This window comes from Mustela nivalis (genome assembly GCF_964662115.1).
Source record: "Mustela nivalis genome assembly, chromosome: 16".
Taxonomy (NCBI): domain Eukaryota; kingdom Metazoa; phylum Chordata; class Mammalia; order Carnivora; family Mustelidae; genus Mustela; species Mustela nivalis.
The window spans coordinates 11,716,698-11,787,261 of NC_139035.1; the positions used below are offsets into that span (position 1 = coordinate 11,716,698).

The window sequence follows — 70,564 nt, forward strand, 5'->3', positions numbered from 1 at the left end:
GGCTGAGCTTGGTCGTCCCAGGTTGAAGGGTGAGATGTGCACGGTTCGAAGGCACTAGAGGACAATCTGAAATGCTTTTTATTTCTAAGTATTTGGAATTCTAGCGCGGGTTGGTTGGATTTCTCAGTGCTCGGCGTTCTACCCAGCACCTTCCTGCGCCTCCGCCCTTCCCCCCGGCCTGCGCCCCTCGCCCTGCGCCCGCGGGCCCCGCCCCAGGCCCCTCCCGTCCCGGGTCCCGGGCCCGCCCTCCCTCCTTCCCCCGGCCGGGCTCGGCGCGCAGGGCTCCGGGGCTGAGAGCCTCGCCCCCGCCTCGCCGCCGGCCGCTGCCCAGGATAGCCGCGCGCCTGCGGACCCGCGCCCGCGGACTCCTCGCGCGGAGCCACACGTGAGTCCCGGCAGGTCGCCGCCCCGGCGGTGGCAGCGGCGACCAGCCCCGCGGCTGTAGGGCCGGAGTGAGGGGCCGAGGAGCGCCTGTCGGCTCGTCCGGTTTGCTTTGAAACCGAAAGCGCCGCGGCGGCGCGAGCCCCGCACCCTTCTCCCCGCGCCCGACGCCGGGCTGCTGGGGCCCCGGGCCCGGACACCCGCCCCTCCCGCCCCGCTCGCGTTCAGCGAGTGCCGCGACCCGCGCTCAGACTCGCGCGGGGAGGGCGCGGGCGGTGGGCGCGAGGCGGACGGGCTGGGGTAGCCCGCGGGGCAGGTGGCCGCCGCCGCGGGCGAGGGGGTGCGGAGGCGGGTGTGGGAGACAGCTGGGCTCGGCGGCTCGGAGCGGGTTTTCTAAGCAGGGGAAGGCTGTGTGGTGTGGACGCAACTGGGGGCCCCGAGCTGGGGAGCTGCTCCAGAGCGCGCCTAGGTATCGGGGGGACCGGGTTCAGGTCGGGGGGCGCAGGGCGGGTTTCAGGTGAGCCGGGTGCGTACGCTCTGCAAATCCCGCGCGCCCCCTGCGTGCCCTTGGGCACCCCCTCCACCTCTGCAGGACTTCTCCGAGCGGAGCCCTCCGGAATGGAACCGGAATAGGAGAATGAATGGAAACCTCCGCAAACTGTTCGGTTGGGCGTGCTCAGTTAGACACACAGCACAGCACGAGACGAACCCGACGCTGCACACGCAGACCCTCAGCTGAGCGCGGAGGGGTCTTGGAGGAAACCAAGGTTCGGGGAGGTGAAGTGCGTGGCCAGGGACACCCAGAGAATTGGTGATATCTGGGTTTTCCAGACCAGATTGCCTCCCCCTTGGTCCTGCCCTGCAGGGTTTTGGCAATTGTGAGACTTTTCAGTGAATCCTGGGGCCACAGTCTTGTGGTTCACCCTGCTGCTCCGCTCTGCCGCTGCCTCCTTTCTCGGCGGGTTCTGCCCCCTCCTGCAGAGTTTCCATATTTGGCTATTTCAGATTTACTTTCTCCTAACTCAAGTTATCTGGCTGGGGTTGCAGGGCGGCTCCGGGCGAGCGCTGATGTAGGTGGAGGGAGGCGTGGCTCCCCGCCCCGGCCGGGCCTGCAGCCCCACCCTTTTCAGCCCCGGGCTCTGACCCGTCTTCTGTGAGCACAGGGATCTCGTAACCAATTTAATTCAGAAAATATTTACTGGGCACAGGTGCTGTGTGGCTGGGGCCCGTGGAATACGGTTTCTTCCTCCAGGGGCGTTTGCATTTGAAAAGGGCCCTGGAAGACCAAATGCAAACACAGTAGAGCATGCTTGTCAGTGCCTGTGAGGGAGTTTTAGGCCGGGAAAGGCCAGGTCGGACCTCCCAGATCCGGAGTGCTGCGGGGGCCGCTGTGCCCTTCTCACTTGGCGGATGGGAGCGTGTTAGCTCTGTGGCTGGTTTGGGTGAAAACCACAGCTGAACTCTCTCATCCCGCAGTTTTCCAGTTTGCACAGGACAGACAGACACTGCCGCGGGAAAGATGGATGTGAGATGCAAGCAGAAAGTCGCCAGCCCCTGTAGACTCTTTCTTGGTTTTATTGTTGTTTTGTTTTGAACTCTGCGGAGTGGATTGGCCCTCATCCTGGAACCTCCCTCCCCTAGTCCTAGACAGAAGCAGAAGAAAGTCTCCTATCTGAGCCAGCCTCTGGATGTCCTGCTGGGGGGGTGGTGATGGAGGAGTTGATTTTCTCAAGTCCTCTGGGCTGCGGGCTGAGGCAAGGGGAGTAGGATGGACAGCGTGTCCATCTGTCAGCAAGCCATCCCCTGAGTTCCCACTGGCCATGGGTGGCAGGGCAGTGGGAAGAAGAGGGAAAGGAGAGGAGGCTCCATCCACTGAAAGTACCAAGTGCAGTAAGTGGGCTATTTCAGTGGGGGTGGGGGCGTGATGTGCAGAGCGAGGGAGCTGGGTGCCTCTGAGTCAGTCCTCTTAGGCTAGCCGTGGGAAAGGCTCGTCGGCGTTTAGACAAGCAGCCCTTCTGTGATTATCTCAGCTTCACTGCGGAGGACCCTGAAGAAAAGTAAGTCCCTGTTTATGAAACTCTTTGCTTTTTAAAGCGTTTTCTCATCACTGTTCTCATTTGTCCTCCATGGTATCCTAGCGAGTCAGGCCAAAGCAGGATTATTGTCTACATCTCCCAGATGGTGAGGATAAAGCATGGTGTGTAGTAGACCTTGAGGCTCCCGGGCTGGGCCTGGTGTCTGGCTCCAGGCCCCTCCCCCTCCCGGTTTCTCAGAGAGCGAAACCTGCCTGCCTCCTCCTTGGCCAGACTTTGATCATGCACGTCTGGTCTGTTCCCACCGACGTGGAGCAGGTTCTGGAGACCCTTCCCTGGCCAGCGTGTGAACAGACGGCCGCTCTGCCCAGCTGAGTGAACTGGAGGCAAGACCTGTGTCTCTTCTTGTTTGTATTCTGGAGTCTGGTGTACAAGAGACCTAAACAGATGTCTGCGTCCAGTGCATCTGAGATGTGTCTCCCTTGGGCTCGGGGCTGGTAGGGGCTGATAGCTGGGGAGCAGGTGCTGGGTGGGGCCCTAGAGAAGATGAGCTGCCTGCGGCAATCGCTTAGATCCCAGAAATCCGAAGAGCCCTGGGCAATTTGAAAATAGCCTCTCTTACCTGGTTAACCTCTCCCTGCTTCCCTGAGAGAAGGGAGAGGCCGGGGCTGTTCCTTCCACTTAGCTGGCTTCAAGCTGGGGCTCAGAAGGGACGGGAACGATCTCACAGAATGTAGGCACCAGCCAGGACCCAGCCCAAGTCCTTGAACTCTAAGTCCTGTGCTCTTCTGTTGTTTTAGCTAGAGGAAGTCAGGGTTCCGGATGGGAGGAGCGGGAGGGAACCTGAAAGGCATTCATCAAAGGCGACCTGATGCCTTCGTCCCTGTACTGCGGTCTTTAAGAGCTAATAGACCAAGGGAAGGGGAAACAGTGGCACACGCTGTCTCTTAAGAGCTTTTTCTGCCCAGATGGTAGCTTTTACTGAGGGCTCCTGGGGCAGGAGTCATCATCGCAGCCAAGCTGTGTGGGTGTCTGCGTGCGTGTGTTGGGGCAGAGAACATGTCCCAGGGGCAGAAGTGATCCCCAGGGCGGGAGGCTTCCTGCCCTGGCTGAGGCCAGGGTCCGGCCCCATGGAGTTTGTTGCTTTGCCCCGAGGAAAGCTTTATTTGGAGGGTCAGACAGCCGTGGATCCATGTGGCCCCCCGCAGGCCCTGTCTTGTGAGGAAGTGGACTCGAGGACCAGAGAGGAAATAAAAGTGAAAATACTCACTAGTCCCGACAGAAAAATTCAAAATCCATTTGCAGGGACAGTGATGAGTCTGCCCGTTGTTATCAGGAGCGGGTGGGGGGTGCGTGCCAGGATAGGGCAGTAGCAAGAGGGAGGCTATCGGTGTGTCCCTGCAGGGTCTGTGGGGGGCGCCCCTCCCAGGGGGTGTGAGCAGGGAAGGGGGACCCGGCTCACTTTCAGCAGTTCCCCACACCTCATGGCTGGACCCACGCTCCACAGCTTCTCTGCTCGCCAGTTCAGAACATCCCTGGGATTTCCCCCATGGCCTGTTTTCTCTCAGGGAAAAGGTACTCTCCTGACTCACGGGAGAACACCTTCTCCACCTACACCGCCAATTCACCCCTCTCCTCCCTCTGCCAGGTTCCCTCCCTTGTTCCCTGACCACTCACTCCTTCCTCTGCCCCACTAGCTTAGCCTCTGTTAAACAGGAAAACCCCGTGTTTATGCACCCCCTGTTCTCTCCCTTTCACGGAGAAGCTTCTGGAATGGGCAGCCCGTCTTTGCACTTAGGCTGTATTCCTCCCTCAGCGCCGAGCACCTGCCCTGCCGCTCAGATTGCCCGAAGGGTTCTGGGGCTGGTAATCCTCAGTTGCCAGCCTGCTCTGCAGCTGTTGCCCATCTCCTCGGAGGGGCCCCCCGTCCCCACCAATGCCTCCGCCTTCACCCTGAGCTTCTCATCTTCCTTCAGCCCTGCAGATGCCGGTATGAGGCTCTGGCTGTGCCCTCCGGTTGAGCCTCTATCCCCTGCGCTCTTCTCCCTAGAGCCCTCCGGGCCTCCCAAGGCTTAAACCAACACCCTTAAGGAAAGCTTTCTGTCTCTCCCCCAGCTCTTTTACTGGCGGCTTGATTTGTGACACACAAAATCTTCACCATGATGTTTCGGGAGGCCCTCTCCCACCTGCTGTGTAGTGGAAATAGTGTGGACTTTCAAAAGCTGGGAGCTCTGAGTTCAAATCTGCATTTATGGCTTGCTGGTTGTAGTTGTGTGATCTGGGCACGTTGGCCAACTTCCAGGAGCCTCTGTGTTTCCTCAGAGACTGTAGGGTCACTCACTTGAGGCTGGTGAAAGGATTCAATGAGCCAGTATGTACACAGAGCCTGGTGTCTGGTTGGGTGCTCAGTAAAGCTGGTTTTCTTCTTCCGTGTGTGGGAGCGCAGTAGGGAGTTGTGGGGTCTCTGGGGAGGTGCACAATGTGTGTCTAGCCTAAAGGCATTCAAATTTAAGTTAAAAACAGACAAACAAAAGAACTGCCAAGTGCCAGGGCAGACCATCATTTAAAGTAGCCTGGTGCTGTCACTTTGCAAGCTCTACACCTGGCAGACCTCAGTCTCCAGGGGCAGGTGAGCTGGGACAGGGCAGGGCACCGTGGGGAGAAGCCGGGACAAGCCCTTGGCAGGCAGAGGGCAGAGAGGAGGGCAGATAGCAGCAGATAATGGAGACCCGGCCCCAGGGAGTAGGTTTCAGGGGCAGGATTCCAGTCTTTAGACTAATCTGTGGGCAGAGCAGCTGCCACCTCGGAGGGAAAATAGTGCTGGGTAGGGAGGTGAACCAGGGACCCCGCAGACGACATAGAATGGATTTGGAAAGCAAAAATAGAGCCACTGGCTTGATTACCAGGAGTAGAGCTGTTCCTTCAGTGGGGTCTAGCTATTCAATCAGAGCGGAGTGTGGAGTGAAGTTGATGGGTTCTGGCTGTCAGTCCAAGCTCGTCCCAACCCCCCAACTGGGAGGGGGTTGGAACAGTCAATCTGTGTGCTGAGCCTTCCTTTAGAGGAACCCTTGGAGCCAAGGTAAAGCCAAATACTCATGAAAGTGCCACTTCTGCCTTCCTGACTTGAAGATTCTGAGGAAGAGGCCGGACAGACACCTGTGATGCGCCCTGGGAGAACTCACCATGCTTCCCTGGGTTCCAGGCAAATAAGTTAACAGAGAGGGAAGACTTCAGTGTTACGGAAAGTCGCAGAATCGAAGTGATTCAACAACGGGGTGGGGTTATGCCAGGAAGCCCTCCGAAGGCATGAGGAGAAGTGGGCAGGAAGGGTGGGAGGGGGTGTTGGACTGTGGGCAAACGCATTTCAAATGGGAATAAAGGAAGGAGGGAACAGTTGCCCTTGGTGGATGGGAAATAGATTATTCTGGAGCACACCGACTTCCTCATATTGAGGTTTTATTTGAAAAGCCGGTAATTTGGGATGTTGCTCAACGGCTCAGTGGCACTTCTGGAGATCTTTTAGAGAATGTCTGACCCCGTGGATATTAGCTGTGGACAGCCAGATGCTAAATTCTTTTGAGCCTTCCTTGACAGTAATTCCAGACGTGTGACTTCAAGCATTCACTTCCCTGATACTGGATCCTTCCAACAAGCATGACTTCTCTAGGGCCTGTGTCTTCTGCCGCGCAGCCTAAATGCTTGGTCCTCTCAACGGCAGTTCTGCTTGGCTTTGTTAAAGGGCTATAGAGTCTTTTCGATCTGATGTATCTGTTCCTCTCTTCACATCCTTTCTTCTGCCTAGAGTGCCTCCTGTTTTAATCTACTAATTCCTGCCCTTCACCCTTTTCAAAGAAAACGCAAATACATCTCTTGTTGGGAATGCTTCCCCAAGACCACACCCAGGTTCTGCCATATTCTCTGAGGACTCACAGGAGTCAGCATAGGGTCATACAGCTACGATTCGTTACAGTGGAAGGATGTAAAGCAAAACTGGCAAAGGAAAAAGGCGCATGGGGAGAAGTCCGGAGGAAGCCAGGCGCAAGCTCCAAGAGTCCCTCCCACCAGCGACATCATACAGGATCCTGTAGACTTGTGACCATGCGTCAGATGTTGTCTACCAGAGAGGCTCATCAGACGCCCAGTGCCCAGGGTTTTTACTGAGGTCTGGTCATGTAGGCATCCCCTGCCTAACTTATACCAAAATTCCAGACTTCCAGAAGAAAAACAGGTGGTCCGCAACAACCACATTGTTTGTGAAAACAGTTTGGGCACCGTGCACCACCCGAATCAGTTAGGAGAACCTGCCACAAATCTGCCCTCCAAGATGTTAACCAAGGGCCATCCTTAGAAGCAGAACTTTCTCCGGACGGCAGTCTCAAGCCTGCTATGTTACCTCTTTTCTGCATGGCTTCCCTGCACGATTCCATGCATCCGTGCCTAGCTGCGGAGAAAATCTCTCTAGATACAAGCTAAGAGACTTAGGACCGGCCCAGCATGGCCACCTACCACTAGTGAGCCTTTGAACCCATTTTTTCCCCTCATTCGGAAGAGGGGAATTATAATTCTTCTTTGTAGGCCTCAAGGGTGACTGTGAGGACCAAAGAGATGACATAGTGGATACTCCTCTTGTCCCTCTTAGTTGAGCTCCCACTGTATGTCAGCCGCCGGGTGAGCCTATGGGAGCACAGAGTGAAGCGTGGTGTCTGTGGCTTTGAGAGGAGACCAGCCCGAGATTAAGCCAGCACTTACCACTCATGTTACCTTGCACCCGTTTCTATAATCCTAATTGGTAGAATAATAAGTGAATAAATAATAAATAATAGGTGAATAAATAGTGAATAATAAGTCTAGTGCCCATACCTCACTGGGTTGCTGTGCAAAGTGGGAACAACTCACGTAAGCTTCTCGCACTTTGTAGGCACCCAAAGTGGCAGGTCTCCATTCACCCAGATATCTGAGTGCTTGCTCTGGGCCGGCACCTTAACAACCCCCGACCCCTGCCCTGCCTTCCGTTTGCTGGTGCGGATTAGTATTGAAGGAGGAGGAGGGACCTAACCTGGCTGAGGAGGCAAGTGAAGTCCTCCCTGAGTCTGAGATGCTTAAGCTGGGCCTCAGGGGTGGTTCGCTGTGTGAGCGGGAGATGAGGGGAGACCAAAGCTTGCGCAGAGGGAGGGCAGCCTGCGGGGTGAAGGCTGTGTGGGGGGGGCAGGTTTGCCTCTTGTGTGAAGAATGGCAAGGAGGAGGCCAGGGAGGGTGAAGAGTGAGGGGTGGGCAGGAAGGGGCTCTCAGGGGACACTGGGGGTGTGGGCAGGACCGCTGCCGCATGTGTCAGGGCTTGGGGACATGCAGAGGATTGGGAGGCGCTGAAAAGATTGTGCAAGTCATGCACTTGGTGTTCTTAGAAGCTCAGTTAGGCTCGGTGTGAAGAATGCTCTGGAGGAGCGCGTGGGTGAGGCAGACCAGTTGTAGGAGGCTGTGTGGTGGGCCCAGTCAGTGGGGGCGCCGGCTTGAATCAGGGTGTTGGTCGCGCAGGGTGGGGTGGAGAGAAGGAGGTGGCATGTACCCACGTACCTGTCAGGTACCCTCAGGGGGCGTCCGTGATTGACAGGATGGGGGCCGGGGTGGGGAAGGGGGAAGGCATTGACCGGGTGATGCCAGTCGTCTGGCGACAGCAGGAAAATGGAGAGGGGGTCTTCACAACGAGGCAGCTCTGGAGAGAGAGCAAGTCAGGGGAGGGAAGGCGTTGGTTTCGGAGCGCCTGCAAGATGGGTGGAAGGAGGCACAGGGTAGGCAGCCTGGACGTGAGTCTAGACAGCAGAGGAGGTCCAGGGTGACAAGAGAGAGACGGTTGGGAGCTGTTAGTTCATACGTTATCTCTGGTGCTGGACGGTGTGGTTTCAGGGAAGCTAAAGGGAGAGTATGTGTTGGGAGAGGGTTTGGGGCGTAACAATGTCAGATGTTGCTGAGAAGCCAGGTCAGATGAAGACTGAAAATGGACCATTGGCTGTCACTGCTCTGGGTGGCTTGGTGAGGATGTGAGCCGGGCTGGGGTGGGCTGAGGATTGGAGAGAAGCGAGGCCAGTGGAGACGTCCCTCCACTGGGTGTGGGTGATGGTGAACGAAGAAGTTTGGCCTTGAGAGGAAGGAGAGAGCTCGAACTTTCGAGAAATATGAGAGAGAGGGTTTTTAGTGTTGCTTTGATCTCTGGAGAGACCTGTGTGAGAGCTGATGGAAGGAGCCAGCTGACAGGGAGAGGTTGGCGATGGAGAAGGCAGGGTGGGAGACAGTGGATGTCAAGTCTAGTCCCCCCGAGAAGGCAGGAGTTCAGGACAGGTGGAGAGGTTGGCCTAATTCAGAGGTTGCCTCTAATACACCCTGGGAGGGGGAGGGCAGAGCAGGGCACCCCTCATTTCCCCATGCAGGGAGACGTGCAGGTCTGGTGGCAGGAAGTGGAGGTCGTTCTGGTCGGAAGACTTCTGTTTTTTTTCTGTGCAGTAGGAAGTGAAGTTTCTGGGTTGCTGGGGGAGGGGTGGGCGGTGGGGGGCGTGGTCAAGGTTTGTGGAGAAGAGAAAGGTTTGAAATAGATACTGAAAAGAGGAGAATGAGCTGAAAAGGAAGAACTGGCCTCAAACTCTGTTACCTGTCAGCATGGTGAAGCTTCCCGAAAAAGACCCTGGCAGATATGATGTCGGCTCTCTAGCACCTCGTGAGGTTCTTGAATGAGGGCCCCATACGTGTTTATTGATGGAAAGGTCGGCCTGTCTACCTCTTTTTTTTTTTTTTTAAAGATTTTATTTATTTACTTGAGAGAGAGACAGTGAGAGAGAGCATGAACAAGGAGAAGGTCAGAGAGAGAAGCAGACTCCCCATGGAGCTGGGAGCCCGATGCGGGACTCGATCCCGGGACTCCAGGATCATGACCTGAGCCGAAGGCAGTCGTCCAACCAACTGAGCCACCCAGGCGTCCCCGGCCTGTCTACCTTTAAAAATCCTTTCTGGCATCTTCCCCACCTTGCCCCCGTGCCACCTCCCCAGGGGCTAGCTCCTATTACTAGGGGTGAGGAGTGAGGCTCAAACTCGGCTTTTCCAGCCCCATCTGGCGGAACCCTCCCCTCCTGACCCTGACTCCCCCTCCCCAAGTCAGCCAGCACCAGCCAGCGTGGCCATGTCTATCTGGAACTGGTGGGACGTCAGGACTTAGAGTTGAGATGAGATGGTTCAGGCACCAGAAAGCAGGGTGGGTGGGCCATGAAGCTTTCCGTAAGGCAGCCATTCAGTCTTTCCGTTCGTGTCTGTGGTGTACCTGTCACTGCACCGTTCCAAGTGTCGGGGCCTCAGCAAACCAAAGAAGCCCCTCTGTCCCCGGCGGGGTGTGTGTTCCGGCCGGGGAGGCTCGGCGGTAAAGAAGTGAACCCATACCACGCCTGATGGTGGTGAACGCTTTGGAGAAAAATCCCTCAGGGGAAGGGGGTGTGTAGTCAGGGAGGTGGTGTTTCCAGGTGGGGCGCTCTGCGAAGGCCTCCCTTGTGAGGCAGCATTTGAGCAGATAGCTGAAGTGTGGGGACAAGCCATTCCAGCCTCAAGGGGACAGACAGCAAGTCAGGGCTCTCGCAGCAGTCAAGAAGAAGCACGGCCAGCGTGGCTAGAAAGTGTGGACAGGAGGAGAGCGCTGGAAAATGAGGACAGGCCCGATCGTGCAGGCCTCGAAGACCACTAGCTTTACCCCTGAGAGCAGAGGGGTGGCACATCTGACTTCTGTATTTCAACAGATGGCTTGGCTGCTGGTGTGTGACTGGGCTCCACAGGGAAGGGCAGAGGCAGGAGGCCAGCTGAGAGACCCGTGCTGCTTCCGGTGGGGAGATGAGGTCGGCTTGGAGCAGAGGAGTTGTGCCAAAAGTAGGGAACAGCCGTTTGAGATGTTTAGGAGAAGAGCCGGGAGGAAGAAGAGCTCTGTTGTGGGGGGCAGGGTAGGAAGAGTCAAGGGTGATCCCAAAGTTTGGGTCCAAGCAGTAGGGTGATGGGTGGCGCCCTTTCCCTGGGGTGGAGGAAGGCTGGGGAGGAGCAGGTGGGGGGGGTGCTTGGTTGTGTTACTACTGAGGGGTCTGGTGAGTAAACAAGGAGGTGTGGGCCAGGCGGCTGGGATAAGGAGAGGTCCAGATTGCAGACAGAAAGCGGGGCGCTGTCAGCCTCAGATGCCATCCAAGGCGGGAGCTAAGATGAGCTCAGCTGGAGAAGGAATGTGGAGAGAAGAGCACCAGCCTGGGTCCTCGGAGCCGTGGGGAAATGAAGAGCAGCCAGTGGGGGGGAGGGGAATGGTCTAGAGGCTGGCCCAGCGGTCCAGCTCCGTGCGTCTCACATGACGACCTGCTGTAGACTGTACCCAGAAACTTGTTTCGTAAGCTGACTTCTAGCTGCTACTGAGAGATCCCATTCTGAAGTACATTATAGGCCAGGCCAAAGTATTGCAACAAGTAGGCTCCCCAAACAGGTCTGTTTCTCTGGGGGAAGGCGCCCAGGCCGGCATCTCTAGCCTGTTCCACTCTTCACTCACACTCTTCAGGCAAATGCTTGTTGGACTTGGTATGGTCCCCACTGGGACTGACGTGTCTGGGAGACCGGAACTATCTGGTCACTTGGGGTCCCTCCCCCACTGTAGAGTGAGGCAGGGGCCTCTGCACACAGCAGGCGCTGTATAAATGCTGACCGGGCGTGAAGGATGGACACGTGTGGATATTAAGTAGCTCCTTTATGTCTGGGGCACTGTGTGCTAGTAATTTACGTGATTCAACACATTTAATCCCAACTCCAAGCTTTAGGTACTATGATTGTCCCATTTGCCAGATGAGGAAGAGAGGACCCAGGTAAGTGGGTGGCAGAAGGAACTGAACCCTACGGTCTGATTCCAGAGCTGGTCTCTAGGCTGTGCTGCCTCTCACCCAGATCTCTCTCCGTGTCGGGTGGAATGGGGTGAATTTCCCTCTGACCATGACACAGAGCCGAGAGCACTGGACTCGGAGTCCGGGAGCCTGGACTGACATCCTGCTCCGCCACATGCTAGCTATGCGGTGTGCGCAAGTGGCTTCACGGCGTGGGCCCCAGGTACAGACTCCATCAGCACGGTGACGCTGGTAACGTTGCCACAGGGTTAGTGCAAGGACTGGGTGTGATGCTGTGTGTGAACCTACAAACTGCTAAGTACTAGTGTGTGTGATTGGTAGTGTTAGTGTTATTATCTTGAAAATTCAAACCGTGGAACCTCCAAGATTATCCAAAAAAGTTGCCAGAGAGGTATAGATCGTAGGAAAACCCAAATAGACCTGGTTCCCACCAAAATAATTCCTTGGTACGCTTTTTAATTTACTGATGTTTTATTCTTTTTAAAAAAGATTTTATTTCTTTATTTGACACACAGAAAGAGAGATTGCAAACAGGAGTGCGGGGGCGCAGAGGAAGGGGAGACGCAGGCTCCTGGCCAAGCAGGGAGCCCGATGCGGGGCTCCATCCCAGGACCCTGGGATCATGCCCTGAGCTGAAGGCAGACGCTTAACTGACTGAACCACAGGCACCCAAATTACTGATGTTTCTGCTTGAGATTTGGTTTGATGAGTGTCACTGTGTTTCCAAAGCTGTGACACATTAGCTTGCTGATCTCTTAAGCCCTTGTACAACTGACTGGGAAGAAGCCATTCTTTCCAATTCTTTCTCTTTCTCTCTTGCCCCTCCCCATCCCCCATGGGCTTGCTTCCATCTCTCCCTCTTTTGCTGTCTTGATCCCAAGAACCCAATGTCCAGGGTTGTGTGAGGGGCTAGAAGGTTCCATGAGCAGGACTCAAGGACGCCTGCCCTTGTGTGGGCTGGGCATCTGGGCTACACCTGGAGTAGTAGACCTCAGGAAGCTTCTAGGTTATATGGCCACAGTACAGAGCCGGCATGAGAGGGCCACCTGTGGTCCCATCTGCTTTCTCCCTGGGCCTGGGTGGGAGCTGGTCTCCCACTGGTTGGAAGAGGGTAGCTCCGTCTGCCCCTTGCAGAACATCGACTCCTGCCCCAGCCCCAGCCTCTCGGGGCTCTGAGGCAGCCGGTAGTGTTCACACGTCTGTGGTCTGCTTTGGAGACGTGACCTGGCCCAGAGGAACCTATGCATGAGCTGGTATGAGAGATGAGGCATGGCTAGAGTGATGTTGGCCTTTGGTAGCTAAAAGTCGCCAAAAGGTCAAGCCAAGCCTTCTGAATCCACCTTGGCACGTCTGTTGGGTACCCTGTCTAGGGAGCTCTTGGGTCTCTCCCCTTTCCCCAGAGCATGCGTAGCCCGTGAATGATGGGGCCGGGCAGAGGCTTCTGAATTCCAAGCCGGATCTCAGCGTCTCAGCCATTGTCTGTTGACTCTGTCTCCAAACTGCCACGTGGCTCTGCTTGCCGGGCCCCTGGAATCTCCGTCTCCCCATGCATGTGAGGGGATAGGATGGTCAGGAAGGGAGAGGCCGAGAAAATCCTAAGGCTCAGCTGATGCCCCAGGCCATGGTGAAGTAGGGATCCCCACCCACATTTGGGAAGAAGTCCGGTTGGGACGAGGTGGCCTTTCCCATGAGGAGAGGTGGGAATTTGGCGAGGATGGGGGACAGAGGCTGACCCAACCTCAGGGGAGTCCCACAGGGAGCCCTGCAGTAGTGTGGCCAGGGGTGGGAGAAGGCCACACAGCACAGTGTCCCCAGGACCAACAGATCAGGGGGTTTCAAGGAGGAAGTACTTAATGCCACATAAAGGGCAGCAGGGTGCAATTTAGGACAGTCTCATTGGTGAGTCTGATTGTGTGATTACAGTTTAGGTCATCGAACTAATATAATATGCATTTCCCAAGCCCTTGGGCAGCCCCCCCCACAACGCCCACCCATCACCCAGATGATTCAGGGCCCCCTGGCTTGTTCAAGGGCAGGGTTCAGAGACCTGGGAGAACAGGCCAGGCTGCAGGGGAAGCCTAGGAGGGACCCAGGACTGCAGGCCCTGCTCTGGAGCCGGCAATGGAAGGGTGTGTGTGTGGGGGGGGGTGGCGGGAGCAGGTGCTGCTGGGCTGAAGCCTCCTGCCCCCGCTAGGGTGGGGTGCGGGTGGGGGCGTGAGGAATCTGGGCTCTCCATGCTGCCTTCCCCGTCAGTGTCTGCGTACAGTAGGTCCTCAGCAAAGGAATGATTGACAAAAAGTGATTGAATGAATAAACCTTTAGTGGGAGATAGTCCTGTGGAACTGTGAATTCAGAATAACGCATTGGGTGAAGTGAGGAGTAGAACGTGTGGAGGAGGGGCTAGAGACATGAGAAAGGCAGCTCCGGGTGGAGGAAGAGCAGTCGCTGAGTCAAGGGTCCCGATGGGGTGGGGGGTGCTGCACCCGTGCAGGGGAGGTGCGGCTTCTGCACGTGAGTGACAGTGCGTCCCCGTGAGTGAGGAGCTGGGCCCACCCACAGGGTGTGATGTGACTCGAGCCTTCACGGGGTGCCGGCTGTACGGGAGGGGACCGTGGGTGGGCTCTCGGGACTCAGCTCTGCCATCAGAACTGCTGCTGGTCACTGTCACAGGGGCCGGGGGAGGAACACGGGGACGCAGAGAAAGCGAGGGCACGTGCCGCAGAGCGGTGAGCGAGGGAACACTCACGAGCGTGAAAAGACTGGAGGAAAGAAGGGGATCTATTTAGGCAAGTCGCCCTGGGGTGGGGTGGGGCCTGAGGTCATCGTCTCCGAAGGGAAGGGGTGTCTTCAGGCAAAGCGGTGGCTCTCTCCCCGTGCTCCCAGATGACGCCTGACCTCCCTGCCTCTGCCTTCATTCTTCCCCATCTCAGCAGGCACCACCTCCCCCCCGGGGGTGAGGCCCAGTCCTGGAGTCGGCCTCCCGGTCCTCCCAGCCCCGCATACGGTCACTGGACAGCTCCATTTCCCCGCCACCACCAGCGTCCAGGTCTGTGCTCTCTGCCCCACCGCGGCAGCGTCTGCACTCCATCAGCCTCCCCACCGCGCTCCCCCTGCCCCCGGCCCTCCCAGGCCCTTCTCCATGCGGCACCTGCCCTGGTCTTCTTAGGCTCCAGAGCACACACTGCCATTAGTTCCTTAAAATACTCCTGCTGTTTCCCGTGGCTTTGTTCTTAGAATGAACCCGGATTCCTTCCTGCAGGCAGCCCGGCCCATGTGATCTGGCCTCTGCCCCATCGCCTGCTCTTCCTCTTGTCCCTGACATTAGGCCACGCGGGCCTCCTCTGTGTTTCCCAAACATGGCAAGGCCTTTCCCAGAAGCAGTCCTTCCCCTTGCTGTCCGTCCCTCCGCCTGCGGGGTCTGCTCCGCGGGTCCTCACGCTCGCTCCTTCTCATCCTCCCCTGACTGTTCATGTGTCGCCTCCTCCAGAAGGCCTTCCTGTCTGCAGGGGCTGCTTCTGTTTCTTTATCTCAACATCCTGTTGATCTCCTTCAGAGGACTTACCACAGTTTGTTAACTACCTCCTTTGTGGTTACTCCCTTGTCTCCTCTGTTGTAAGCCCCACCGGAGCAGACTTGGACCCTCTCTTCTGTTCTTCCCTGTTCCCCAGAGCCTGATACAGTGCCCCACCGGTCAGACAGTCAGGGTGTCACCAGAGTGGGGGGACCTTGGTAGACGGGCTCTGAGGCAAATGCTAAGTCGTCATCCTCCTCCTCCTCCTCATTCCTGTGTACCACCATTATAAGCTCTTCATGCATACCGGAGTCAGCAAACTTTTTCTGTAAAGAACCAGAAAGTAAATACTTTAGGCTTTGGGCCGTATGGTCTATGGCACAGCTGCTCATCTCAGCTGTGGTAGGAAAAACAACAGCAACAACAACAACAAAACCAACCCTAGATGACAGGTAAAGAAATTAACATAGCTGTGTTCCAATAAAACTTTATTGACAAAAACAAGTGGTGGGCCGGCTGACCCTTGATGTGCAGTATTTTTTTTTTTTAAAGATTTTATTTACCTACCTGTCAGACAGAGATCACAAGTAGGCAGAGAGGCAGGCAGAGAGAGAGGAGGAAGCAGGCTCTCCGCTGAGCAGAGAGCCCGACGCAGGGCTCGATCCTAGGACCCTGGGATCATGACCTGAGCCGAAGGCAGAGGCTTCAACCCACTGAGCCACCCAGGCGCCCCTTGATGTGCAGTATTAACTTATTTGTTCTTCAAAGATTCTCTAAGGTAACTACTATTATCATTATCATTATTTTCTAGATGAAGAAACTGAGATGCATAGAGACTGAGTAACTTGTCTGAGATCATGCCGCTGTTCAGGGATGGAATGGGGATTTGTGCCCAGGCAGGTTGACTGCAGAGCCCACGCCAGTGGCCAGCATCCCACACTGCCTCTTGGCAGACTTTGAAGAAACAGAGAGGAACCCCAGCACCTCTTTATTCCCTAAGGGCCTTCACTGCTACTGGACATGGGAAATCTCCAAGTTTCCTCATTTAGCAACCTGGGGACGCTAATGATGTATCCGTCATCTGGTTGCTGTCAGGATTAAAACGAGACCCTGCACGTAAATCGGCGGACTCTGAGCCTAGACAGGTTCGCTGAGTGTAAGCCTGACCCTTATCCAATTCCAACGCTTCCTTCCAGTCACATCTTTTTTTTTTTTTTTCCTCCATTTGCATCTTTTCATTTTGCCCCTCGCCGTCTGTCTGTCTGCCTCGTTCAGATTTGCCCTCGGTTGTCTTCCTGGCCCTCCTTCCAAAGGGAGGTCTCACATTAATCCTAGAATTCCCCTATTTAGTGAACACCGACTGAGCGCTCTGGGCCAGGCATGGGGCTGGCTCTGACGGTCTGGAGACCGTCACAAGGAGCTGAGCCCGGACAGCAGGGAGGACTGGGAAGAGGTCGGACCTGAGGCTGGCGGCTGAGAGACTAGAGTCGAAACTTCCCAAAGAGGAAGCTTTTGTCTGGGAAGATCAGTAGTGTTTTCTCTCTCACTCTTTTTTTTTTTTTTTTTCCCCCTCTTGGTCTTAAGTTCTGAGAGCCAAGCTAAAAGGTCTGCTCCAGCAGAGCCAAGTGGACTTGAGATGGGCTCCGAGGCTTCCGCGTAGGGGAGATTGATGTTAAGGGCACATAGGGGTGGGCACCCCAGGAGGGGCGCAGGGATGCCTGTCAGCCCTAGAACCCTCCTCTCTTCACCAGCAGTGCTTTGCTGCACTCCCAGGAAAATGGAAAAACAGAAGTGTCCTGACAGTTTGGAGAGAAATCACACTTCTCTTCAAAGGAATTAAAATCTTACCCACATCATTCATCCTGTATCCAAGAAAACCCTCTCCTGGGAAAGTGTAAGGAAAAGAAAATACACCCTTACCTCTGCCTCTGCAACACTAAAGCCAGCCAACCAGTGGATAGGCTGTGGGTCATTCGTAGGCTGTCGTCACATATTGTCTGGCTGTCATGGAATGACCTGGTCTCTGTATGGTCTCCGTCCCACATTCCGCCTGATGGAAAATGGCCTCATTACTTCTGCATTTCTCCAAGGCCCTTCCTCTTTGTCTGACCTACATGGCTAAAGGTTAATGAAAATAAAACCAGTTTCTCCCAGAGTTCACACAGTAGTCGTATCATCGTGGTGCTGAAAGCTAGGGAAACGGTAGACAAGAAGAGAAGGTCGAGGGTTGGAGCAGAGGCCTAGCAGTTGTTTTGACGGGTTTCGTCTTCCGAGGAAAGATCTTCCTACGCCGTTGAGGACCGAGGCTTTGGTAACCACGTTTAAGTGCATCTCACTTCTCCCTCATGCCTTGCGGATAACATACTAAATAAAGTGTCGTCTTCCCCTCCTCCTCCTCCTCCTCCTTCTTCTTCTTCTTTTTTTTTTTTCCACTTTCCCGGTAGTAACTGTTCTTCCTAGAAGAGCAGAATCTCAGAATTCAAGGGCCAGGTGCCTGAGAGCAGGAACTGCCTGTACTCCCAGATGGGCACAGATGCCAGAGTCTCCTTGGGTCACTGCATCAGGGATTTGACATTTTCACTTTTCCTCATCACTAACCCCATCTCTCCTCCTTGAATTTCAGCCCAGGAACCTTGGTTGGTTCTCGGCCAAGTCTGGGGAAGAGCCTATTGGCACCTGTGCCCTGTTGCAGTCGGTTCCTTATGCTTCTGGTGAGGCCTGAACAGGGCTGAGAAAGGAGGAGCTTGGCTTCTAGCTGCCCATCCTGGATTGGTGGCTTTCATTGGCCAGTGTAGGGTTGTCGCTCTGTTGCCTATGGCTCAAGGGCCATCCTGGCGCTCCTGGCCAGACTCCGTGTCCCCTCCTTGTCCCCCAGCCCTGTCGGTCCCACCTGTCAGAGAAAGCAGCCTCTCTCCACTCTGCAGCTCCCAGGACCCTCCCTTACGAAGAAGTCGTGGGGGAAGACTAGAAGCCTCTCAAACCCTTCCCAGGCACCTCTGTACACTCATCAGCAGCCCCTGGACCCTAGAAGTCATTAGCAGGAGGAATCTTGGACCTAATAAGGGGTGGAAGGTCACACAGGACTGAATGGTGGTTGCTTTGGGGGAAGCAGCACCAGTTAAATCCCAAGCAGGAAGTAAAGAAGGGCTGTGCTGTAGCCATAGGTCTGAACGGGAAGGACAGACTTCAGTACTGCCTCAAGGGATTTTCCCATTGCTCTCTCTCCGGGATGTCTTCTGTCTCCAGATCTTATTTTCCTGACATAGATCTAATAAACCTCTTATGTCAAATGCCATCACTAAAGTGACAACTTAAATTTTTGCAAAATTAAAAAAAAATTTTTTTTGATGCCTTGGGTAATTTTAAAACAATTATTGGTGCCGCAAAGGAAATGTGGCCATTTCCTAGAAATCCTGTCATTTTTTCGGGAAGAGATGTTAGATGTCAGCTCGTCTGACTCACCTCCATTCCCTTAAGACTGTCCCCAGGGGACCCCAACTTCCATATGTCCCCTACTGCATTCTTGCTTCTTTCTTTCTCTCCTTCATCCTCTCCCACTGGTGCCATCAACTACCCATTCTTCCAAACGAATCTGGGATCCATCCTCCACTGTCCTCTCCTTAAGCCCTTCCACTGAACCCCTTTCTAAATCCCTGGATTTTACCTCAGAGATGCCTCACAAACATGGCTTCTCTTTGCCCCTACCTTAGGTCAGGCCGTTGTCATCCTCCTTCAGTCTGTTGTGTTAGCGTCTTCCCTAAACTCCATGCGTGGGCCTGTCCTATATGTTTAGCATCCCTAAATCATTGAAACCATGAGGTAAAACTTGGAATTCGTGGCTATGGCATGCATTCGGGCTCTTCACATGATGCTCCTCCCCTCTCTCTCCACACTTATATCTCACAGAGACCGTTTTAGTGGTTTCTGACAGGAATTCAGTTATACAGGAATCAGCTTACGCAGGTGATGGCAAAGCTAGGAAGCCGAACAGAAGATTCAGGGTGAGGTAATTCAGAGATGAGACCTGGCGGGAGGCTGCCCGTACCCTCTAGAGCTTAGGTGCTGAGGACCACCCCTGGCCGACCTGGTGGGAGCTAGTCCACAGAGCCAGGGGCCACGGAGGAGACCCAGGCACTGTGGAGATGCTGCCCAACACCAAGGGATGGGAGAGAGATACTCTGGCTTCTCCCTTTCTCCCATCCTCCCTCCCTCGATAGTGTTTCTTGTTGGCTGAATCTAGCCAGCAGCCAGGGAGCCCAGGAAACAGAGTTTGTGGGGGTCCACGTCACCCCACCTCCATGATGCAGACCCAGGCCGGAGAGCCGAGAGTGGATCTGAGAACAAATAGGCAAATGGCTGGCGTGTTCCCTTCATTCCAGTTGAGCCACAGTTAATTATTAACCACTCCAGAATTTTTAGGATATCCTCTTCGAAATTCTTGTATCTCCTTCATCTAGAAAGAAGAAGGGATACCTTCTTCATGAGCAGCTGAGATGTTTTCTTCTCTGTGAGATCAACACAGACAACTCAGAAAGCACTAGCTACCCATCACCTGGGCTCAGACAGGTTTTTTGTGTGTGGTCCTTGCCACCAGGACAGTGTAACGCGTCGTTCTTGTGTCTGATTGCCTCTCCTTGCCCTGGACACCCTCCACGGCAGATGTAATATATCACAGATCTTTGCACTCTTGGGACCCAGTCCACGACCTGTCATGCTGAATCTATGAGGGAGGTGTGGGGGGTGTCATGTTCAAGGTTGCGTAGCTGGTGAGCGGCAGAGCAGGGATGGAGCCCAGGTCTCTGGTCTTGAGACATTTCCACTCTGAAATTTCGCCTGTAGTAACCAGCAGCTCCCAAGAATCAGATCTTGAAAGCTCTGGAGGCCTAGTTCCTGGGCTTATGTCTTATAAAGTATAAGATAATTGGGGCGTCTGGGTGGCTCAGTCAGTTGAGCTTCTAACTCTTGGTTTTCAGCTCAGGTCATGATCTCAGGATTGTAGGATCAGGCTCCGCGCTGGGCAGGGAGTCTGCCTGAGATTCTCTCTCTCCCCCTGCCCACCTCCCACCCCCAATCCTGCACTCACTCTCGCTCTCTCTCAAAGAAATAAATCTTTCCCCAAAACCCCCACAAAGTATAAAATGATTTATAAAAACATTCCGCAGTTTTCCAAACCTTCATTAATCTAAACAAGATGTTTGGGATCCTATGGAAGTAGGGCGGACAGACAGACAAGGATGTACCTTTGTTTTTTAAACTGAAGACTGAAATCTGCTAGATGTGTGTCTTTTTTACGGTAACTAAAACCTAAACTCTTGTTGCCTCAGAATGTTAGACTGTTCATTGTGAGTTCCCCAAAAGTGAATCAGCAGAACCTTGTGAGTAAAGAACTTAAATCCTGACATCCACAGCTTTCCTTTGGAATTCCTAGAAAATTCTCAACGAAAAGTGGCAGCAATTTATGAAGCTAAAAAAATGGTGTTTATAAGAAACTCAATGAGAGTCCTTGGGGAGCATATTGTATGTGATTTTCCCTTGTTTCAGGTATAAGTCAATAACTTTTCAGCAGGAGGACCACATTGTGGGCGACATCAATGGCAGGAATAAGGCACCATTCACTGCAGTGGGCACTGGTAGATACGGAGATATGCAGGCTCTGCTAGTAATTTCCGTGACTTTCTTTTCTTATTTGCAAGAACAGAACTCTTTTTACTCTTCCTGTTTCATAAGCTATTATGCCCAAAGGGAAGAGATTTTAATAAAATGGAGCTCTTATTTATTTCCACTAAATAGCCACCTAGGAATGACAGTGTCCTAGCTGGAAATGTTCAATTAATTAGAGAAATATGTTTGTAGACAAGGAAACAGCGGCCTTTATGGTCGTATTATTGGGACTCTCCCATGTCCATGAGCACATTGAATCGATTACATTTTGGGGGGCCGGGCATGGGCCCAAAGAAGCTTCAGAGAGAGGAGACAGACCCTGCCCAGGGAGAGATCATGTTCATTTCTATATAAGAACACTGTCCTGAAACATCAAAAGTGTATATTATGTAGCAGAACTTAAGTGCTTATTAAAAAAAAAACAACAAAAAACACCTAGGGTGCCTGGGTGGCTCAGTGGGTTAAGCCTCTGCCTTCGGCTCAGGTCATGATATTGGGGTCCTGGGATCCCGCATCAGGCTCTCTGCTAAGCAGGGAGCCTGCTTCCTCCTCTCCCTCTCTCTGCCCACCTCTCTGCCTACTTGTGATCTCGCTCTGTCAAATAAGTAAATAAATTCTTAAAACAACAACAACAACAACACCTAATGAAATAAAAACTCAATTTCATCCAAACAAATACTGGGCAAGACCACAGAGGAGAGCATGAACAGGGTCGTAGATGACTCCTGTGTGCCGCCTCCAGCTGAGCTAGACACAAAGGTGGGAAGAGGGAGGATGGGGCATGGGGTCCCCAGGCCTCCGCAGACCATGCAGCAGGAGTGAGGAGACCATGAGGTCACGCGCGTGCTGGGCGCCATCAGCACAAAAACTGACAAGGCCCCGGCCCGCCCAGCAGACTGATAGGACTGTGGTTCCCAAAGTGGGCTTCTCGAGCCCTGGGGGTGCTGGAGAATGTCTTACCAGGAGAGCAGCTGATGGGCTCTTTCTTAGTTCAGGTATGTTCAGGCACAGAAACTGGCAAATTGTACATATTGGCCTCCCTGAAGCCCTTTCAGGGGGTGTATGGGCGAGACTATTTTCATGCTACTACTAAGCTATCATTTGCCATTTTTATTCTCTTTTCCTGAGCATACAGTGGTGCTTTCCAAAAGCTACCTGATGTGTGATACTGTGACACCTGAACGCAGGAGTATCACATATGAGAACCCGGCTGTCTTCTGTTAAGCCCAAACAGAGGTGCAAAACTGTAAAACAGTGACACTCTTCTCACTCATTGTTTTCTTTTGGAAAACGGCTGTTTTTCATAAAAATGCTATGTGTGCTACCATATAGTTGGCTCATTATTATCTTCAAGTAAATTAAAAAAGAAATGTATTTTTTAAACTCCTCAGTTTTTAAAAAAGATTTATTTATTTATTTATTTATTTGAGCGAGAGAAAGCGAGAGCGAGCATGAGTGGGAGGAGCAAGGGGAGAGGGAATCCGGGTCGACTCTGGGCTGAGCGCAGAGCCTGACATGGGACTCGATCCCACAACCGTAAGATCATGACCTAAACCAAAACCAAGAGTCAGACGTTTAACCAACTGCACCACCCAGGCACCCTTAAACTCCTCACTGTTCATCTCCAATTGGTAAATACCGATAGCTATAACCCACATAAACAACTCAGAGGTCCTCAGTTTTTTTTTTTTTTTTTTAGACTTTATTTTTTCGAGTGGCTTTAGATTCACAGCACAATTGAGCAGGAAGTACAGAGATTTCCCAAGACCCCCCACCCCCACACATGCACAGCCTCCCCCACCATCAACGATCCCCAACAGAGAGGTACATTTGTCACAGCTGATGAACCTACATTGGGTAGGGGAGGAAAACCAATTTCGCCTCTACTCTTCTGAGTTCTTAGCTGAGACCTCTGTGATCACAGACAGATTAGCAAGAGAAAGACAACCGGAAGTTTAACAACACATAGAACTCGTGTATCCGTGGGAGATACCCACGGAAAAGACGAGTAGCTCCCTCAGGTGGCTTGGAATTCAGGCTTGAATACCATCCTAAGAGGGAAAGGGGAGGGGAAGTAGGCCTCTTGGGGGACAGCAAATAATTTTTAGGAGAGATAAATGGGCCCTTAGAAGACTGGGGGGAGGTGTGATCGCTTATGACCAAGTTTGTCTGAGTATCACCTTCTAGTTTCTTCTCCTGTGATGAGCTGCTCTTCCCTGTTGATGCGACTCCTGGAGAGGTGGTTTATAGTAATTGGATTCCCTTTGCAGGATCTGTCTTTAGGCAGATAAGATGTTGTTTTAGGACAAATACATGATGACATGTCTCTACCGCTGCAATATCGTACTGAAAATTTTCAGTGCCCCCAAATCCTCTGTGCAGCTCGTATTCATCTCCCCCTACTCCATCCTAACTCCTGGCAACCTCCCATCATTTCACTGCCTCCATTATTTTGCCTTTTCTAGAATGTTCTATAGTTGGAAGTGTACATTACATAGGCTCTTCAGATTGGCTTCTTTCACTAAGCAATATATACTTAAGATTCCTCCACATCTTTTCACAGCTTGATAGCTCATTTCTTAGTAGCGCTGAGGAATACTGCGTTGTCAGGATGTACCAGTGTATCCATTCACCTACTGTTGGGCATCTCATTTGCTTCTAAGTTTTGTCAGTTATGAAAAGCTCCTGTAAACATCCATGTGCAGGGTCTTATGGGGACATTGGTTTCCATGTCCCATGGGTAGATACCAAGGAGGGATTCCTGCATGGTAAGACATGTTTCGTAAAAAACTGCTAGGGGTGCCTGGGTGGCTCAGTGGGTTAAGCCTCTGCCTTCGGCTCAGGTTGTGGTCTCAGGGTCCTGGGATCGAGCCCCGCATCGGGCTCTCTCCTCGGCGGGGAGCCTGCTTCCCCCTCTCTGCCTGCCTCTCTACCTACTTGTGATCTCTCTGTCTCTGTCAAATAAATAATTAAGAAAGAAAGAAACTGCCAGGCTCTCTTCCCAAGTGTTGCATTCCCACCCGCTGTGAGTGAGGTTCCTGTCCCTCCACATCCTCACCAATATTTGGAATCATCAGCGGTGGGGATTGGGCTGTCCTAGTAGGTGAATAAAACAACATTTGATGTGGATCACCTTTTTATATGCTGACGTGCCCCTGCCTGTCTTCTCTGGTGAAGTATATTTTGGATAACAGTCCTTTATCAGATATGTCTCGAAAATATTTCCCCCCAGTCTGTGCCTTGTCTTCCCATTCTCTTGACAGTGTCTTAGGCAGAGCAGAAATTTTTAATTTTAATGAAGTCCACTTTACAAATTCTTTCTTTCATGGTTTGTGCCTTTGATATTGTCTCTAAAAAGTCATGGCCGTACCCCAGGTCATCTAGATGTTCTCCCGTGTTGTCTTCTGGGAGTTTAATAACTTTGCATTTTACATTTAGGTCTGTGATTCATTTTGAGTTAGTTTTTTGTGAAAGGGGGAAAGTCTACGTCTAGATTCACCTTTTTTTTTTTTTTTTTGTCCAGTTGTTCTGGCACCATTTCTGAAAAAAAAAAAAAAACAAAACAACAAAAAACTGTCTTTGTCCATTGTATTGCCTTTGGTTCTTTGTCAGAGGTCAGTCGTCTATATTTATGTGGGTCTATTTTGGGGTCCTCTCTTCTGTTCCATTTATCTGTCTGTCTCTTCTTTCACCACTACTACACTATTTTGATTACTATTGCTTCGTAGGAAGTCTTGAAGTAGGGCTGTGTCAATCCTCCAATTTTGTTCTCTTCCTTCAGTATTGTGTTGGCTGTTCTGGGTCTTTGGGTCCTCAGTTTCAAGAGTCTAAAGAGTGGGAGGGAGGGTCCTGAGACCAAAAAGTTTGAGATCGGCTGTTGTAGAGAAAGAGGGGCACACAGATGAGTGTATTGAATTCCTCTGTTAGGAAAGAGGATAGAATGCAGTGGGCCGGGGGGGAAGCGGACTGAGCCTTGTCCGTCTTACTGCCCCGTTTTAGGAGCTGAGCAAGACTGTTGTGTTAGAGCACATCTCTGAGCGTCCAAATTTAGATGCTGTGTGACAGAGACAAGAGCCTGGTCTCAGAGAGAATCCTAGAGGGGTGTGGGACATGAATTGTTGTCTTCCCTTGGGACCAGAGAACGCCGGGCAGATGAGGAAGGTTTGGAATTGGTGTTTTCATTTCTCCGGAGAAAGGGGAGTCTGGGACATTAGGGTTGTGCACCTGAATCCAGTCCCGGGCCTCTTCATCTTCACAGTTAAGACTTGTTAACTCTAAGAGTAAAGCAGGTTAAAAGGGGGAACAATCACATCTTGGTTCTCTGCCCCCCTTGAAGTTCTGCAGGAAGCATGCAGAGAGGAAAAGGTGGGGCTTTGGTCTCAAACCCCAGGATTAAAAAAAAAAAAAAAATCCCCTCTTTTGTGGATCTTCTCCAGAGAGAAATCTTTATTTGCTGATCTAAGAGGCCAGTTGCTTTCTCTGCTCCAGTCTTGAGGCCACAGCCCAGGCTCAGACCACTCTGGCACTGGGCGGGGCTGGCAGCTGACTCGAGCCAGGCCCGGGGCTGGATGGCTCCCATTCCCGCCTGCACTGTCCGACACGCAGCTGCTCTCAGGCCCAGCTGACCTCATGAGCTGCAGGAGATTCTTGAGGGATCCCGACAGCAAGCCAAAGCAAGCAAGCCCGAAGGCCAAGCCTTCCTGTTCCCTAACCACGTGGAAGGATGTCACTCCCAAGGACCACCCTCGATGGCTCCCAGCCTTCAGCCACATGCCGGACTCTATGAAAGCACCGCTCCTGGCCCTGGGCCCAAAGTAACAGCATTCCTACTGGGAAGGCAGGCCTGTGGTTAACTGGGGAAACCGGTGGGTTCAGAGGGTCTGCAGAGGTCCAGAGATCAGGTGTCCATGCTGTTTTATGGGAATAAGGTCCAGACTTTTCATCAGATTTCAAAGACGGGGAAGTCCTTCCTTATAAAAAGTTAAAGGGTCACCGCGTTAGTGGGCAACACTGGTTAGAGCTGTCCTATTGTGGATTTGTCAGAGTCCATTCGGTCACATGAATTCCACAAACAGTTGATTCGTTCTCCATACCCAGCTCGGGGCTGAGGGCTGGAGACACGACCATGAGTAATACCAGGGGTGTTCTCTGTGTCATGGAAGAGCACAGATATAAATCAAATACTCACACAAATGCATGTCTAATTTAAAATCAAATGTTCCTCTGAATTTTAGAACCTGGTTCTATGATAGATACAACAGTGGATTTTAGTTTCTGTTTTTGTGCATTTGTTTATTTTTGAATAGGTACTATATTCATGTTCAAAAATTAACCGCCCCACCACCACCCACCTACCATCATCCCCCAGCCACTCCCTGGAGGCCACACATGCTTCCTAGACATGAGTGGGTGTTCTGCTGCTCAATGAGGATGGAGGAAGGGGAGTGGAGAAGAGAAAGCTTACCTGAGGTTATGACACTTGAAATCTGAATCATGAATGTGAAGCGAAGAAGACTGGAAGGGGACAGGGGAAGCATTCTAGGTAGAGCCTATAGCTTATGCAAAGGCCCTGTGGCAGGAGACGGCTTGCTTTATTAGAAGAATGAAAAGATTTGCTTTATTAGAAGAATGAAAAGAAAGCCTGTATGGCTCAAGTGCAGAAAGCAAGGGTAGGAGAGGTCCAGGATGCTTCTGGGTAGAGAGGATGCAGTCTTATAGCTCTCTTAGCATTGTGGACTTTCCCCTAAGAGCCTGGGAAGCCACTGAACAATGAGAGGAGGTAACCTTCAATCACAGTTGCATTTTGCATTTTGCAAATGTTGACCTGGCTATAGTATGGAGAATGGATGGGAGGGGAAAGCAATTAATGGGCTTGTTTAGTTCACATGAGAAATGATGTGGCTTGGCGGTGGCGATATATATTGCAAGAAACGTACTGGTATACAAGGTTCTTCCGAAAAAATACTAGCAAAATCTTTGTTTCCATTCTCTCAACTGAGCAGAGGAAAATCACATAATAAGAGTCTGTTAGAATGTAGTTAAGACCTGGCTATATTGGGTCCAAAGGTGTGGCCAGACTGACAGGATAATTTAGCATCCTGTAAGAGGCTGATGGGCAAAGGTCTGAAGTCTCATAAAATCTCGTTAGAAGTCTGGTCCAGCCTCCTGCCTGAGCACCCCAAAGACATCTCCCCTGTGCGGGAGCCCCCCAGTGGCCGGAGGTTGTTACTGTTTGTTAGGAAGTCAACAGAACGCCCATGGGGGTGATGTGCAATAAGTAGGGAACAGTAGTTTTGATGTCTACACACTCAGTTTTCCTCTTCTTCTCCTGCCTGCCCCCTCCCCGCAGAATGGCTTACTCTGAGGAGCAAGGAGGTGTCCCCTGTGGTTTCATCCGCCAAAATTCCGGCAACTCCATTTCCTTGGACTTTGAGCCCAACACAGAGTACTGGTTTGTGGAGCAATTAGAAGAACGCTACAAATGTGCCTTCTGCCACTCCGTGCTGCACAACCCCCACCAGACAGGCTGTGGGCACCGCTTCTGTCAACACTGCATTCTGTCCCTGAGGTGAGTGTGGGGGGACCTGCCGCTCTGGGCTCAAGCAGTCGGGTGGGGGAGGGGCGTTCCTAGGACCCCAGTGTCCAGCGCAGCCACTGGACTGGAATGGTAGCTTTGGGAATTGCTGTGGTTGACCACAGAACCGTGAACACAACGAGGGGCTCTCCCTGAGCCCTTCTCTGAAAGCCTGAGGAATCATGTTTTGGTTTTTGGTTTTTGGGGGGTTTTTTTGGTTTGTTTTTTTGCCATTCACTTATTAATAGTCACCTTTCCCCCCTTTTTAAAAAGGAAATCAAGGGTAATGAGCATACAGGGTTCTGTTGGTTTCAGGTGTACAACATAATGACTCAAGAATTCTGTACATGACTTGGGGCTCCTGACAGTCACCTTTTCTTAAAATGTAGACCACACCTGTTTGCATGAGAGGGCAGACCTGGAGGCACAGTCTGTGTTGGGAAAGGCCCACATTTCACAGGCATCTTCCTGGTGGTGGCTCTGACTTTTCCCTGTCTAAGGGAAGAGGTGGTGTCCCATCCAGAAAGTGTGCCTCGGTGGGCACACTGTCTGCTTCGGTGCAGCTGTAAAACCTGGGTCCTGCCATTCTGAAGGAGGAGACCAGCAGAGATGTGGAAGCAGGCTCTGGGGGCTTATTTAGGGCTCTAAGTAAGTAAGCTGTCTTCTGCCAGGCTTGGGAAGGGGATTATCTCAGCCCATTCTTGTCCCCTCATGGGGTTGTCCATTCAGCACTTGCGTGTTCCAGGCTCCTTACTAAACTAAGCTCTACGGCACAGAGAGGAAGAGCTGGAGGCCCAGGGTGACCAGGACCCCGTCTCTGCCCCCTAGAATGTTCCCGTCTAGTGAAGGTACAGGGTGAGAAGCACTGGTAGAGGACATTGAACTCTGTCTGAGGGACTTACTCTTTGACCTGCATTGTGGGGAATGAATGGGAATTTTTCAGCAGATTGGGGAGGTGCTGAAGATACAATGGACAGATGGGAGAGAGATACAGCCTTTCCTGGGGTAGGGAGCGGAATGGTGGGAAGATGAGGCCTAGCCTGCTCAGGGGTTGCTCAAAGGGGCCAAGCATGGCTGGAGTGCTGGGGCTGCTCTTGGAAGAGCTGTTGAGGTCAACTCTTAATTTGGCTCTATTTTTATTTTTCTCTCCAGAGAATTAAATGCAGTCCCACTCTGTCCTGTAGATAAGGAGGTTATCAGATCTCAGGAGGTAAGAAAATCCCCGCTTTGGTCTAGCAGTTGACTGGATGATGGAGAAGCCAGTGTCCTGGGTTGAACTGGACATAGAGGTTGGAGCAGTAGAGGGGGGAGGGAGGGGCCCTTTCTTAGAGTGCACGTTCCTCTGCTGTGTGGTCAGGTCAAGCGTCACTCCTGCCACTGTTTCAGAGCTTTATTGCCCCCCCCCAACCCAAACTCTCCTCTGCTCTCTCCTTACCCCCTTCCTACACCAGCTCCAGGTGTACTGAGTTGCTCGGAGAAATGAAACATCCATCCTGTTTCTTGGAATTCACTTTCTCCTCTGGTCAATCTCTAAAACTTCCTTCCATGATTATTATCTCTGACAATAACTTTATTAGGATATAATTCACAGGCCGTAAAATTTACCTTTAAAGGGTACGTGTTTCTTGGGTATACACCCAGGGGTGGAATTACTGGGTCATGTGGTGGTTCTTTTTAGGGTCGAATGGTCACTCTATGTGTAACATTCTGAGGAACTGTCAGACTGTTTTCAAAGGAGCTGCACCATTTTACATCCTATCTAGTAGGTTGTGAGAGTTTTAACATCTCTAGATCCTTGCCAAAAGTTGTTACTGTCCGTCTTTTTGATTATAGTCTTTCTAGGGGATACCTGTTTTGATTTTCATTTCTCTGATGATTAATGATATGGAACATCTTTTCAGGTGTTTGCCCATTTATGTATCTTTTGGTAGAAATGCTTATTCAATTTCTTTGCCCATTTTTTAAAAGATTTTATTTATTTATTTGACAGACAGATCACAAGTAGGCAGAGAGGCAAGCAGAGAGAGAGGGGAAAGCAGGCTCCCTGCTGAGCAGAGAGCCCAATGCGGGGCTCAATCCCAGGACCCCGAGATCAGAACCTGGGCTGAAGGCAGAGGCTTAACCCACTGAGCCACCCAGGTGCCCCATCTTTGCCCATTTTTAAGTGGATTATTGGTCTCTTATTGATGAGTTCTAAGCGTCCTTTATATATAGATACAAGCCTCTTAACAGATACATGATTTGCAAATATTTTTCTCCCATTCTGTGGTTCGTCTTTTCACTCTCTTGGTGGTGTTCTTTGAAGCAGGAAAGCTTTTCACTTTGATGAGGTCTTACTTGTCATTTGTTTGTTTTGGTTGCTTGTTCTTTTAGTGGTGCATCTAAGGAACTGTTTCCTAACCTGAAGATTTTCCCCCTTAAAACTTCCTTTTTTTTAGGGGTGGAGGGGCAGAGGGAGAGAGGGAGGATCTTAAGCAGGCGCCAGGCTCAGTGCAGAGCCCCACCTGGGACTCAGTCTCACAACCCTGAGATCATGACCTGAGCTGAAACGAAGAGTTGGGTGCTTAACCCACTGAGCCACCCAAGCGCCCCTCCCTTAAAACTTCCATTTAAGCTCAATTTTCTTCCTTTACAGTTCTGTTGGAAGACGTTCAAGCATCACCCCCTCCAGAAAGCTCCCTGAACATCTGATCTAATGTACATGCTCTTTCTCTATGTTCTTTTTTTTTTTTTTTTTAGATTATTTATTTGTCAGGGAGAGAGAGAGAGAATACAATCAGGAGGACTGGTAGAGGGAGAAGGAGACTCCCTGCTGAGCAGAGACCCTGATGGGGGACTCCATCCCAGGACCCTGGAATCATGACTTGAGCTGAAGGCGGACACATAACTGACTGAGCCACCTAGGCATCCCTCCTTCTCTATGCTCTTATGTTGTATTTTGCAAATGCCTAGCAGAGGACAGTGCTGTGTTTGTGTGTGCCTCACCCACTAGATCAGGAGTTGGCATGGTTGGCATATTACAACATGAGATCTGCTGGGACAAACCCAGCCTGCTACCTGTTTTCATATGGCCTGTGAGCCAAGAATGGTTTCTCTATAAATCATTGAAAAAAAATCCAAAGAAGGGTACCCAGGAACTCTGCACTATGTTTGCAACTTCTCTTAAGCCTTTGAGCTATCTCAAAACAAAAAACTTATTTTAAAAATCAAGAGAAGAATAATGGTGACACATGAAAATTACATGAAATTTACATTTCAGTGTCCATTAATAATGGCTTATTGGAGGGGCACCTGGGTGGCTCAGTGGGTTAACCCTCTGCTTTTGGCTTAGGTCATGGTCTCAGGGTCCTCAGATCGAGCCCGGCATTGGGCTTTCTGCTCAGCAGGGAACCTGTTTCCCCCTCTTTCTCTGTCTGCCTCTCTCCCTACTTGTGATCTCTCTCTGTCAAATAAATAAATAAAATCTTTTAAAAAATGGCTTATTGGAACACAGCCATGGATATCCATTTCAATATTGCCTACAGTTGAGCTGAATAGTTGCAAAAGAAAAGGTTGTATCGTGGCCTGCAAAGCTGAAAATACTTACTATCTGACCCTTTACGGAGAACGTTTTAGAACGTTTGCTAACTCCTGGTGTGCACTGGAATAGCAAAGACAGTACAGCCTCAGTGACACTACCTGATGACTAATACAGACTTTTACACTATGACAGGAAGCTACTGAAAGCGTCACCCTCCTCCACAGCCCACCTTCTGACCTTTGAGCATACAAGGTCAGGTGCACCATGAGATTCTCCTGCAGCCTACTGCACGGAGCATTGAATTTCCTGACTTGCGTGTTTAGTGGCCTGTTGGAAATATGTATCTGAGAAAGCCTCTTCTTTGATGGTGCCGAATCTGATATTTCCATTCCAACCATTGTCTGGAAGTTTCTACCTGACTGTTGAGATGTATTTGAGGACTGAATTAATAATCATTTCATTCACATTGCTCTGAAGCTTTGGAGTGTATGAGACCTATTATGTTTCCTTCTTAGGTGTTCAAAGACAATTGCTGCAAAAGGGAAGTCCTCAATTTATATGTGTATTGCAAAAATGCTCCTGGATGTAATGCCAAGATTATTCTGGGACGCTACCAGGTCAGTATTACTCATGACCAATAAATTTGCCTTGGTCATTTTTTCCAGTGGTATGTTGAACAGCTTTATGTGACAGCTCCTGGGCTAAGTATGGTATGGGATTCACTAGGTTCCTTTATTGCCAGACAGGTAATACATTTGGCTGCAGTCCAGCCCACCAAGGGCTAAGGTGCGAGTGAAGAGGTCCATTTCTTTTGGAATGCATGGAGGGCACACTGTCGGCGCTAGACCTAAATTGTGGGTTAGGGGTCATTGATCCAAAGACAAGATGCGGGACATGCAGGGCCCAAGGACATGTCATTTGTGGGGAACTGTGAAGAATTTGGGGTCCTCAGGTGGGAGCCACGGCAGTCTGCAGAAAGACATGACTGCAAGGGTCCCTGCCGGAAAGTACTAGCAGGTGGTGGGTGGGTGGTTCCCAGCAGCCGTGGGCCGTGGCCTGAGAGTCTGTGATCTGAGGCATGTCACGCAGACCAGATCAGAGCTAGGATGTGGTTTAAAGGTGAAGCATTGGTATAAGCTACAAACACACGAGGCGTGGGGGGAGCAAGGGGGTGTTAAACTTTCACACGAAGCTGCCCTACCTGGTTCTTCCATCCAGCTGGGGAAGCGGGAAGCTTGGTAAATGCCAAACTGGAAATGGGGCAACAGGGCTCTGCCATGGCAGGCCCATATCGAGTTTGATCACACTGTGCAGGGAGAAGAACCAGGCATCTCTAGCTTCCAGAGCATGGCTTGGAGGCAGCTGAAATTTTCCTCTCCCACCCACACATTTTTGGAACACATTTCAGGTGATTCAGTCTTTTCTCCACCTTGCCTCCAAACCCCCTAGGCACCGAGCTTCTAAATGTGTAGATGCTTTCCCTGTTAACCCCAGGATTTTTCTGGAAGTTCACTGAACTTTCTAGAACTTTCTCATGTTTTGATAGCCAAGCCCTAGAACAGGACCTCTTTTCCAACTTTGTGGTCACGAAGCCTGAGCAGGAAACGAGGCTCAAATGGACCATCCAGCCATCAGCTTTTGTAGCCCGATCATCCGCTTCCAGAGAACAGTGGCTGGTTTCTTTTTACCTGTTTTCTCCTGTGCTTCCGCTCGTTTCTGCCCCCCAACCTGCGCCCCTGCTTGCACGGTGAGGTGTAGGTTCTCCCGGTAGCGGAATTGTGATGAGTGTTGACTGTGTCAGCGGATTGGAAGGGTGGCAGCGGCGAATTTTGGAGAGATGGGGATTTCAGTAGTCCCTCTTTGTTTCTTATTGCTAGAGGCAAAGGAAAGTAGCTGTAATATTTATTTCCCTCCTGCAGAAAAACTGGTTGCTTTTTCTCGCCTTCAGGAAAGGGGTCCTCAAACTCTTCTGTCAAGAGCCAGTTAGTAAAATGTTTAGTCTTTGCGGGCTGTACAGTCGCCGTATCCACCACCCAACTCAACTCTTCCCTCTGTCCCCCTGCTTTTGATGACTTTTTAGCATCACAATAACTTGCAAAGGTCCACAGGTTTTATGAAAGTATACGTCTTCCTTTTAAAAGTCTGTACCAGGAGAATATTAGAATGAGCAGTGTCCGTGTCATTGTCTCATACTCTGGTGAAACCTATTTTCTGAACACAGCCTGACCATTCCCAGCTTCTCGTGGGCCTATGATTCTGTATGTCTTCCGTCTGCTTTTCTTGGCCCTTCTAGAACAGCTGCCCTTCCTCTCTGTCGTCCTTTCCCTTCCTTTCTGCACTTAGGACACGCCGTGCTCTTCTTCCCTCTTCCCCCTCCGTCCTGGCGTTTGCCATCTGCTGTGCAGAGATTAGTACTTGGTGCCGGCGGTGCAGAAAGAAATTAAGTATGTCCTTGTAGAACAGGTAGATCCCTCAGCAAGCCTAAGGAGAATATTCGGGAATTAATCTGAGAATCTGAGCTAACAGATAGTCTACATCTCCAGGCGTCCAGCGGGCTCCCCGTCCCGCTGCCCCCATCAGTGGGACCCACGGGCCTGTCTTTTCTGTTGCAGGACCACCTCCAGCAGTGCCTGTTTCAAGCCGTGCAGTGTTCTAATGAGAACTGTCAGGAACAAGTCCTTCGGAAAGATCTGGAAGAACATTTGAGCGCACGTTGCCATTTTCGAGAGGAAAAGTGCCTTTATTGCAAAAAAGATGTGGTAGTAATCAATCTGCAGGTAAGAAAGAAAGAAAGAAAGAAAGAAAGACCAATCATCTTTATGGGACTAAATTCTACCTGAGTGGTCACAGCGAATCAGGACATTACTGAATTTGTTTTTGTACAGAAATAGATCTAAAGAATTATCTGAGAGTTCTGTAAGAAACAAAACACCTTCTTGTTGGTAGGACCCTACTCCTTTATCATTGGCAGAAGCATTGTTTGAGCACCTGCTGAGTGTAAGTGTGCAAGGAGCGATGCTGGGTGCTGGGTCACAAGGAGGTGACGATACTGTGTCCTCAGGCCACTATGATCTGACTGGAGTGGCAGGATGTAGGCAGAGGAAGAAGGCATGAGGTACCTTTTATATGTACCAAAGGAGCCATACTGATGACTCCCATAGTCTGCCCTCCGGAAGGCCTGTGCCCTCTGACCTTCTTTTGGAATAACTGGAAAACTGAATTGAATTCCTGGGAAGGAAGCAGCCATCTTTAGTCCTTTCTGGAACTAGGCTCTACCTTCCTAGGGAGGGTAAGCCACATAACATACATTCCCAGAGACACAGCATAAACACTCTGAGGACATAGAAAGAAACCCTGGAAGCAAGGACTGGCTCTGTTCCATCACCCTTTCTCTGTTTCAGTATCATGAGGAAAACCTGTGTCCCGAGTACCCAGTATCTTGTCCCAACAAGTGTTTGCAGATTTTTCCAAGAACTGAGGTAACCGTAAATGATTCTCTTAGTAGATTCTATGTACGATAACATTTTAGTAACCGCTGTGGTGTGTGTTTGATCCAATCCCACAGGCTGAGGCCCACGGTTTAGAGAACACCCACGATAACCCCTTCCCTTTTTCCGGAGAGTTCTTCTCTGTTTGTATCGTAGCTCTCCCTCCACCCGGCCTCAGCGTGGCTTCCCCGTTCTGTTCCCTCCCTCCTTCCCAAGCCACCGAGGGGCTCTCTCAGGCACCCGGAGAATTGGGGATGAATTTTGGTGGCACGAGGCTGTCCCTTTCACAGGTGGATGAGCACCTCGCTGTGTGTCCTGAAGCCGAGCAAGACTGTCCCTTCAAGCACTACGGCTGTACTGTGAAGGTACGGGATGCCTTTTTGTTTCTGCCTCTCCATTCAACTGTGGAATTTGTTGGGCAGGTTTATTTTACTCTTTGACCCCCTTCAGGACGCAGAAAGGACATTCACTATGGAGGAACTTTAAGACGGGCCGTGATGCTAGTCAGAAGTAACAGAGAAGCAGAATCTGTAGGAGATAACGTATCTACATGTAGACACATATATAGAAATTTATTTTAGGAAATTAGGTTATGTGATTGAGGGCACTGGGGAATCGGATTATTAGCAGGGCAGACCAGCAGGCAGGAGTTTCTGTGTGATAGTTTTTTTTTTTTTTTTTTTAAGATTTTGTTTATTTATTTGACAGAGATCACAAATAGGCAGAGAGAGAGGAGGAAGCAGGCTCCCTGCTGAGCAGAGAGCCTGATGCAGGGCTCGATTCCAGGACCCTGATCTGGGATCATGATCTGAGCCGAAAGCAGAGGCTTTAACCCAACTGAACCACCCAGGCGCCCTTCTATGTGATAGTCTTGAGAAATGCTGCTTCTTCAGGAAACCTTAGTCTTGGCGCTCAAGGCCTTCAGCTGGTTGAATGAGGCCCTACCGCACTGTGGGAAGAAATCTGCTTTATTTAGAGTCAGCTGATTGTAAATGTTTATCACATCTGCAAAATACCTTCACAGCAACATCTAGATTAGTTTTGACCAAACAACTGGGCACCATGGCCCAGCCAAGCTGACACATAAAATTAACCATCCGGGTAATTTTTCTAATTCTGACTCCACAGTCTCAACCAGATTTTGAGACTTTCTGGAGTCATTCTTCTGATGATTATAAATCTTGGTTTTCTGGTACTCTTGGTCTATCACCAAGTATTTTGAAACAGAAGTGATTTGAAATCATGTTTTAAAGTGTATTTTATTGCCTTAAAAACCATTACAAATATTTTTCAGTAAGTTGTATAAAATAAATGAAAAAGAAAAGAAAGTTTGATTCCTACCTCCCTTTAATACATTCCAGATGGGTCAGCATTTCAGACATTAAGAGATATAATGCACTGTATTATTTTATACTTTGTGTGCATCTAAAATTACTCCAAATAAAAAGTTTTTTTTTTAAGTCTTAAAAATACTAGAAGTAAAGGTGAGAAATTTTTTTTATTCTTAAGATAAAGGTCTTTCTTAGATGACTGACACAAAACCAGAACTATAATTTTGATGCTTAACTACAAATACTTGAAACTTTAATGTGATTTCTGAAAAATACCATAAATAAAGTCAAATGGCAAACCACAAACTAGAGGTAAATATCTCCAACATCTGACAAAAGACAAAAAGGGCATTTTCCTTATATACAAACATTCTTACATGTAAATAGCTTATTTAACTTAATAGAAAAATAGGCAAAGGAATATATGAGTAGTCCCAGAAAAAATTCAACTGAGTAATAGATGTAAAAAAAGACACCCCATCTCACTCCTAAATAAGTAAATATTATAACAAGAAATACAACTTTCACCATCAAATTGACAAAGATTAATACAATTTATAATATCCAACTCTTTTTGAGGGCAGTTTGATTACATATCTATGAAAAGTGAGGGGTGCGTGGCCGGCTCAGTCAGTGGAGCATATGACTCTTGATGTCAGGGTCATGAGTTCAAGCCTCATGTTGGGCTTACAAATTACTTAAAAAAAAAAAAAAGTAAATAAGGATGTCTTTATTTAAAAAAAAAAAAAAGTGAATCCACACATTGACTTTATAATTCTATCGCTAGGAATTTTCACAGATACTCTAAGTACACAATGATTACACATATACAAACACCCTCACTCAGAGAAATTTTCATAGCAAAAAAAAACACCAAAAACTAAAAACCTGTAAGCCCACCACTGAAGTGCTGACTATATAATTCTATATATTTATATTTTGGAATATAATGCATCTGATAAAAAGAATAAGGTACGTATTTTTAAAAACTGAATATGCTTATGATCTCATTGAGTTAAAAGTGTATACATATCGTCGCTGACTCTGGTGAATGAGAGACTAGGGAATTGGGGGTGGTGTTGGGGAGAAGGAGACTTTTGTTTCTCATTCTATATCTTGGTGTATTGCTTGACATAAGCGTACATTTATTTTAAAAACCTATATGAAAAAAATGTATTTGTGAGAGCCTTTTAAAGAAATCAGTGAAGAGTCCATACCTTTTCACATATCAAACCTGTGATTATCTTGGCTGCAAAAAGGATAGGTTTACCTTTTTAGTGCACAATTTACAGAACTGCTTTCCAACTCTAGAGAGATCTTGACAGTTAGTTCTAAACTCCCAGTTGGGCTGTCCTCTAGAACTCACCTCAGTACCAAAGCTGAGGATGAGATTTGTTCTTCTCTGGACGAGGGGCCAATCCTAAACTGAAGAGAAATTGATGGTAAATGTACGCATAGGTCCACGGGATCACCTGGAACACCTAACATTTGCTTTTACTAGTAATATAGGCACTTTGCAACTCAGTATTTTAATGATTAGGGAAGAAGTCACCCTTTATTCTAGCAGACATATCCTTGGATTTTTGAGGGCAACAAATTTGTGCGGACTGAAACTGCCATCAGGTTGCATACCTTTGGCCTTTGGTAGAAGGCAGCATGGAAATGTCTGCTCTGTAGGAGACAGAACTCACTTGGGCTTGACACTCATCTGAAGCTAACCACCCAGGAGATCAGTTTTATGGGGGACTCGTTGAGAGATGATAACCATATGTAACCTGCAGTCCTAGATTCCTAGCGCACAGAAGGAGATCCGCTTTGAGAATTTGACCGTGGCCCAATTCTCTGTTTCTGTAAATTTAAAATGGTCTCATAGACACCTTAGAATCCTAGAGCTGGAAAAGGGACCAGGAGGGGCTATTTCTTCCTGCAACCCACCTTTAGACAAGTAAGCAGAGTTGTCACACTTCTGTGTTAGTGGAATATTCCTCCACTACCTTGATTTTTGGAGTCTTTCAGCAGCCTGACTTCTTTTCCTCTTCTTCCTGAAGGATAAACGGGGGGTGCTGCAGGAGCACGAGCATTCAGCCTTACGGGACCACATGCTTCTGGTTTTAGAAAAGAACTTCCAGTTAGAAGAACAGGTAACTATTCAAGGGTTCGCACGGAAAGGGAGGCAGCGCAATTGTTAGGATTGGTAACTGTTGGTATTTTTATATCCTCCTAGGTTTCAGTACAAGTCAACTGGAGGTAGATGTTTTTCTACTAAGTGGCCAGGCAGACTCATAGGAGTATAGAGCACTAGAACTGGAAGGTGCCTTTGAGATGTTTGGGTCTAACCCTCTCATTCACCAGATGAAGTGACTAAGCTCAAAGAAATGTTGATGTGTTTGTAACTTGTAAGTGTTTGTAACAAGTTTGTAACTTGTAAGTAACTTGCAACATTGAATCGCAAACCCGTGTCCCCTGATTGTCAGTCCAGTGCTCCGCACCGAAATACTGTATTTGCTATCTGCAGCCTAACCGCATGCCTTGTGGTTAATGTTTGGCACCTGGTAGGTGATGAGTAGGTGTTTGATGTTTTGGAATTAGACCAGTGTTACTCTGAAACAATAGTTGACAAATCTGTTCTAGGCATTATGGGTTATATATATTTTGCAGTAAGTCTTAACTCCTGCCTCGGAGAAGCTGGGCAGCCCGATGGTGCACACAGAGCTCTTTATTCACTGAGTTGGGATTAGCAAGTGAAATTGTGTGTGCACATGCCTGCCACAGTCGCTGGAATATTCATCATGGACCTCAGTAAATGCTGATTCGGTTGAGTAATTATTATAAAAGTTAATTGTTTTTTTAGAACATCTCAGAGGATCAGACTTCTCAAGCGCGTGTCAGGAAAGAGGGAGCTGAATTCTACTTTTGCCAGTCATTTTCTGAGGTCTGGTTCCGTATTAAAGGAGGTGTGTGAGTTTCAAGGTCAGATCTTGGAGAAAATTGGGAAGACCAGTTAAACTGTGACTTTGGTACAGGGCACTCTGCCTGGTAACCATTCCCAATATTTTCTGTACCACTCGCCCCATGCATCCATCATCATTCATTCGTTCAATAGGCACCTGCCGTATGAGGTTAGTTGCAGGCATGAGGTTAGTTGAGGTTAGTTGCTAGAGATTCTGACTGAAGGAGGACACAGCTTGCACAACAGTGCAAATAGATAAGATGTTGTGCCCTAGGACACACTGTGGCTCAGTCTGGGATACGGAGGCTGCAGCACTTTCCTCTGTGGGAGTTGGGGAAGGCTCTTCAAGGGAGCACATTGGAGTTTCACTTTGAAGGAAGAGAAGATTTGTCAGCCTAAATGTTGTGGAAAGAGGGCATTTCAGAAGAGGAAAGACAGGGAGGCATGAGGCTGATGGTTCAAGGAATGGGGGTTTTGGGGTGGCGAGGCTCCTGAGTGTAAGCTGGGGGAGAGCTGGAGACTGGTATGTTGGGTCCACATTGCAGTGGCCTTCTGTGTGAGCTAACAAGTTGCAGATACTATGCATTCGATTATTATTCTTTTTTTTAAAGATTTTATTTTTTTATTTGACAGATAGAGATCACAAGTAGGCAGAGAAGCAGGCAGAGAGAGAGAGGAGGAAGCAGGCTCCCTGCTGAGCAGAGAGCTGGATGCAGGGCTGGATTCCAGGACCCTGGGATCATGACCCGAGCCCAAGGCAGAGGCTTAACCCACTGAGCCCAGGCGCCCCCATTTGATTATTTTTTTATTCATTCATATTCTGCCTTGTTCTCAGAAGGGATTTAAGGGCCAAATGTTTGTCAATAAGAGGAAGCTAATAATGGAGGTTTAAAATGGGAAAATACAGATTTCCTCCACTATGGAAAAGCAGAGCCATCCTATGAAACTGTTCATAAGCTGAAGGGGTGTAAAGCAAAGAAGCAGTTACGATTTCTTAAAAGTGGAAATCCTTTTTGATTTTTGGTTAGTGAGAGCAGGTGCTAACATTCATCTTTCATAAAAGCAAAGTGGCATTATGTGAACTTTTGGATAGTTGGGGTAGATAAGGACCAGTACGTAGCCACCTAATTATTTGTTTGGCTTTAAAAAGTAAGCTAGCTGTGGGGCACCTGGGTGGCTCAGTCTGTTAAGCGTCTGCCTTCGGCTCAGGACCTGATCTCTAGGTCCTAGGATCGAGCCCCACATTGGGCTCCCCGCTCAGTGGGGCATCTGCTTCTTCCTCACCCTCTGCCTCTCCCCCTACTCATGCTCTCTTGCTCTCTCCCAAATAAATAAATAAATAAATAAATAAATAAATAAAATCTCAAAGCAAAAAAATAAATAAATAAATAAGACAGCTGGTCATAACATAGAAGATGGATAGAGGGAGAGAGAGTGTGAGGACAGGGGACCGGGCCGTGGGATGCTGTACTAACCTAGACAGTGCAGCGGGGGAGTCTTGCTGGGCAGGGCACATGTGGGACGTGGTTGGGCAGGAGGCTGAGAAGGTAGCCAGGGGCAGTGGCTGGGTGGGGACTCCAGAGCCAGGACACCTGCTTTCAAGACCTGGTTCCTTACTTGCCCTATGGGTTTGGACCAGCTGCTTACCCTCTCTCTTTCCTGTCTCCTCATTCATAAAACGGGGTTGTGGTGAAGGTTAAGTGAGCCAATATATTTAAACTCCGTTGAGTGCCATTATCATAAGCAGCTCAATTATCATATGCCATTATCGTAAGTGCCATTATCATACAGCTTGCTTAGGCGAAGGCAAGCTCCTGCAGCTGGCGGTGCTGGTGGTGATGGTGACAGTCAGCCGAGGCGGTGTCTGTGGGGATGGGGAGGGCACGGGGAGAGGTCAGAATGGCAAGCTGTAAGTCTAGAATAGGTGGAGGACATGGTACTTATTACCTGAAATGGGCACTACCGGAACAGGAGGAAGAGCAGAGGAGAGGACAGGGTGAGGAGAGTAAACACCGAGGTTTACTTTCCATCAGGGAGATGGGTCTGCCGTGGAGGCGGAAGTCAGCTCTCAGGGTCGACCTGGAAGGTTCCGGGGCCAGAGATCACACGGTCGTTGCAGCCATTTGTGTATTCTCTTATAAACGTGTATCAGATGCCCTCTGGGGGCCAGGCACTGTGCGAGACTTTGGGGAAGAAGAATTGAGTGAGATGTAGCCTCAACAGTTTAGTGGAGGAAAAGGAGCGAAACCACCCCAGAAAGCAATCCGGGTAATGAGGGTAAGTTTCGTGCTAGAGTGTGGCCAGGGGGGTCTTGGAATTTGACAGACGACCTAGCTTGGTGGTACCGGTGAGGAAATATTTCTGAGAGAAAGTGCCCTTGAGCGGGGACTGAAAAATTGGTGGTTTCTAGATGGAGAAAGAAGCATCGGAGGAAGCAGGACCCAATGGACAATGGACGTGTGTAGTCTTGCTGGGCAGGGCACATGTGGGACGTGGTTGGGCAGGAGGCTGAGAAGGTAGCCAGGGGCAGATCATGTAGGGCGTGTAACTAGCCTCATAGTCAAGGAAGACATAGTCAAGACGACATTCGTCCCTCCATATTACTCTGGTTGCGGCATGGAGGATGAATTTGAGGAAAACAAGACTAAAGAAAGGGAGAGCATCGTTCATTCATAGAATCACTTAACAAATATGTCTCAAACACCTGCTGATGCCGGACACCAGACCAGTTCCTAGGGTTACAGTGAACCGTGGGACCCGTGTCCCAGTGCCCATAGAGCTTCCCTTCTGGAAGGACCGTGAGGGGTGGTGTAGGACCAGTTGGGAATCTGTGGTCACAGCCCAGGTGAGAAATAATGAAGGCTAAAACAGGCGTTGAAATAAGTTGAAACAAGAAGTGGATATAAGAATCGTGTTTGTTTTGTTGCGTGTTGGAAGTCGAAGTTGGTAAGTGTGGATGACTGAATGGATTAGGGTATATGAGAAGAGCCGTCTCGGCTCACACTAAGGCTTTGGTTATTTCCCTCCAATACGTTACAGATTCTAAGAGCAGAACATGATTTGCCTACCACTTGCTAAGCTAGCTGTACGCTGTACAGGTTGCTTAAACTCTCTGCCTCTGTTTCCTTGTCTGTAAAATGGCACTGATAGTCCTACCCCACTCATGGGGTTCTTTGAGTACTAAAAGAGCTAATGAATATAAGGGTAGGGCAGACACTCAGCACATTTCAGCGGTTACTACTGATACTGTGCAGAGAGCATCTATTGTGATGTGGTGATTGGTACTCTGTGGTTGTTACAAGTGCGCGCTGAGTGAATGAAGAGAACCAATTCTGAAAATTTAGTCAAGTGATGTCACTGTCGTTAGATGAACCGTCAGAGCGGGTTAAGTATAGAAAAGGCTGGCGAGAAATCTGTGCATCTGTTTTTTTTTTTTGTTTTTTTTTTTGAAGTGCCCGAAGATATTATATAGGAGACTACTGACAAATATTTCCCTAAAAATGTATATATGTGTATATATTTTTCTAGAAACACTTTCTTACCTGCAATATTTTCCTTGACATATATTTACATTATTTTAATTTGTATCCATGCATTTAAATGATCTCATTCACATTCCTATTACTAGATTTCTGATTTATATAAGAGCCTAGAGCAGAAAGAAAGTAAAATCCAGCAGCTAGCAGAAACTGTAAAGAAATTCGAAAAGGAGTTCAAGCAGTTTGCACAGCTGTTTGGCAAAAATGGAAGCTTCCTCTCAAACATCCAGGTGAGAAACGGTCTCTCTACTCATAGCCAAGATTTAGCCTTCAACTGGCAGTCCAAGTTTTTCTTACAACTTCTTAAATGGAGATAATTTCAAATGTAAAGAAAATCTACAAAGATAAGCTAGTGCTTAAAAATGACTGTGTTCTCTCAGATTCACTCATTGTCAGTATTTTGTCCCATATCTCTGTCCGTCTCTCTGTGTGTTCTTTCTGAACCATATGAGAGTAAGCTGTGTATATCAGGGCCCTTTATCCCTACAAACTTCAGTCTGTATTTCGTAAGAATAAAGATCTTCTTTCACATAACCCCAACATTTAACAGTGTCCGTACATGTAACATTGATATAATACTTTTATATAATTTATGGCAATTGAGGTTGTAATTAATACTGGGCCAGTATTAGTCCTTTGATGGCAAATTCTTTGAGAGAATCTATAGTTCTGCATTTTGCAGTCAACAAAGTGAAACTATTCATTCCCTTGGAAAGAAGATGCCTTAAGCAACACTAAAATATAGCAAAAATGATTTTGCAAATCGTGAAGGTTAAAGAACCATAAACACATTTCTGATGAATATTGTCTCTGTTGTAATTACAAAATTTATAGTGAAAAAGATTTTAAGACATGGGTATGGGTTGTATTTTTGAAATGTAGACTCTCTCAGAAAAATGCAGCCCATGTGTTTTCTATACTTGTGTGTGTGTGGGTGTGTGTGTGTGTGCGTGTAGAAAAAAAAAAGGGGGGGAAATCCCTGCCTACCCAAAAAAAAGAAAAGAAGGAAATCCTTCCTATGGTTTTTAGCTCAATTCTGACCTTTTTCTAACCCAGAAACCCTTCAGAGTTAAGGAACTGAGGGGCAAGGCGGGGTGGGGCTAACACAAGTCTAGTTCTGTTCAATTTCTTCCATCCATGGAGAACAATCACAAGTTCAAGCCCTCCCTCAGGGCACTTCCTACCCCCTCTAGTGCTCCGGCCCGACGGGTGGGTCTCCTTCCAGCTCATTCTCTGCCTTCTAGCAGAGTGGGAATGGATCAGGAGAGTGGCCTCTGAGAAGGAAGTTGTAAGGCAAGGGGAGAGACAATAGAACAGATGAAGAGAAGTTCAACGATTTGGAAGAGGAGCTGGGACTGGGTCGGGGAGGAAGATAGTAAGTGGTTCATCTCTCTGTGATCCTCCCTGAACTTTTCTCTTCTGGACTGTGCCTTTTTCGTTTCATTAGTGGATTAATTAAATTTAAAATGTTTGAGTTGAAAACCTTTAATTTCAGTGAGTTAATTACTAAGATAGTAACAAAAAAAAATTTTTTTTTGACATTATGATCCGTGTTGTACTGAAAGGCTCTCTCCAGTCACATTGACAAGTCAGCTTGGCTAGAAGCTCAAGTGCGCCAGTTACTGCAGATGGCCAACCAGCAACAAAGTAAATTTGATCTGAGGGCTTTGGTGGAAGCGATTGATACAGTGAAACAGAAAATTACTCTGCTAGAAACCAATGATCAAAGACTAGGTATGTGTCATGTTTTACTTCTCTTTGGATGATTCTGTGGTCTGCATCTAGCCAGATGGAGAGTCCCAACTGTCCAGGATAAACAGTGGCCGAATCTGGTACTTGGGAAACAGAACAGCATGAGACTCTGGCCACTCCAGGGGCGGGGGCGGGGGAGGGTTGGGGGTGGGAGTGACAGTGGGTGATGAGGGGGCGCTGGAGTAGGCAGGGGGTGGAAATGGGCCAGGAAATTCCAGAAACAAGGAGTGGTGGTTTTTTAGGAGAGTGGCAAGTAATGAGAAAGCTAAGAGAGAGAGATGTGGTGGAAACTTTAAGTATAGAAAAATATAAAAGGGTTTGGCTCTTTAAAAGCCTTCCAGTGATTAAATAATGAGGCTCACCTTGGCAATGCACGCTAGTTCAATGCTGGGCATCTCCTCTACACTTTGGTGAGCTTCTGTTCAAGAGTATGAATTTCTCTACTCTTGCCAAGACACGGGATTTATTGAGCTAACTATTAATACAAAGGGTCCATTGGTGGACAATGAATTTGATTCATCTTTAGGATGTCAGAATTTTATCAGTTCTCTTCAGATACCAGAATTCCACTTCGGGCAATTTCTAAAGACAGCTTTGAGGCCTGTGGTATCTTTTTTTTTTTTTTCCCCCTTCGTAGTTGTTCTGGAAGGGGAGACTAGCAAACACGATGCCCACATCAATATCCACAAAGCCCAACTGAATAAAAATGAAGAACGATTTAAGCTGCTAGAAGGGGCCTGCTATAACGGCAAGCTCATCTGGAAGGTGACAGACTATAAGATGAAGAAGAGGGAGGCGCTGGACGGGCACACGGTGTCCATCTTCAGCCAGCCCTTCTACACCAGCCGGTGCGGCTACCGGCTCTGCGCGAGAGCCTACCTGAACGGGGACGGCTCCGGGAAGGGCACACACTTGTCGCTGTACTTCGTGGTGATGCGAGGGGAGTTTGACTCCCTGTTGCAGTGGCCGTTCAGGCAGAGGGTGACCCTGATGCTTTTGGACCAGAGCGGCAAAAAGAACCACATTATGGAGACCTTCAAGGCCGACCCCAGCAGCAGTAGCTTTAAAAGACCGGACGGGGAAATGAACATTGCGTCTGGCTGTCCCCGCTTCGTGGCGCACTCCACTTTGGAGCATGCCAAGAACACCTACATCAAAGACGACACCATGTTCCTGAAAGTGGCCGTGGACTTAACCGACCTGGAGGACCTCTAGTCCCTGTGTGGGGTGATGAAGGGCGTGCCGGGCCAGAAGCACGGAGGAGGAGACCTATGATTATCACATGGACGGACTGGAGCTCAGTACACATTTGTAGGGGCTTGTAGCCCCTGATGTTTGAAGTCAGTTGAAAAACTTCTCAAGCGCTATCTGCCTTTTACATTTTACTCTGTCCCAGTTTGAAACTTATAACACTTAGACTATCCTCTCATTATTTATATTTTTATCTCTCTTAAAAGATGTCAAGTTTCTTGAAAGCAGGGTCTGGGGCCTCTTTTACTGGTGCTTGGTATGGTGTCTCAGAGCAGGCACTGTGTGGAATGTTACCGAGGACACAGAGGAAGAATCGAAAATGCTCCAGCATTTTATTATTTGGCCTGTTGATTCTAGACCTGACCATAAGCCTGCAAAAGCCATCTTTCAGGATAGGCTGTGCCCATTACACAGTTGGGTGGTGTGCTTTCAAAGACAGTAGGCCTGGTTTGGACCAGACTTTATTTGGTCTAGTGCTAAATTTGTGGAAATTACTACACCTCTAAACATTTTCATTAAAAATCACCAGTGGTCAGCAAGTACAGTTTTGCAAGGCTGCATTAGAACTGGTGAATAGAGAGATTTTCATTCTTCCCATTGATTGTGTAGTGTGTGTGTGTGTGTGTGTGTGTGTGTGTGTGTAGAGATAGAGTACATACATATATAAATGGAGATATAACCATCCAACTAAAGGTCATATTTTATTAGTTTCAACCATGTGAAAAAACTATTTTCATATATCAGAAAAGGTATTAACAGTTCAGTTGAGGTTCAACTGAGGTTCAGTTCAGTAAATATATATGTACCTGTATATGTATACACCTAGTTTAAAGGTATTTTGTAACAATAGTAAGTTAATATGAGGATGGGCAGAATTTAGCAAATGACAGAGAAAATGTCGTAAATGAATAAGGGAAATTTAAAACCTAGGGAGAACACCATGATTATGCCGATGGTATCAAAAGTATTCTCATCCCAAACTGATTGCGAAAAGCAGTATCTCCTATTCTTTTTGAGAGAACTTCTGAATTCACAAATTGGTATGAAAATGGGCATTTATATAAACTTGGGACTTTTCTTGTCGAAGTTGTGAGTACTTTGTGAAAACAGAGATGAATATATTCTTACACATCTGTCCGTGTGGGTCTCTCTACCAGGATGTATATATAAGTCAAAATGAGTCCTTCTGTCTGTTGTTAACCGTAAGCTGATCAAAAAAGTACCCAGTTTTCCTGAGCCGCGTCACTGTTATGCAACCAAGTGTTCACTCACACTCAAGCTGGCTCCCTCGAGTGCGTGAGGGCAAAGTGCCATGGGCCGAGAGCCCCTTAATGCAGCTCCCTCAGGTGTTGACCACGCACCTTACACCTGCTGAACAGTTGAATCTGATAGAAGAAACGTGATTTTTATACCAGTAACTTCTGGAATAATTGGAACTCTCTTAATCTCTTCTGTGAAATTTTTTAAGATGCTAAAGAGTCGTCATTGCAGAAACCATGCCAAAGGCTTAAATTCAAAGAATTTGTTCACAATGGAAGCATACTAAAGAACCACACTGTAGCCTTTGAACTCGGGTACTAGTGATGATCAATGGACTGACCTCACACAAGCACCGCTCACAAAGCCTGACCCACTGGTTCTGCGTGTTTGTTTTCAGTGTTTTTAATCCAGTCCAACTCCTTGGGACTAGAAGATCCTATTGTTATCACTAGTTTGAAGTAGCCGGTATGGAAAACATTTTAAAATGAATTTAGCACTTTGGTTTTGTGTTCTAACCAGCTTCTCCACATAAATAGCTTAAGTCATGGCATGGTTTGCTTATGAGCTAAGAGTCCCTTCATCATTGGAGCAGTGATCATTCCAGAGGAAAAAGCACCCCTTTCTCAAAAATAAGAGTCATGATTTTTGTTTTAAAGAAGTGGATCCGTGTAAACTCTTTTCCTTTTTTATGATCGGAGCAGTTATTTTTACTCGATATCAGAAATATTTAAAATTTTTATTTTTTAAGTAATCTCTACACCCAACGTGGGCTCAAACTCACAACCCCAAGATCAAGAGTCGTGTGCTCTTCAGCTAAGCCAGCCAGCCACCCCTCTATCAGAAACAATTACATTTTTATCTCTTTCTTCGTCTGATTTAAATTCATAATGAGGAGAAAACAATATACTAGGCATAAAAGGGAAGTGAAGAAGCTTGAGAAAGGTATGTACAGGATTAAAGTAGAGTGGAGGGAGGGGCATATCAATGCATATGAACAGGCCTGCGTTCTAACCCCTGATGTCCAAGTTTGATTTTTCAGGGAAACAAGAGATAGTCCCAAGCAGTGTCCGTTCACAGTGCCAGTCTCGAATGCAGAGAAACAGAAGGGAGAGCCACACCCTCTTCGCGTGGTCCTTTGGACAATCAGTCCAACTACCACTTTGCTCTTCGAAAGTGGTCGGAGACATGGGTCTTTGCCTTACGTAAGAATTCTGGACTGGAGACAAAGCTCTGATGGCCACACAGTAGGGCCCCAGGTGGCGAAATCACCTGAAAACCCCACATTTTAGGGAAGGAGGAGCCAGCAAAGCATTTGGAGAAGGAATGGTCAGAGGGAAGAGCAGTGCTAAGGTGGGAAGGCAAAAGAATGTCGGCAGAACCAGACGCCCCTCTGACGACAGCAACCCCTCCCAGTGCACCCCGCGGCCAACTCCGAAACCCACGCTCCCCTCTGAGCTGCTCCCCACTCAAGAGCGTTTCTACCTCTAGCCTTTGCCTTAAGCTGCAGCCTCAAATATCCAATTTGCAGATCTACTCTTTGAAGTGCCAAAGGTACCTTATCTTTTTTTTAAGATTTTATTTGTTTATTTCACAGAGCAAGAGAACGGAAGCAGGGTGAGGGGCAGAGGGGGAAGCAGGCTCCCTGCTGAGCAGGGAGTCTCTGATGCAGGACTCGACCCCAGGACCCTGGGATCATGACCCGAGCCAAAGGCAGACACTTAACCAACGGAGCCACCCAGACGCCCTCCCTAAGCTACTTTAAAGTCCACTTCAGAACTGGAGGTCTTCTGGCTCTCTCCACCACGGCCAACCCATGACTCCTCCCCTTAACTCCACCCCAGCTAATGATCTCATCCTCCAAGCCAGAAGTCTGGACACCATTCCAGATTCCTCTCTCCCTTTCCGCATCCAGTCACCCACCCAGTACTACAAATCTGACCTCCAAGTAATTTCTTTAAACTTATCCCTAAGACCTATCCCTACTGTCCACTACTTCTCAACTACTGCCCTGTTGGAAGGCCTACATTTTTTGCTACACAACTCTTTTATTTTTTTCTTTTGTCACTGTCACATCTAACCTCACACGGTCACCCAGTAATCTCTAAAATGAAAATCTGAGAGAGACTCCTCACTCTACCTGCTGCGGCTGCATCACCCACAGGAGAAAGCCAGGCTTCCTTGGCATGGTATACAAGGCCCCCCGTGCCTGCCTCGGCCCCTCTGCCCGCCTTCTGCCAGGCCCCCTACCTCACCTTCAGCAACAGCGCGCAAGCTGACTGGGATTTCTCTGTGCTGGTGCTGCACTTCTACCTGGAACTCTTCTCTAACCTTCCCTTTTTCTTTGCACGGTGACTTCTTTCTGTTTATGATCCGGCTGTGGCCTCGTCTTCTCCAGGATGCCTTCCCAAACTCCTCTCTCACCGCACCCCTGGAACGTCCCTGAAGCGACCCTTCACTAAGTCAAGAGCTCCTGCTTTGTTCTGTGTACTACCTTCTCTGTTCTTCAGTTGGTGGACTTCTCTTTTCTTCCAGAAAACAGATGTTAATTGGCTATGTGTTTGTCAGGTTTTTGCGTTAGGCACAAGTAGAACAGATAGTGTCCCTGTCTTAGTAAAATTTATAATCTGGATTTCAGACACACAGTGAACCAAAATGCTTAATGTGTCTATGTTCTCAGCCTCCTGGGTCTCTCAACTTCTTCCCCCTGTGCCCTGAGAAAGGTGGATCTCTCAGACCCATTTTGAATGTCTTTGATGCAAGAGAACAGGCAGAAAACATGTACAAATAAACACTAAACGCATGCACAGGAAGATTTGGGGGGAATGAACAAAGAGAAAGGAATACCAACCTATGAGAACGGTTGAAAATTGTGACTGGATCCCCTTCGATGATTTTTTTTTTCTTCCAAGAGACCCATGTTAAGAACTGAAATACATTTTAAAATTATTTTTGGCTGCTTGACACTTACTTGAATGAAACTCCACAGGGAGACCAGACTCTGACGCCAGCATTTATAAGGCATTTGAACCAACAGACAATAGAAGCTGTGGTAAATGCCTTGAGAAGAAGATGGCGGAGCACAGTGAAAGAATATGGGGCCAGGCTGGGGAGAGTATGTGTATACTGAGGGCTGTCAGGGAAGGCCTTTGGCTGAGGTAACATGATATTTAGTGTTCATGTGACAGGTTCTCGGAATGTCCAGGACTTTTGAACATCCCTCTAATACCTGAAGAGTTTCCTGTGAGAAGACTTGCTCCCGGACCCCCTTTGCAACCCAAGCAGAGGTGACCTAGGCATGGTCACACAGAACTTCAACTTGAAAGATGAAGTCAGAAAGATTCAACTTTATTATTGCAAGAAAGATTTGCTAGACAAAGAAGGAAATGTGCCCCCCCAAAACTCTGCCTAACCGGTGGTGAGAGTGGCGAGCGTCCCAGAGGGAGAGTCCTGTGTTTCGAAGCCCGTGTTTGTGGAAGTTGTGTTGGTGACAAGCGCTGGCGGGAGCAGTGGACTGTCACTATGGCCACTCACATGTCTGGCTGCTGATCTTCTTGGGGACTCTGTGGGCTGTGCAATATTGATCAAGACCTGCTCTCAGCCGGAGTGGATTCTGTTGTCTGTAACTAAGAACCTGACTGAGCCAAGCTGAGACCTGAAAGATGAGTCTGCCATGATGAGTCAGCGTAGGTGGGATGAAAATTCGGGGCAGAGGGCACCGAGGAATGAGAGGGTTGGTTTAAGGAACCGAGAGGAAGCCTGCGTGGTAAGAGTCTCCAGAAGAGGGGACAGTGCCACTTGATGAGATCAGAAGAGGAGGCAGGACCCAGAGTGTAGTGTTAAAGTCAATGGAGACTGTGGTTTATGTAAAGTGTAACAGAAGTGGAAATAATTTTGGCAGGGGAATACATGGTCTGATTAATGTGTTCTGAAACTGCTCTGTGTGGGACATAGATTAGAAGGGCACAGGAGAGGACATGGGAACAGTAGTAAGGTTATGTCATACTCCACTGTGTCTTGGTCCTTACTAAATCATGAACTCCTTGAAGCCAAAAACCATGGTAATTCAAGTGTGTAGAAGGTGCTCATTTTATTAAGCTGAATAACATATATACAATAATGCGTTATCTTTATAACAAATCTGCTAGGCAGGTATTATGCCATTTCATAGATGGAAAAACCTAGTGATTAGAGAGATCTACGTGCTGTGTGCTAGGCAGTGTCCTAAGAATTTTACATATTAATTGTACATTAACACACTAATCTGCACAATAATCTTATCAGGTATATGCTATTTTATCCCCGTTTTACAGATGAGGCAACTGAGGCGCAGAGAAGGTATATAATAAGCTCTAGGTCACACAGCTAATAAGTGGAAAAGCCAGGATTTGCATCAGGGTGATCTGGTTTCAGAGTCTCTACTCTTAACCAGTAGGTAAGACACCTCATAAAAATGCTGATAAACTCCATATGTTTATATAAAAATAGGAATTTAATGAACTAAAATATAATAAGAGAACCACTAGATAAAAATTGAACATATAACTTCCAAACTACTAATGAAAAAAAATCTGGAGAAAAAAAAAAAAAACTTGATCAAACTAAAGACAGAAAAGAGAAGAAAACAATAGGAAGTACAATATATAGAAAAAACAAGTTAGAATTAAATTGAAGCACATATCTACGAAAGGGTTAAATTTTATTTTTAAAGGAGGAAATATGTCCAGTGTGGGGGCACATATATACACTCGTTAAACACCTATCTGAAACAAAACAGAGGGACACCTGGGTGGCTCAGGCAGTTAAACGAATGCCTTTGGCTCAGGCAGTTAAACGAATGCCTTTGGCTCAGGTCACCACTCCAGGGTCCTGGGATAGAATCCTGCATCAGGCTCCCTGCTCAGCAGGGACTCTGCTTCTCCCTCTCCCTCTGCCATTCCCTCTGCTGCTCATGCTCTCTCTCTGTCAAACAAGTAAAGAAAATCTTTTTAAAAAAATAAGAAGGAATAAAAACATAAATTAATTAAAAGAAATTTTAAAAATAAGTTAATTTTTAAAAAATTGACAGCCTAAAAAAAATTAGGAAGAAATGAATGAAGGCATACATTAATGAAAGAGAAAAAAATTTCTAGATAAAAGTTATCAATAATAAAATCAATCAAAATTAATAAAAAATCAAAAGGTGGTTCAATAAATCTGATCAAGAAAAAGGACTCCAACAGAACATACATGAATGTATAAGAACAAGGTGAGATTTAAAAAAAAAAAGTTAATACCAGAGTATTGAGAGCAAGATGGAGTCTCTGATGTCCAGCAGGGACCAGTATCAAGCCACGGGCAGCCGTTAAGGACACTGCAGCCACGAGATATCAACGAGACCAGCACCAGCTGCCGACACCCCAGGGCTGATCAAGAGCACAGGCACAGGAGGTTTTCAGGGGCCCCTGACCAATTCAATCCCTTTAAAAAGGGGAGGGTTTTTGCAGCAAACTGTCAGGCTTTCCAGACCCTGAGCCCTCTATGTCTGACCACTTAAATAAAAAAGGCAGCTGCCGGGGCACTTGGGTGGCTTGGTGGGTTAAAGCTTCTGCCTTTAGCTTAGGTCATGATCTCCGGGTCCCCGCACTTGGCTCTCTGCTCAGCAGGGAGCCTGCTTCCACCTCTCTCTCTGTCTGCCTCTCTGCGTACTTGTGATCTCTGCCTGTTAAATAAATAAATAAAATCTTTAAAAAAGAAAAAAAAAAAAAAAGCAGCTGCCACTGAAGGATCTGCCCCATTGATCTCAGAACAGACCCGAGATCCTTCACTGTTTGCACACAGTAAGATGCCAGTGCCTAGAGCTGACCTGGACCTGACCGAGGCCTTCTCTCAACTGCGCGCCCACGGACGGACTGCGTGTTCAGTTTATTAACTTCCTTACCCCCTGTGGTATCTTATTTTCTGGGTGACTTGGGGTATCCTTTGTGTGCTATGGAAGAAGCCACGTTAACCACTGGTAAAATCTCATTGAGTTTGGAATCCTGAGCCTGCTTTATAATTATGTTAACCTTGGCTTATGATGGAATAAAGCTTGTGGAAAGACACTCCTGCGTGTGCCTTCACAGCGTGTTCATGACACAGAGACAATTTAATACACAAAATTTGAAAATGTAAATGAAAGGGATCCTTTTCTAGAAAAAAACATACATTTAATCTCTTAAAAAAGTCACTGCATCCAGATGGCTTTAAAGGTGAGTTTTTCAAACCTAAGGAATAGATCATTCATACGCTAGGTCTATTCCAGGTCATACAAAAAGAGATTAACCGGAGTCATTTTGAGATCCAGCATAAACTAAGAGCAAAACTGGACAAGGCAACTACCTAAGGAATAGATCATTCATACGCTAGGTCTATTCCAGGTCATACAAAAAGAGATTAACCGGAGTCATTTTGAGATCCAGCATAAACTAAGAGCAAAACTGGACAAGGCAACTAAAAACCATAAGCCAGTTTCACTTATGAACTTGTGTTACAGGATTGCAGGGTTCTTGTCTCACTGAGTCGGAGAATGACTCTCGGGGACACAAAAAGGTGAAGAGAAGTGAAAGTTCATTACGTGAAGGGGAGAACAGAAAGGAAAGCAGCAGCTCTCTAGAGAGAGGGGGTCCCAAATGGGCTGCCACTGAGGACTTTTAATGGTAGTCTTTTATTGAGAACGGAGTGGGAAGCTTGTGGCCTTGAGACTCTTGTGCCATCTTGGTTTGAGTAAGGACTACTGATAACACCCTTACTGACTTATCTTTGAGGATTGGTCATTTTCTGTGATATACTGTAGCCGCCAAAGGAAAAAATACTCCCAGCCATCCCAGGCCAGGCTGTCTGTTCCCTTATCTTCTGTTCGCTCTGTCTTAAGGCTTCTGCCTGCCAGGAGCAGTCTCAGAGCCCAGCCAGGGACTCCCAGTCTCTCCCTGTCTCTACCTTAACCCTTTCCTTATTCACTTAGACACAAAAATCCTGTATGAAATACACAGCAATTTTCATTCAGCAATGTACTGGAAGAATACATAGCAGGACTGTAAGGATGGTAGACATGGTTCAACATTAGAAAATGTATTATTGTAATCCTATTGCTGCAGGGTAATGGAGAAAAGCTGTATGATCATCTGTGAGACTAGTACTGGAAGTATTTGGTAAACAAACAAACAAAAAAAATACCCACTTCTGATCTTAAGAAATAATAAAACAAATTGGTAAACTAGAAAAAGAACAAAGTGCAGTTTGTGTTTTTAATTTTCAAAAACCTTCAGAAAACATGAGGGATAAGGTAAGATGCAATCCGTGTGACTTCTGGGAAGAAGGAAGCGCGCCCTGAGGCTAGATGGGTGTTGTGTTGGATTCTTGGGAAAAGACAAAATTGTTATTTACAGATAAATTCTTACCCAGAAAACCCAAGAGAATTATTAGAAAACAAAGGTTCAGCGAAGTGACCACAGAGATCCACACACTAAAACCCAAATGATCCCAGGGTACAATACAAACAAGTCCACTGGGAAGAACCAACCAACCAAAACGGCGATAAAAACTGCCAGGAAAAGAAACGAGAAAGAAACGTGCAAACCACCAAGTCTGCAAGGCTTCAGCTGAAGCCCCAGGGGCGACTCGGATCCACGGGAGACACCAGCACAGCGCGGGACAGGAAAGCTCAGTATTGTACTGGGAGCACATCTGGGCAAGCTCATCTACGGGAAAGCAAATCCCAGGACACCCCTGCCATCTGGCGACAGGCCATTACAGAATCTGAACGGAATCCCAAACAAATGCCGGAAAAACGCTGCCATTTGGCGACCTTCTGTTACAGAGCTCGGCCGCAGGGCTCCAGGCTCCCGATGTGCCTGGAGGCAACGCCCCACGCGGACCGCGGCAGCCGGCGCCGGAGGAAGCCTGCGCCGGAAGACCGCGCGGCCGGAAGAGGCCCGTGGCCCCGCCCCTCCTTGCGTCGTGGGCGGGGCGTTCCCGTCCGGCTGACGGCCCCCGCGCGTCCCCGCTGCGCGCCCGTGTGCGGTCCCACGTCCGGCGCTGCCGCTGGTTCCCGGGCAGCCGTGGGCAGAGCCCTGGAACTCGCCCCACATGGTCCTTTTCCCCTTGGTTTCCAGTACGTGGTGGCCGCAGTGGGAGCTGTGGCTGGAAAGGGGCCGCGTGGCGTTTTCTTCCCACCTTGCCCCTCCGCCGTGCTCCGTTCAAGTGTCTCCGCACCCTCGGTCACCCCGTGTCCCGCCTCCCCTTCCTCAAATGAGGCCGCTTCCGGGGCTCCAGGTTTCCCCAGAAGGTGAGACCTTTCTCGTCGGCTCACGCATCCTCTCCGGTTGCGGCCTCTCGTACCGATCGCGCGGAGGGTGTGTTCTTGGTCGGACGCTTCTGGCCGGTCTTGCCACTGCGCCGGGTCCTGCAGGTGCACACCATGGAAATGCGACCCTCCCCGACTTCTTCGAATATTCCTCACCTGTCTGCTACAGAACCATCTTCCCACGAAAGTCTCAGCAAGAACCATCCGTCCCAGCACAGCACCTCCTCCCTTCCTAAAACCGCTCTTCTCCTTAAATAATAGCCACAATTAACACACAAGGAAGGAATGCCTGAAGTGTAGGACACTCAACCGAGCACTCCACGGGCATGGTTTTATTTAAACATTGCAGCAATTTCTTAGGTAGAAACAAATGAGAAAACTGAAGCGCAGAAAAGTTAAATAATTGGCGCAAGGTGTTGAGTCAGGTCCAGGTGAGGCCAGGTAGGGAGAGACAGGAAAGCGGCTACATAACCGGGCTCTCAGAAATTCCAGATGTGGAGAAATGTTATAGACAAGATATTGGCCAGAGGGAAGGGAACATAACAAATCCACCTTGTTTGTCTTAAATGTTATAGATGAGATATGTACCAAGTTTCCTGGCAGGTTTTCTCCCATAAACCCCCTCAGTGGCCACCCATTCAGGGCCCTCCTCACTCTAAAGAGCTCTTTCCTCTCCAACCTTCACTTAATAGACTTTACTTCATGCCCTTTTTGTCCTTGAGATTCATTCTTCTACTCTGGGAGACAAGAACCCTGTAACCGTGCAACAGTGACATAGCTTGGATGTGGTGTTGACATTTGAATCCATTGTGTAGCTCACTGGAAAGCAGGTGCTTTTATCTTTTCTCTTTACCAAATACCTGGGCATCCTCCTTTTTGTTGCTTCTGAGGGATTTTTTCTGAGTGCTGGCTAGGAACCGTCAAAGCTCTCCTCACATAGACCCCTGAGTGTTACATTTTGCAAGATATCTAAGCTCTGGGCTTAGTATTTTGCATCCCCAAAATGTGCTTATGCTTCCTTAAAAATGTGCTCCTAACCCAGTACTCACTACAGCCCTTTTCCTTTGCCTCAATAGAACTGTCTTATTGTCATCACTGTTCTCAGCCAACATTTGAGCAGCTAGTTTATGTAAGACAGTAAAGATAATTAGAGTTTTAAATATCTCTGAGGCTCCTGACCACAAGGAGAAATATGAAGTTTATTTATAAAATAGACCAACAAAATAGCACATCAGCACTCAGTTGCACAGAAAAGTTCTACTGGAGCCAAATTTTTGGACAGATTTGTTAAGCACTAGATTGCATCCTCATCTGTGAAATGTTAAGTTTAGGCTAGATCATGAAAGTTATGTGGATTTTATTTCAGAGAAAGGAGTGATCACTACTGATGTGGGAACTGTTGGAGAAGCTATAGAGTGTGTGTGTGTGTGTGTGTGTGTGTGTGTGTTATTCTTGATACATTATAGAAATAAAGATTAGGTTGAAGGCTTAGCACATTCTTTTTTTCACTTTGAACATCTGATAATGGTTGTAGCCTTGCTCTAGAAATAAAGTTCCCATCATATAACACATTTTACTCAAATTTTAGGAAATTCGTGGCTCACCCCTCCCTTCCAACACCTGCATGTTAAAGACTCTTGATTTAGGAAAATGAACTGAACTGCAACTCAAAAGGCGAGACTAAATCAGGTGTGGAGGGTCGTTATCTTGCAGGCAGAGTGGAACCATTGAAAGTTAAGAAGTGAAGTCTGGCAGGGGTGCAGAGGATGAATTACAGTGGGCAATGGCTCTGAAACTGGTTTGGCAGCCAATGAAATAATTTAGGTAGATAGTTTAGGAGCTATTACAGGGTTATGCCAAAGAGTATGGGGAATGGGGGGGGAACTGCAAGAAATATTGGCAAGGACAAATGAAAAGGTTGGATATAGAATTGAAAGATAGGAAGAAATCAATGATAACAGGATTTGAGGTCTGTACAGCTGCAGTTACATATCTTCTCTACTTTGTCTTCAGTTTTTTATTGCACTAGGTCATTCCTATAGCATACATGCTCTAAGAGGAGATGTCACTACTGACCCAGTGGATATTGAAAGAGATACAGCTATATACTCATAAACTCAACAGCTCAGATGAACTAGACCACTATCAAAGCTATCAAAATGTACCCAAGAAGAAACAGATAAGCTGAATAGTACTGTAAGTATTAAAAAAATGAATTTGTATTTAAAAATCTAGGGGTGCCAGGTGGCTCAGTCAGTTAGGCATCCAACTCTTGATCTCAGTTTAGGTCTTAATCTCAGGGTCGAGAGTTCAAACCCTATGTCAGTCTCCATGCTGGGTGTGGAGCCTACTTTAAAAAATAAAATAAAAAGGCCCAGCTCTGACACATTTTTCCATTTTTAAATTTCCTCTCCACCATTTTCTCTTCTTTCTGGAATTCTTATTATACTTACAGGCCTCTTGGATTTAGTCTCTGTAATTTCTCTTTTATTCCTCTCATTTTTCTTGGAAAAAAAAAAAGGCAACTTAGAATCTAGCAGGTAGAGGTCCGAGATAAACTTAAATATCCTACACGCATTTGAAAGCCCTTCACAACAAGAATAGTTTGGCCCCCAATGATAATAAGGACAGGGCAGAGGAACTCTGCCCTAAGCCAAACCACCAAAATCTCTTCTCAAAATACTGTACGAACCATCTAAATGGGTTTCCTGCTTCTGCTTTTACCCATATAGAGTCTCTTCTCCCACAAAACACAGCCGTATGATTTTTTAAAAACACAAATCAGATTTTAATCAGGTTTTGACACTTCCTGCTTAAATTCTCTTGTTGCTTCTCACTATACTTATGGTGAAACCACAAGTCCTTAAACATGAAGCTGATTTCATAGTTTTTCATTGTCTGGTCATTGCTTTCTTGTTCATCTCATTCTCTCTCTGACTGTGCTTGAGGTTAACCCATCTTCTTTCTGGACATCAAAAATGCTGAACTTCTACATGTCTCAGGACCACTGAATTTGTGTTCCATCTGCCTGAAAGTTTTTTCCTACGAGTTTTCACATGGTTGGCTAATTTGGATCTTTTTTTTTTTTAAGATATTATTTATTTACCGAGAGAGAGAGGGCATCCACAGGAGTGGGGGTGGGGCAGAGGGAAAGAGAGAAGCAGGCTTCTCATGGTGCAGGGCTCTATCCCAGAACCCTGAGATCACAACCTAAGCCAAAGACAGATGCTTAATCCCTTAGCTGACTGCGCTACTCAGGTGCCCTTGATTCACATCTTTCAAAGCTCAGGTCAAGTGTCACCTCCGCGGAGGCCAGGCCCTTCCTGTCCACCAGGGCATTATCAATTACATCACTTGTTTATTTTCTTCATAACACTTTTCACTAGAAATTGTTTTATGGTTTTTTTTTTTTCACTTGTCCCAAAACTAGAATGTAAGCTCCGTGGATGTAGAAATATTGTCTGTTTTGTTCACCACTGCATTTTCAGTACTGGATCGAGACTGAAGTAAATTTGCTGTATGACTATGTGAACTAGGAAAAATACGTTTTACCTACCGAAATGACTAAGCCTCCAGAAGAGCTTGGTTTTACTTTAAAATGCACGTTGATCATTGATGATTCAAGGAAAGTGTTTATTAAACGATGAAGGTTTGGAGATGGGCAAATAACAGAGCTGGAGGAGTGATATGTTCACTGGTTTTAGGACTGCATAAGACTTCTAAAAGAGCAGTGTTTTGCAGAGTGTGGTCTCAAGGCTACTTGAATCATTGCAGGTCTCCCTCCAGATCTTCTAAATGGAGATTTCATTGCGTGGAGCATAGGAATTTGCTTTTTAACAAGCTCTTTGGTGTTTCTTATGTGCACTAAAGGTCAGGAACCAATGGAATAGTGCATCGAGAGGAACAATCAAGATTCAAGATTGAGCCCGAAGGCGGAGGGGCTTTAAGTGTGGGAGGAGAAATATGAAGCCTCAGATTGAGATAAGGAATGATATTTGGCAGGTACCAAGGAGACGCTCTCAGCTCTGAAGGGGAGCCAAAACCGCAGCTCTCTTTGGTCCTTTGCTCCACGCAGGCTGCCATAACAAAATACCACAGACTATGTGGCTCAAACAACAGGAATTTCTTTTCCCACAGTTCTGGAGGCTGGGAAGTCCAAGATCAAGGCTTCAGCAGTGTTAGGTTTCCAGCGAGGACTCTTTTCCCAGCTTCAGATGGCCACCTTCTTGCTGCACCCTCACACCCTCCCCTGACATTTTCTTTGGGGTGCATGGGGAGCAGAGAGATATCTCTCTTCTTGTGAGGCGACCAGTACTATCAGGTGAGAGCTCTACCCTTATGACTTCATTGAACTTTAATTGTCTCCTGAAGATACTGCCTCTAAATACAGTTACATTGAGGGCTGGACTCTCAGTGAATGAATTTTGGAGGGATACAATTCAGTCTGTAGCAATTGGTGTTTCCCTTTATCAGTGAAGAAAACCAGTTTCACGTACTGTGATCCAAGGGTATCACCACATCACTACTGAATCTTGTTCTTTTAGACCGCAAAGCAAAGTTCAACTGAAACAGATGCTTAGTTTGATTGAATCTGCATGAGATTTTTACCAAGGTTATAGCAATACGTATTTGATTTTTGTTGTTAGGACAGACTTTTCAAATTAGGTATATGAAAGTTTACCATTTAGTAGGAGTATAAAGCCATTAGTGGGTCATTAATATCTGATCCTCTTTCTATTCAAAATTTAAAACATAGCTTTCATGTCTTTTCTCCCCCAAAACTTCATTTTGCTTTTTAAATTCTCTAATAGTCTGTCAATATTTTGGTTTTATAGACAAGGCAGGCAGGTTGTATAGACATGGATAAGAAGCCCACACAAGGGGGCGCCTGGGTGGCTCAGTTGGTTAAGCAGCTGCCTTGGGCTTGGGTTGTGATCCCTGGGTCCTGGGATCAAGTCCTGTGCCCAGCTTCCTTCTCAGTGGGAAGTTTGCTTCTCCCCCTCCCCTTCCTTGTGCTGTCTCTCTCTCTCAAATAAATAAATAAAACCTTAAGAAAGAAGAAGAAGAAGAAATCCACACAAGTCCCAAAGATGTCTGGACATCCCCAGAGGGAGGAATTTTACTTGGTTTAAGACCCTCTGGAGGTGCCCCACTTCGGGCTCTCTACTCAGCGGGGAGCCTGCTTACCCCTCTCTCTCTGCCTGCCTCTCTGACTACTTGTGGTCTCTGTCAAATAAATAAACAAAATCTTAAAAAAAAAAAAAAAGACCTTCTGAATATTTTCATGTATGTTTTAAAAAAATTACTTTGTTTTTCTTTCACTATATTAATATCTGAGGGTAATTCTGTTACATTTTATATAAATCAAGATCAACACAAACAAAAGGAAAAAAGAAAGTAGAACCTGAGACACCACCGATCCTAACATAGATCATCACATCTTATTCTGCAGGTGACTGTGTGTTTTCTTCTTCGTCATGATCTTAAGGAACCCGTATCGACTCGAGTAGGGAAAAAGGTATGTTGATTACCTTGTTAAGGTTTTTCTGTTTATAAATTAGATAATTTAGAAAAAATTCGTTAAAACTCCTCCATAATTTCTGCTTATTAACAAAGTTCATTGAGAATACCCACTATGTACCAGGCATAACGGTAACCATGGTATAGTCCCTTCAGCTGAGCGACTTTTTAAAAAATTTTTTTAATTTTTTAAATTAATATATAATGTATTATTAGCCCCAGGGGTACAGGTCTGTGAATTGCCAGGTTTACACTTCACAGCACTCATCATAGCACATACCTTCCCCAGTGTCCATAACCCAACCACCCTCTCCCTACCCCCGCTCCGCCTGGCAACCCTCAGTTTGTTTTGTGAGATTAAGAGTCTCTTAGGGTTTGTCTCCCTCCTGATCTCATCTTGTTTCATTTATTCCTTTCCTACCTCCCCAAACCCCCCACGTTGCCTCTGAAATTTCTCATATCAGGGAGATCATATGATAATTGTCTTTCTCTGATTGACTTACTTCGCTCAGCATAATACCCTCTAGTTCCATCCACGTCATCGCAAATGGCAAGATTTCATTTCTTTTGATCAGTTGAGCAACTTTTATTAAATTGGTCAATAAAGACAAAGAAATAGTCCATCACAACACAAATGAACGCTATGACTTGTTGTGCATGTGTTAGAGGACGAGGAAAGGCTTTGGAGAGGGGAATTATATCTAAATTGAAATCTGAAGGATGAGGGGGCATTTTCCAGATGAAGCCAGAAAAGTGGAATTCAGGAAGATTTGTTACAAGCTGAAGGAGCTGCATGTGCTAACCACTGCTGACATTTGGGTTTCTGATTCTTTCTCAAGTAATGGGCTTTCATTTCTGCTTCTTGCCTTATCAGTGGACTAATCAGAGTTCCCAGTTGTAAGCAAAGGAAACAGACTCTGGCTTATGTAAATAGGAAAGGGATGTACTGAAAACGATATTGAGTAATTCACAGAAATGCCAAGAAACCCCAAGAATGAGTCTCGGAATGTACATAGAAACAAAGTAAAACTTCGCAGCTAGAACCATAGGCGAAGGCATGCCCCAGAGCCCAGTCTGCTAAGGGCACACCGCAGCACTGCCTCTACGGAACCTGACCACCTCAATTTGCATTGCCCTGGTCACTGATGCCACACGTGGTCACTGCCATGGCTGCCACTAGATGCTGGCCATTTCCACCTCCCTTGGAAAATGGATTCTTCGCCATCTCTGCTTTTTTATGTCATTAGTTCCTAGCAGCAGTTGACTGAGCCTTGATGACATGCACATGTTCTACCTGCTTAGGAAATTGGTAAAGCAAGCATCGGCCTTTTCAGCACTGATGGCAGGAGGCACGGGCAGAGGAGAATTCACCAAACATAGGAGAATCACAGATGGGGCAGAGGCAGATTGTCAAAATGAAACAAACACTCTTCACATTCAACTCTAGACAGTATCTATTGATTAGTTCACTTTAATTTATTCCTCTGTCTTACCTACTTTATCCTGCTAGCGTTTGTTACTTGTGTTAGAATTAGTTTTTCTTTTTGGTATTTTGGCATTACTAATATCATACTTGCAATTCTACTTTTTGTTCCACCAACTATAATCAGTTATTTTACTCTTTTTTACCTATCTTACACTTTCCTCCTCTCCTACTGTCGTTTTTTTTTTTTTTTTTTTTTTTTTTTTTTTTTTTTGGTAAGATTTTGTTTTATTTGAGAGTTTGCACGAGCCAGGGGAAGGGGCAGAGGGAGAGGGAGAGGCAGTTTCCCTGCTGAGCAGGGAGCCTGACTTGGGGTGGATCCCAGGACTCTGGGGTCATGACCTGAGCCAAAGGCAGATGCTTAACTGACTGAGCCACCCAGGCGCCCCTGTTGGGCAGTTTTAACCTGGGGTCTTTCCTGGGACTGTAGTCATCAGAAGGCACTCTAAGGCTGGACAACCTAGAACGGACCCCCATGTAGCTAGGGGAGCTCTTCTCAGGCTGTGAAGCAGCCACAGGTTTCCTGGCCAGGGGACTTGAGTTTCCAAACTCAAGCTGTAAGGCTTGCTGTGACCTACCTTTAGAAGTTCCAGAATGCCGCGTTTCCTTTGTTCTGTTGATAAGCAAGTCAGTCTAGTTGGCCTACTTTCAAGGAGTGGGAACTTAGATTCCGTTTCTTGATGGGGTGTAACAAGAACACGTAAAATGTGAGACGGTTGTGACCATCTTTGGAAAATAAAATCAAAAGATGTTGACTCCGTGACCTTCTGCTTCTCATGTGCTCTTTCCTGCTTTATGCTGTAAATCTCTAAGAGTGCATTGTACTGTACTTGTTGCCAATGATAAAAGTCGACTTCTCAAGGAAAAATCAAAATTTTGGTAAATTTGTACCTACTCCTCATTTTCCTCTTTTTTCTTACATCAGGAATTTAACAGCTTCTCCAAACTTAATGACTTCCCTGATATTAGTAGTGATGTTAATGAATATGAATTTTTCATATTATGTAATTAAGTGAGTTAACTTTTAGAAGATCAGCATAATTTAGTAGACCAATATTTTTCAGATAATCAATGCATAATGTTACAAAATCATGAATAGGTAAAAGCCATTTGAAGTGCAAGGTTGACTAATAGATTTTATTGTAACAGAGTATAAAGATCATTGTTATGATTTCAGATTCCACATTGCAGCTAACGCTGTTTCTATCTCTAAATTGTCAGTAATTTATTTTTTTAAATTGTGGTAAAATGTACATAATATGAAATTTCCCATTTTAACTGTTCTTTAAAAATATTTATTTATTTATAAAGATTTTATTTATTTATTTATTTGACAGACAGAGATCACAAGTAGGCAGAGAGGCAGGCAGGGTAGGGGGAAGCAGGTTCCCTGCTGAGCAGAGAGCCTGATGTGGGGTTCGATCCCAGGACCCTGAGACCATGACCTGAGCCGAAGGCAGAGGCTTAACCCACTGAGCCACCCAGGTTCCCCTTAACTGTTTTTTAAAGTGTGCAGTTGAGTGGCAATAGGTATATTCATACTGTTGGGCAAGCATCACCCATTACATCTCTAGAACTTTTCATCATCCCCAACTGAATTTCTATATTTATTAAACAATAATTCCCACTTCCCTCTCCCAGCAGGATCTTAAAAAAACCTGTTAAAATACTTTCCCCTTGGGGCGCCTGGGTGGCTCAGTGGGTTAAGCCGCTGCCTTCGGCTCGGGTCATGATCTCAGGGTCCTGGGATCGAGTCCCATATCGGGCTCTCTGCTCAGCAGGGAGCCTGCTTCCCTCTCTCTCTCTCTCTCTCTGCCTGCCTCTCCATCTGCTTGTGATATCTCTCTGTCAAATAAATAAATAAAATCTTTAAGAAAAGAAAAATACTTTCCCCTTTTCCAAGTCCATATCTGTGTGAGGCTGGATTTTCTTCAGATACTTCAGTTAAAACAACTTATTACAACAGATCAAATGCAGAAGCAGATCTAAGACGTCATATGTATTAGTTTCCCATTACAATAGAACAAATAATGCAATCACAGTAGCTTAACACAAATCCCATTTATATCAGTTTCTCTGGGTCAGGAGTCTGGGTTCGGATGGGGTACTCAGGGTCTTCGCACAAGGTCTCACAGGCTAAAATTAAGATGGTGGCCAGGGGTGCAGTTTCACCTGAGGCTCAGGGGTCATTGTCCAAGTGCACTGCTTGTTGGCAGAATTCAGTGTCTTGGAGTCGTAGCACCAAAGTCCCTATTTTCTGGGTACTATCTCGCTGGTCCTGCCAGAGGGCAACATCGGTCCTTGCTTCCCACCATATTGTGGCTTACTTTTCCAAAGCCAGCAGGAAGATCTAATTCCAGTCTGCCACAATGGAGTCTTACGTAACATAATGTAATCCAGGGGTGTCTATATTATCACCAGGGTGTGTAAGCTCCAGACATTGCGGATGTACAAAAACATAAAACAGTGTCACTCTTCTCACTATTCAGTATATTTATTGAGTAAATAAATATATATATAATTAAAAATATGTTATTCATGTTTATGTATAATGGGTTTCTAACTTATTTTAAATGAATTAGTAAAGATTGAATTTTCCAGTTTTAGTTTCTAATACAGTAAATATTGATATTTATAACACTTAAAAACAATAGTTCTTTGGGCTCCTTAATAAATTTTAGGAGTATGAAGTGTCCTGAGACCAAAAATATGAGAGCTGTTAATATAATAAATCCTAATGGCAAACAGATTATAAACAACAAACAGTTGGCATTTTCCACATGCTTTCTGTGACTCAAAAAAATACATTTTACATTGCAAGTATACAATTACACACACACACAGACACACACACACGTATATATAGAGAACTGAGGCAAAAGTTTCCTGAAGTAATATTTATTCTTATGTGCCATACACACTGATATTTTCTACTCTATTGCTTTTCTTTTAAAAATTCCTAGTCATAATCTGGGGCCCCTGGGTGGTGCAGTTGGTTAAGCAGCTGACTCTTACTTCAGCTCAGGTCGTGATCTCAGAGTCCTGGGATCGAGGCCCCCATTGGGCTCTCTGCTCAGCGGGAAGTCTGCTTGAGATTTTCTTTCTCACTCTGCCCCTCCCCTCCCCCCTCATGCTCTCTCTCTCTCTCTCTCAAATGAACAGATCTTTAAAAAAGAAAAAAATTCCTAGTCATAATCCAATACATGGATTTCACGAAGCTCTCAGTAGGTTAGGACCTGACATCTAAAAGCCCTTATCATAGAACTGCCTGAAAAACATTTAAAAATATGGACTTCCAGGGCTAAAGTTCCACCTAAGTGAACAGGAAAAGAAAAAAAAAGAGTGAATCTACATTTCTCCTCCCTTGAAGCACTCTCGTGAGAAGAGCTGGGGTTGATATTTACCGGGGGATTACCTGATTCTGGCCATGGGAGGACTGAGTCGTGAGAATACATATTCTGGGTTATTCCGCGTCAGACAGTTAGTTATCCTAAGCAGAAATGTCCCCAAGCAAAGAGAAGGCATTACTGAATCGCCCCAACTCGGTGCTTCTGCCAGCTGTGAGTGCGCTAGGCTTTTCCCGGAGGATAGGATTTTATCGGAAGAGAAGCAGTTTTCCAGGAATCCAGAGAAGTCACTGCCAGAGATGGGGGGACGCCTTTGTAACTGATGAGAAAGGGGTTCAAGTTCTGGTATACCAGTTACTCTCTTTATGACCTTAGAAAAGTCACCAACTACCCAGATCCCCGCCTCTTTCTCTGTAGAGTAAGAATAAAAATACCTGATTCGCTGTGTTGTTTATATGGCTAAAATGAGGTGATGTGTGCACCACGCTCAGCACATGCAGTCAGTGTTCTAAGACGTCAGATCCTTTCCTTACTGTGCTTGCCAGTGATTTGCTCTTTGACGCTGGGCGCACTGGAAGCTGTGCCGCTGCCTCATCTACCTCCTAGAGTCAGTGTGGAGGTCAATGAAAAAAATGGATCACAGGACAGAATGTGATGTGCTGTTAGATGGGAAGGAGGTGCCCAGACCGGATCCCGGGGGAACAGCCTGTATGATGGGGACGGCCACCAAGGACACAGAGGGTAAGCGAGCAGGTAGAAAGCAAGAGCACACGCAACAAGGTGCCTCCGAGCATGGAGGAGAGGGACTCAGCAGAATCCCCTCTGGTTCCAGGAGCTGCAATGTGCGTTCATCTCCGTGAATCCCCACAATACCGGCGTCAGGTAGATATTATTACTCAAATGAGAACACTGAGACTCAACGAGGTTAAGTAACGGAGCCCAGGTCACCCTAAAGGGGACGATGTGATGTTGCAGCAGCAGCAGCTGCCCGGCCCAAGAGCCGTCCTGGGCGGACTTGTGGTTGGGAGGGGAGAGGTGGGCTGGCTGTGGCTGTGGAAGACCAGCCTGCAGCTCCTCCCTGGGAGCCCAAAGCCCAAAGCTAAAGACTGACTCTCTAGCGGAGCCTCCCCTGACCACCAGGGGGCGCTCGCGGGACCTTCTGTGGAGGAGACACGAACCCTCCAGTAACTGCCACCCTCACCCCCGCCCTTAGTGCTCAGGGCTGGCTGGGGTCTGAGGACTGCTTGAGCGCCCAGTGGATCAGAGTATCACCAGTGATGGCACCTCCACCCTCCCACTCACTTTTGCTAGCTGCCTTGTGGTCCCTGTTGGATTCCAACGGTCTCTGTCTCTCTCCTACACACACACACACAACCTCATGAATAGTTTCTACAACAGATGCCAGGTAATTGTCATCTGCTGAATGGTATTCTTCCAGGTTTATACAAAACAACTCAGAATCCATCATTCTATCTTTCCAGTTGGTATAAAATGGTATTTTCAGCATTCTGTAAAAGATACATCTCATCTCCAAGCACCTCCTGAACACTGCTGAGCAAAGGTGATAAACGTGTGTGACAGTCTTGCAATCGTCTCTAACATAACATAAGGCCAATATAATAGCTCCAAAGTGTGCTCAACTCCTACTGAAATGAAATTATTTAGGCACGTATTAGATTCAGATAGATTCAGATGTGACAAGAGAGAATTTCCTGAGTTCCCCCAAAAGAGTAACCTAAAACAGCTTCTCAGCCTTGGCTGCACAATGGAATCACCTGGAGTGTTTTAGAAAACCTATGCCTGAGACCCATCCTGAGTGTCTGATTTATTGAGCCTGGGGTGCAGCTGGGCACTGGAATAAAAGCTCCCCGATGATCTAATGTGCAGCCAAGCCTGAGAACCACAGATCTAAAAGAATAGGACATTCAGGTTCAAGAGCAATGATTAAAGGACTGGGTCTGGGTACCCCGGGGGAAGGAAGGTGACAAATGATTTTCAGTGTTTCCCGTCGACTTTCCATTATCCATACTAATTGAAAGGAAGACCGTCACGTGCAACTATCAGATCTTGAATTTGAAATTTCCTTTCTAGTTTGCAATGCATTTGATCTTATTTTAACCTCAACACAGCCTGGGAGGTAGACAGACAGCATAGCTCTGCTTATCTGATAGCCTCAGAGAGGTTGAGTGATTTGCAAAGTTGGAAGTGGGAAAACCATTTGTGAAAACTATAACCCGGAATTTCCAACAGCCCCAAAGTCCCAATGATTTCATCCACGTTGTTAAACTCTTCCCCACCCACTGAGGTAGAGCAAAAATCTGTTCACAAGTCAAAGATAGGAAACCTTTTAAGAGCAGATGGACTGGCAGAAAACCAACCAAAATGAAAAGTTCCTCAGCAGATAATGGTGGGCGTGTCTTCATCTCAGGGACTATGAGAAGCTGTTGCTGCTTTATTTTTCTCATCTATATCTACACCTAAGCTGAAGATTGATATAGCAACAGATGGTTAGACTGTCAAGGGATTTTAGCTTTCTCATCTATGAGATCTTCAGCTGGAGTCTTGAAGCACTTGCAGCAAAAATAAAGGGGGTGAGCCCTTGTGCATTACCTGGATATGGGGCTACAGGCAATATTAAGTTCTTTGAAAGAACTCAGATGATATAATAATAAGAGGGAGAACCATTTTAATGTTAAGCTATTCACATTTTCAAAGAGTACATCTTTGGGAACTTTGAGATTTTAGGTTGCTCTCTTCAGAGCTAGAGTAAACTTTCGAAGCTTTTATTTTATTTATTTATTTATTTATTTATTTATTTATTTATATATATTTTTTTTCAGGGCTGTGTGTGTATTTTCCACCCACTTTCCTCCCCCGGGGCATGTGGTCCTAGCGGGGCTGTAATCTGGTGCCCCATGCCCTTAGATGGGCTCATGATCCCCCAGCTATAGTAACTGGTCCAAGGGTGGCTTGCGTGCCACACAGGGGCAATCACATATGTGCTGGGTACAGATCAGAAACCCTATCATCTGCAAAAAGGACCCCCAAATCTCAGTGCTTTACCAAATAGAAATGCATTTGTAATTCACTCTAAATCCAGTGTGGCCCTCTGTGCAGTCATTCAGGGACCCAGGCTCCTTTCGTCTTGTGGCTTCACTCTCTTCCTGGGCCTCAGAGTCTGCTCTATTCAGCCAGCAAATGGAAAAAGAGAAGAGGAAAATCACTCTGGGGAGGTTTCTACGGGTCAGGCCGAAAGCAGAGACTTTCACATCTGCTCACATTCCATTGGCCAAACTTCTTCCCATGGCTATTCCAGAGGCAAGGGAAGCTGGAATGCATCTAGTTGTGATCTCAGAAGGAGGAAGCAGGTTTAGTGACCCGCCAGCCAAGTTCTGCCAAAAGCCTTTCTCTGGGATTAGTATATGGATGTCGGAGGGCCACCTGGGGTCCTGCCCATCTGCAGCACTAGGGGCCTGCCACTCTAGAAGACAGGTAAACTGCCACACAGTGGGAGGCAGAGCCAGGAGGTGGAGCGAGAGAGAAGAAAGGAGGGAGAGAGAGAGCAAAGAGGGAGAAGGAAGTGAGGAGGGTGGGCATGGGGGGAGGAGGAGGTGGGGGAGGGGACGAGAGAGCACGTGCCCACAGTCTACGGTATGAGCGTCTTTGGGCAGTAACAGCCCTGGACTCCCAGTTACGGCTGCCATCAGGACCAGCCGCATGAGTGGCGAAGTAAGTCTGGAGTCCTTGTTAAAAAGTTAAGAGTTTCAAGACAGGGATGCCTGGGTGGCACAGTCAGTTAAGCATCTGCCTTCAGCTCAGGTCATGATCTCAGGGTCCTGGGATCGAGCCCCACATCTCTGAGCTCTCTGCTCAGTGGGGAGCCTGCTTCTCCCTCTTCTCCTCACTCATCATCTCTCTCACTATCTCGGTCTCTCCCTCTCTCAAATAAATAAGGAAAATCTTAAAAAAAAAAAAGTTTCAGGACAACCCATAGCAAAGCATTAAATCAAGTGTGGGCCTTTCTGGGCGTGGGGCCCTATGTGACTTTATAGGTCTCATACCCATGACGCTGACTCAGGGGGTCGCAAATGCCCTTTGGTCTTTCTGCCAGTTTGATCTGGGTTTGTCCCGCCTGCAACTAAAACTCCTGAGAAGTACAACAGCATTGCCCTAGACTCTCTCCCCAAGAGGTTGTGAACGCTCCACTTTTGGAAATTACAATAAATCTGCAGTGTGTTTGCGTGTCCTGGCATGGAGCTCTGTTTATGGTGGATGTCGATAAGGATTGATTAAGAAAATTTTTCTTGGAGGCAGGAATCAGGACCAGGCTGAGCTCTGGAGATTTGTTCTGGTTGTAGGATTTTATAATCAGCCTAGAGATGTACATGTCTTTTGGCAAGAAATAAGTCCCCCCACAAAGTTCATAGTATATTTTCGTTCTTCGTAAACTAAATCCTATTTTCAGTGCTTACCCTTAAGTAAATTCATGGGGAATTATTTTGTCAGGCCAAGAACTGTTCCTTTTGAAAGTGCAAATTTGAATTTGCGCTCTGAAATTGAATTTGCTTAAAGTGAGGCGTGGGCGTGCTGTCCTCGTACTCCTGCTCTCAGGGCCGCGGTCAGTGCCCACTTCGAGGAGCGTCTCAGCCCTGCCCCAGCGCCTCTGCGTAGCACCCAGCCCTCACCTCCAGGTGAAAGCAAGAAGGTTTCACAGAAGAGGGTGAATCAGCCGCGTACCCTGGTCTCTGGACCCTGATAGGCTTGGAGTCATGTGGCACTCTGTGGTTTCCCTTAGGTAAAGCTTTCCCCCTTGTTGGTTTCTGTATCATCTTCTGAATCCCAGAAAGACTCAGTTTAAGCATTTATCTGATCTAGGCCTCAGCGCCTAGGGTAAGTACAGTCTTTCTAGAGTCCTTCTGCCTCTGTCTCTTCCCAGAGAACCTGTTTCTAGTAAGGTCAAAATGCTAGGTAGAAGTGTCTCCCTCAGGGCCTACCCTGAGCAAGAAATAGCACGGGTGAAATGAAGGATGATAGCCATCTGGGTTCATTTCGAGAACACACACGCTTGGGTCATTTTGACCAAAGAGGTCCTTGAGAAACCCTGTCTCCTCCAGGAAGCCTTCCAGGGTATTTCGGGGAAGAGCTAAAAGCTTGCTTTTGTTTTATCCAGCTGGAACCCTTACAGGTAACCGCACCCCTGCCCCATCTCCTTTACGATTACTGCACAGAGGCACTCAGTAAATACTTAATAAGTTAATGAATGAATTCTTAAGAAGCGTATTGGCCACTTACGACATGCCAGGCATATTTGGGGAGATACACACTCAAATCAGACATGGGCCCTGGCCTCGTAGAACTGAATCCAGCAACTGATGCGGATGCATCGTGAGTGCCTCGGTGCTCATTCATCCGTGGTGCCTTCAGCTCTGCTGTGTCCCTGCCTCCAAGTCGGTGTCCACAGGCAGCCATCCATTAAGCACGTTTGTAAAGTGCCTGCTCTGTGCACAGAACGTAGGAACTCCGAGACAAAAGACCTGGTTCTTCCGCTGAAGGATTTCGCAGGCCACTGGAGAATGGCCCAGAGGGGGCAGTAGTGACCAGAAATACCCCCAAAGTTTATATCCCCATGTGAGAGGTACAGTGGTGACGCTCTGCACGGTGGTTCTGAGGGGATCCAGATCCTTGTCTGGATCCCTGAGAAGCAGCGAGGCAAGGGACAGGACCCCTGACTTCCAGGTCTAGTTGG

The 70,564-nt window shown here is 47.5% G+C and overlaps 1 protein-coding gene and 2 long non-coding RNA genes across 14 annotated transcripts; 1 reads left to right on the plus strand and 2 right to left on the minus strand.

Annotated features, from left to right (window-relative positions):
* Positions 1-243: 243 nt before the first annotated feature.
* Positions 244-46,021, plus strand: TRAF5 (TNF receptor associated factor 5). Of its 12 annotated transcripts, none has more exons than XM_082702448.1 (12): positions 762-850; positions 974-1,148; positions 26,833-27,051; positions 28,210-28,267; positions 31,093-31,194; positions 33,190-33,354; positions 33,979-34,056; positions 34,356-34,430; positions 37,445-37,537; positions 41,975-42,115; positions 43,451-43,619; positions 44,275-46,021. In XM_082702448.1, the coding sequence occupies exons 3-12, from the start codon at positions 26,834-26,836 to the stop codon at positions 44,850-44,852; spliced, it is 1,677 nt and encodes a 558-aa protein (XP_082558574.1). In that variant the 5' UTR covers positions 762-850; positions 974-1,148; position 26,833; the 3' UTR covers positions 44,853-46,021. The 12 variants fall into 12 exon arrangements, with proteins under 12 accessions (XP_082558567.1, XP_082558578.1, XP_082558573.1 ...); XM_082702449.1 differs by lacking the exon at positions 974-1,148 and adding an exon at positions 15,397-15,600; XM_082702441.1 differs by lacking the exons at positions 762-850; positions 974-1,148 and adding an exon at positions 244-385.
* LOC309849649 lies at positions 12,393-17,506 on the minus strand. The gene is made up of 2 exons (XR_014303807.1): positions 16,743-17,506; positions 12,393-15,148 (listed from the first exon to the last, which is right to left on the minus strand). It is a non-coding gene; the product is annotated as an uncharacterized lncRNA (long non-coding RNA).
* On the minus strand, positions 35,306-37,431 carry LOC309849648. The gene is made up of 2 exons (XR_014303806.1): positions 37,332-37,431; positions 35,306-36,821 (listed from the first exon to the last, which is right to left on the minus strand). It is a non-coding gene; the product is annotated as an uncharacterized lncRNA (long non-coding RNA).
* Positions 46,022-70,564: the final 24,543 nt, after the last annotated feature.

What these genes read in the sequence shown, in the direction of transcription:
- TRAF5 (XM_082702441.1), top strand. Translation starts at nt 26,834, where the DNA reads ATGGCTTACTCTGAGGAGCAAGGAGGTGTCCCCTGTGGTTTCATCCGC. An exon ending in AGGTTATCAGATCTCAGGAG is followed by an intron (nt 28,268 to 31,092) that starts GTAAGAAAATCC and finishes TTTCCTTCTTAG; the next exon opens with GTGTTCAAAGACAATTGCTG. An exon ending in TTATTCTGGGACGCTACCAG is followed by an intron (nt 31,195 to 33,189) that starts GTCAGTATTACT and finishes TTTCTGTTGCAG; the next exon opens with GACCACCTCCAGCAGTGCCT.